This window comes from Lissotriton vulgaris, chromosome 8 (genome assembly GCF_964263255.1).
Source record: "Lissotriton vulgaris chromosome 8, aLisVul1.2, whole genome shotgun sequence".
Lineage (NCBI taxonomy): Eukaryota > Metazoa > Chordata > Amphibia > Caudata > Salamandridae > Lissotriton > Lissotriton vulgaris.
The window spans coordinates 1,092,387,733-1,092,459,821 of record NC_141696.1 but is presented as its reverse complement, the minus strand read 5'-3'; positions in this window follow the sequence as shown (position 1 = coordinate 1,092,459,821).

The following is a 72,089-nucleotide window of genomic DNA, read 5'->3' as shown; positions in this document are numbered from 1 at the left end:
TCTTGAATTTACACATCCTTGTGGGCATGGATGGCATTGGCTTGTGGTGATTTTTGTGTGTTTTTCGACTTTTTGAGGTGTATAACTGATGTTCCTCTGGCTGCACAAGAGACCCACCAGTGCCAGGAAGAAGTCCTGCAGTGGTGTGTGCAGCACAACGTCACGTCATGTCACGTGTGGCCACAGACAAGACAACTCTGCAACTCAAGCAACTGCGGCCTGTTGTTCTGAGATCTGAAGAAGATGGCCCCAAAGAAAGGTGGCCGTAGCGCCTCAGCAAAAAAAGTTGCCAGTGCCACTGCCAGTAAGAAGGAGCAGAAAAAGCAAGTGGCACCACCTACCAAGGAGACTGGTGTGCCTGCAGCACAAGCAGTATCCGCCGGGGACCAAGCTGGAAGCAGCACCTCCGCTTCATTGGGCTCAGTGCCACCACGCCAAGTTAGGTCCAAGACCATGAGTGCTGCTGCGGCAGCCACTTTGGTTGTTCAATCACCATAGACCAGTGATCTTGGCTCATCACAAGAAAGTACCATCCAATCAACGCCGGGTGTAACTCAGCTGGCTAGTGTTCAACAACCACAGCCGCAACGACAACCACAGGTACAACTAGTACAAGCGCAAGTAAATGGGCAAGGAGAGGTGCAAGGAGAGGCGCAAGTAGAGCCGCAACAAGAGGCGCAAATAGAGGCGCAAGGAGAGGCGCATGGACAGGTGCATGGAGAGGTGCAACTAGAGGTTCATGGAGCGGCACAACTGCCTACAACGCTTGTTCCTCCAGAAATAGGGCACATCAGGAAATTGATATTCAAGAGGAGGTATCATCCGAGAAAGCCACTCCTCCTGATGATGATCCATTGTCTTCCAGATCCCCAGCAAGAAAAAGGTCAAGGAGGGCTACTACTACTACTACAAGTTCTTCTTCAAGCCCCCTTCATTCTTATGACCTTGATCATGTTTGGAACCCAGCAATGCAGTTTGATAGTGAGTCCCGGCATGAGCCGACAAAGGTAGCTAAGCCTTAAAGGAAGGCTCCCGCAAGGCTTCGACTTATGGGTGATGACGACAAACAAGGAGTGGTGTCTTCTGCTGCTGATGAACAGTCTGACGATGACCCAGTCATCACAGTTGTCACTCCAGCCCCAGGGGGCATGCAGCAGACAGACATTTTGACCCTATCCCAAATGGCTGCTGAGCGGGATGTGGGCGGCGTGGCACTGGTACCACCACCAACGCAGTTAACTAAAACACCAATACGACCTACAGCTGCCATATTTTTTAGTCAGAGGGGCCGGCAGGGACCTCCATCCAGCTCAACCTCAAGTAGTGGTGCTGTAAGTGAACAACAGAAACAAATTCAGCCACGCCCATCCTCCACTTCATCTGGCATTGAAAGTCAAAGTAGCACCTCCACCACCAGCAGACATTTCCAGTCCCCAGTTTGGGACTTCTTTACTGTTAGCCAAAGTGCGGAAAACATGGTCGTTTTTTGATTTGTAAAACGTCAGTTAGTCGGGGTAAGCTTGGTACCAACTATGGTACTGGAGGCCAGAGAGGTCATCTCAAGAAACACCACACACACACATCACATAAGGAAGATCAAGGAAGGCAAAAGAAAAACAAATCCAAATGTATCCTTTGATATTGCATCTGATGATGACGAGAGGCTGATCGTGCAGGGGGGGAGTGAAGAAGTGACAGACATTTTTCTGGTACACCCAGTACCGCTGGCAGCAGCACTGCTGTGGTATCGCCCACACCCTCTACCCCTGCAACATGCATGAGGCACACTAAGAGTCTGGGAGAGACACCAATGCAAAAAACTACATCACTGGGCCTAACTGGTTTGAAGAAATCATCATCATCATCACATAAAATGATCCAGCCCACCATTCGCGGAATGTTGTGGTCGGAGGCGCCATTTGAACGCAACCATCCAACGGTACGTCTGTATAACGCAAAGCTGGCTAAAATGCTAGCACTGGACCTTCTCCCTTTTTCTTTCGTGGAAGGGGTGGGGTTTCTAGAATTAGTGGCAACAGTCTGCCCTAAATGGAAGGTTTCGAGCCGGTCCTATTTTGCCAGAGTTGCGGTTCTAGTACTACATCAAGATGTGCTGGAGGTGATTGGGGCAGCTTTGCAGAAGAGTCCTGTTCACACTATCCACTTGACAACAGACATGTGGACCAGTTGCCAAGACCTTGATTACATGTGCATCACTGCACACTGGGTGTCTTTTGCAGGGGTTAGAGACAAGACAAGTGCAGGGGTTGACCCGGACACACTTTTTACAAGCTACTCGTAAACATGCAACATTAGCCATGTTTGCCGTGGATAAATCTCATACTGCAGTAAACATTTTGGAGGAGTTTAACAGTAAAGTCTCTGAATGGCTGCATCCAAGAAATCACATAGTTGGTTATGTTTCCACGATTAATGGCAGTAAAATAGTTAAGGCCATGCAGCTAGGTGACTATTTTAGAGTGCTGTGTTTGGCGCACAGTATTAACATTGTGGTGCAAGATTTCTTGAAAAATGAAAACACAGTCAGCAAGTTACTGACCACCTGCCGAAGAATCTGCACACATTTAGCCATTCTTTTAAGGCCCGGAAGCAGCTGGGGGCATTCAACATGAACGTAGACTGCAAGTCAAAGGACTCGTCCAGGAGGTGGCAACACGCTGGAAGTGACCTTTTACATGCTTGAGCGTCTGACTGAGCAGAGCATGGTAATCCAAGAGTATGTGTTTCGACGGGGTTCTACTATAAAAGACATGAGGCTAGAGTTGGAGGAATGGAAGCTAGTTAAAAGCCTGACAGACATGCTTTGTTCTTTTGAGGTCTTCACGCGTGAAGTCAGCAGGGAGGACTGTTCTTTGGGCAAAGCTATCCCATTGTTGGTCATGCTAGAGCACGAACTGAAGGTGGTGTCTTCAACGTTCAGAGATGCTGCTGAAAAACAAGATGCATATCAGTTGGCGGAGAGGTTATTAAGCCACCTAGTTGAGAATGAAAGGCTCAAAAACATACATACAGAACAACAGTACATTTGTGCCACTATTCTGGATCCGCGGTACAAAAAGGCAGTGGCCAGCAAAGCATTCATTCCTTTTGATGAAGCAGATGTTTCAATGTACAAACATTGGCTAGCTGTGTCAGCCACTCGGTTCGAAAAAGATCGGCAGAAAATTCAAGGAGCCGGCAGAAGTCCAACTGAATCAGCAGGCCATCCGGCGTCAAGTTCCACTTCTGAATCTGTGGGCGAAGGGAGTCACTTTCCCTCACAGCCGTTAACGACACCAGCAGCAACCGTATCATCATCCTCACTTGCACCAGGCCCAGCCATAATTTTGTTGGAAGCGGATTGGCTAACTCATCAAGGGTTTGCTTGTTCCAGTGCTGCATAGGCCACAGATGGTTCGCAAAGTGGAGCAACCGTGGAGAACCTTGAGTCGATGGTGCAGGCCTATCTGGATGACCCAACAGAGGTCTTTGTTAATAAGAACCCATTGCTGTATTGGTACACGAAAATGCCTCTATGGCCACTGATCACCAACCTGGCTCTAAATTATTTGTCTTGCCCACTCGCAAGCATGTCTTCTGAACGTGTTTTCAGTGCTGCTGGTGCCATTGTACCTTCAAAAAAGACCTGCCTCTCGGCCAAAAATTTGGAGAGGTTAACACTGATCAAGATGAATCAGCACTTCATACCACCAGTTTACAAAGTACGTGAATGCACGCAGGAAGAGGAGGACACCGACTTAGGTGACAGAATTCCTTCTCTGTTAGCTGACCTACTGCCGTCTCAATTCATGGAGTTTGAGGACGAGCTCTAATTCCCTGACGCCGAGGCCTGAAAATGACTTCCTTTTTTTCGGCCTTATTCACTTTTATTCCTGTGTGTCTTTCTTTGTTTTGCAACTTTTACCACAACAAAACTCTTATCACCTAATCACAACAAGTCCTTCAGCAGCACTGTCTTCATCTTATATTCCTTATTGATTTGAAGGTGCCGCAGTCTGCATTCCTGAGGTTCACAAGTTCACAACTCAATCATGCTCCTCTATACACCTCCTCCAGACTCCCCCTATCCATTTCTCTAAAGGCAGATGGATGGATTACGACGAGTCCCCTCAAGTGGGACTGCAATTACTGACTGACTACATGCTTGTTGATTGCTGACAGAGTTACTTCTGATATTGACAGGAGGGGCTGCCCTGTGGGCCCTCACTTTCCGAAGAAGATGCGGACAAAAAGTAGAACAGGTAATACATTTTTGAGAAGATGGCATGCAGTGGACAGCAATGGCTGTCTGTCTCTGATGAAACCAATTGCTGTTTGTTTTTTGTGCATGAAATGATGAATCATATGGTATAGAGCGGAAATATCGACGGCAAAATATCGTGTTACATAAATATCTCCGCAGAAATATCGACAAGAAGAACTATCGACAACAAAAATATAGTTTGACCAGAATATCGACTAACAGGTAAGTAATATCGATAACAATAATATAGTTGTAATAAATATAGTTTACAAAAATATAGTTAACAAAAATATCGATTTTTTAATAATTATAAGTATTTTAGTGTTTTAATGAGTATTGTTTGTCAATTTATTATATGTTGCAGCATTTTATTAGTTATTAATGTATTTTATGTTGAATTTTGTGTTATTAGTTCCGTAGCGGGTTTTGGGTTTATAGGGGAATAGGGTGGGAAGTAATTTAAATATATTAAATTAATTGATTAATTAATGTGTTAATTTAATATAAATTGTTTAATAATTATGTGCTAATTAATTTCAATTAGTTAATTGATAATTAATTATGTTAATTAATTATGTTAATTGTTTAATTAATTTTAGGTGTGTGTATTGGACTTTATAACAGAAAATGTTGTGAAGTAATTATATTGTAATTGAATAATTATTAAATAAGTTATAAATTAATTATAATTAAATAATTATTAATTGTAAAAGAGTAAATACATGTAAGTCTGTGTTGTGGTGTTTATAAGTGTATATGGTGTGAAAGCTGTCAATTAATTAATTAATTAAATAATTTATAAATACATTAATCATTAATTTAATTAGTAAATATTAAATGTAATTGAGTAATTAATTTTAGGTGTGTAGGTGTTTGTTAATAATAATATATTTAAATGTATATATTAAATATGTTTATAATCTAAAATAAATTTTATACTAAATTTGATAGAGGGTTTTTATTTTGTTTTGAGTTCCAGCGCTTTCCCTACTGTTGTACCCTGTGGAGTGGGAATAGTAATTTTTATGGCTACGCTATCCAGCGCTTTCCCTACTGTTGCACCCTCTGGAGTGGGAATAGTAATTTTACCCCTACGCTATCCAGCGCTTTCCCTACTGTTGCACTCACTGGAGTGGGAATAGTAATTTTCACCCCTGCGCTATCCAACGCTTTCCCCACTGTTTCACCCTTTGGAGTGGGAATAGTAATTTTTACCCCTACGCTATCCAACGGTTTCCCTACTGTTGCACCCTTTGGAGTGGGAATAGTAATTTTTACCCCAACGCTATCCAACGCTTTCCCTACTGTTGCACCCTCTGGAGTGGGAATAGTAATTTTTACCCCTACGCTATCCAGCGCTTTCCCTACTGTTGCACTCACTGGAGTGGGAATAGTAATTTTTACCCCTACGCTATCCAACGCTTTCCCCACTGTTGCACCCTTTGTAGTGGGAATAGTAATTTTTACCCCTACGCTATCCAACGCTTTCCCTACTGTTGCACCCTTTGGAGTGGGAATAGTCATTTTTACCCCTACGCAATCCAGCGCTTTCCCTACTGTTGCACTCACTGGAGTGGGAATAGTCATTTTTACCCCTACGCTATCCAACGCTTTCCCCACTGTTGCACCCTTTGGAGTGGGAATAGTAATTTTTACCCCTACGCTATCCAATGCTTTCCCTACTGTTGCACCCTTTGGAGTGGGAATAGTAATTTTTACCCCTACGCTATCCAACGCTTTCCCTACTGTTGCACCCTTTGGAGTGGGAATAGTAATTTTTACCCCTACGCAATCCAGCGCTTTCCCTACTGTTGCACTCACTGGAGTGGGAATAGTAATTTTTTACCCCTACACTATCCAATGCTTTCCCTACTGTTGCACCCTTTGGAGTGGGAATAGTCATTTTTACCCCTACGCTATCCAATGTTTTCCCTACTGTTGCACTCATTGGAGTGGGAATAGTAATTTTTATCCCTACGCTATCCAATGTTTTTTCCCTAATGTTGCACCCTTTGGAGTGGGAATAGTAATTTTTACCCCTACGCTATCCAACGTTTTCCATACTGTTGCACCATCTGGAGTGGGAATAGTAATTTTTACCCCAACGCTATCCAGCGCTTTCCCTACTGTTGCACTCACTGGAGTGGGAATAGTAATTTTTACCCCTTCGCTATCAAATGTTTTAACTATTAATGTTTTAATATTTTTATTAAATGTATGTATTTTTATTGTTATATACTTTTATGTGTTAAATATATGTATATGTACACATTTATTAAGTTTATAATGATTACATTTAGTTAATTTGTTATGAATAGTTAAAATATAAAAGTAATGTAATGTATTTTGTTAATGATAGTTATATTTTTTAATTATTTAATTTAATTCATAATAATTATTAAAGTCGATATTTTTTACATCTATATTTATTACATCTATATTTTTGAGTCAATATTTATGTACTTACCTGTTTAGGGAGTCGAAATTTTTGTAAACGATATTTATACATCTATATTTTTGTAAACTATATTTTTGTTAACAATATTTTAACATGGAACCGAATCATATGTCTTGTCTTAGTTATTATTTAATCTTTTACACAGTAATTGTAACTCATGTCAACTACTCTGTTTTTTTTACCTTGTTTAATTCAAATTGTACTACAAATTCAGGGGCCACTATGTTGCATTTCACAATATGCAAAATGTCCTTGGAGCGGACTCACTTGCCAATATACGATGATGATTGATTAAATATTATATCTTTTTTCTTTACAGTCACTCACTGGGATTGATGGATCGATCATCAGCGTGGGTTTACGGAAAACAGGTAAAACAGTCTAACACAACTACTACAGCAGAACTACATGTCTGTCTATTCGTGGTATGTAGTGGTCGAGGACGAGACAGTGTACTGTTAATGTTATGCCAGGCAGAGTCCACTCCAGACAGCAGTTCATGTAAAATTGCGGCAATGTGGCTTGCTGCATACAATTAGATATGCTTTGTCTGTCTGACAAAGAGCCTAGGTATGCTACATCAGGTTGCTTCACTCAGTGGTGCCTGCCTTGACCATCTGCATGGCAATGCCTCAAGCTTGGGCCAAACATCCGTTATGTTTGCAAAATTTGCTGTTTTTCGGTTTTTCACAAATCTTGCGAATTTACCGAAAAATCGCAAATTCTTGAGCGGAACGGATTTTTGGCCAATGCTTGCGGCAGGGCCATGCAGACGGTCAAGGCAGGCACCACTAATGTAGCATACCTAGGCTCTTTGACACAGACAGACAAAGCATATCTAGGGTTTAGGGTTCAGTGCGATTTACTAGAGTTTTGGGTTTAAGTTGGTATGGTTCACGCTGACTCTAGGGCTCGGGCCCGATGCAGGCTCGTTCATAATGATGTTGGCAAGGTTTTAGGGGGGTTTGGTGTTCTTTGGTCCAGAATTGGCAGAATTTTGGCCTTTTTGGGTGTTTTGCGGGCGCGTGTGTTTGGGTGAAAACTAAGTGAAAACTAGTCATAGACCTTCTTCTTCTTCTTCTTCTTCTTCTTCTTCTTCTTCTTCTTCTTCTTCTTCTTCTTCTTCTTCTTCTTCTTCTTCTTCTTCAAAGAGCGCAGTGGTTCGATTTTGTTCTGCCTTGCTGAGATTCTTGGGAATCGCTGGAACAAGTGACTGTCCAGGTAAGTTTCAAGAGGATCGAAGCAGTGGAAGTGCTGAAAATAGCAATGTTTTGTGAACAGCGCAATTTGCCATGTTTTGAATATACCAGTATTGAATGTTTTTGGGGGGTGGTTTGGGGGTGTTCTAGATTTGTGGGGGTAGGTCGGGGGGGGCTGGGAGCACCGCTGGGATAGCATAACTTTGATTGCAAGTGATTTTAAGAAAATCCATGGTGGGAAAGGGGAGTTAAGGCCTAGCTGCAGAGCACGTTTGGACCGATGTTGACTGGTTGGCTGAAAATTTTCTAAGTATGAGTTTTTGCATTTTTGCTTTTTGCCTGTTTGGGGATGTTCTGCTTTTTTGCCGTTGGCAGCAGGGGTCTGGGGGCATAGCTGGGAAGGTCTAATATCGGAATCAAGTGGTTTAGACAAAATCCATGGTGAAAAGGTTTTTCAGTTTTTGCTCACTTCCTTGTTTTCGGGGGCTCTTTGGGGGGGTTCTAGGTTTTTGGGGGTGGGTTTTGTGGTCTGGGAGCACTTCTGGCACAGTCTCATTTTGATTACATTTGTTTTTAGGGAAATCCATGGTGGAAAAGGGGGGTTATGGCCTAGCTGCAGGGCGCATTTGGACTGAATCGAAGGTAGGCCCAATTTTGCTTTAGGCCTGTTTGGGGGTGTTCTGCTTTTTTGTGGGTGGTTGCAGGGGTCTAGGGGCATAGCTGGGAAGGTCTAATATCGGAATCAAGTGGTTTGGACAAAATCCACGGTGAAAAAGTTTTTCAGTTTTTGCCCACTTCCTTGCTTTTGGGGGCTGTTTGGGGGGTTCCTGGTGTTGGGGGGGGGGTCTTGGAGCAATGCTGGGCATGCTTAACTTCGGTTGCAGGTGGTTTGGAGAAAATCTATGGTGAAAAAGGGGAGTTAGGGCCTGGCTGCAGAGCACACACTGAGTGATCTGGGAATTAGGCCTAAATTTGTCTAAGTCCCCGTGTTTGCATTTTTGCTTTTTACCTGTTTGGGGGTGTTCTGCTTTTTTACCGGTGGCTGCAGGGGTCTGGGGGCATAGCTGGGAAGGTCTAATATCGGAATCAAGTGGTTTGGACAAAATCCATGGTGAAAAAGTTTTTCCGTTTTCAGACTTTTTGCTCACTTTCGTGTTTTCGGGGGTTGTTTTGGGGGTTCCTGGTGTGGGGGGGGCTGAGGGGTCTTGGATCAATCCTGGGCATGCCTAATTTTGGTTGCAAGTGGTTTGGACAAAATTCATGGTGAAAAAGTTTTTCCTTTTTCAGACTTTTCGCTCACTTTCGTGTTTTCGGAGGGCTGTTTGGGGGGGTTCCTGGTGTTTGGGGGGTTTTGGACTAGTGCTGGGCATGCCTAATTTTGGTTGCAAGTGGTTTGGAGAAAATCCATGGTGGAAAAGGGGAGTTAGGGCCTAGCTGCAGAGCGCGCACAGAGTGATTGGTGAACCAGGCCTAAATTTGTCTAAGTCCCCGTTTTTGCATTTTTGCTTTTTGCCTGTTTGGGGGTGTTCTGCTTTTTTGCCGGTGGCTGCAGGGGTCTGGGGCAATGCGGGAAAGGTCTAATATCGGAATCGAGTGGTTTGGACAAAATCCATGGTGACTTTTTTTTCCAATTTTCGCTCACTTTGGTGTTTTCGGGGGGCTGTTTGGGGGGTTCCTGGTGTTTGGGGGGTAGGGGGGGTCTTGGAGCACTGCTGGGCATGCCTAATTTTGGTTGCAAGTAGTTTGAAGAAAATCCATGGTGGGAAAGGGGAGTTAGGGCCTAGCTGCAGAGCACGCTTGGATTGATTTTGGAAGTAGGCCTGAAATGTTCTAAGTTTCACATTATCCATTTTTGCTTTTTGCCTGTTTGGGGTGTTCTACTTTTTTGCGGGTGGGTTTGACGGCTCTCTGGGCATTGCTGGGAAGGTCTAATATTGGGCGCAAGTGTTTTGGATAAAATCCATGGTGAAAAAGAGGGGTTGGGGTCAGGGTTAGGGTTCTAAAATCGCAGTTTACACTTTATCCTTGAAAAGGAGACTCAGAGTACGCACTTTCGAAATGATGCTTGTATGTTTTGTAATACTGTCGACTCTGAAACTGAAAGTGTTATTTTTGCACTACACAGCGTACCTTATATTTTTTTCTCCGTGGTGTTTTAATATCACTTCCTGTTTTTCCATCAACAATTACAGGCCGGCTTTTACCATGTGCAATGGCAAAAAGGATGACCTCAGGTTTGGCGACCCGCAATTCAGCATCCACCAGGCAGGCAGTGAACAAGGTGTCTTCTGGTCCCCAACATTGATCGGCAGAGCATCAGATGGAATGGAGGAGTATCGCGAAAAAGAGGAATGGCTGGATGCATGCAACTTCCCAAATTCAACAGGACAACTACAACAACATACAGTTACAGTATCCATCTTCATTCCTACTTATCTTTTAAGTAATGTTATTGCTGTGAACATCTGTCAGCGTGATCTGTGCATTTGTTTGCTCTCTACTTCAATCCATCCCTCCAGCCATTATATACTTTTTTCTTTGCTATTTTTTAAACTCATTTAATGTACTAAGTGTTTCTTCTCTCCGAGGGCAGATAGACAAGTGAAATTGCGTAATTACTGCAGCCCTGTACTGTCACATTGTTTTTTCAGAGTTAGTACATTGTAGAAAGTACTACTTACTTTACAGTAACCTATCCATTTAGTAAACAACTTCATGCATGCAGTAGTGCATGCACTTCCTTTATGTCCCTTAAAAAATGTATGGATAGCTTTGTGCCTAGTCCTAGGCCGATTCTCAAACACGAATCACAGGTAAGATAAGCATTTGGGGGGGAGGAAGAATAATGGAGTAGGAGGAGAGAGGAGAGACTGACTGTAGTACTACTAAAGTAGTAGGACAATTGAATTCACTAACTCCGTGAGTGGCACTTACTTTTGTAAACATTTGGGCAATTACTTAGACAATTTGAATCAAGCAGCCAGTTAAGTTTCAGGAAAACGAACAAACAGTTAACCCCGCCCCCGCAAAACTGTAAAAACGCGTATGCAATGTTTAAGTTGAAAGTAAATAATTATTTAAATCCATAACAAAAATAAACTATCCCGCAAGACCCAATTCACCCCGCTCCCTAACCCCAAAGAATGTCCGTGAAAAAGTCCCCAAAGTCCAAGAAAAAATCCCAACTCCCAATTCCCACCCCCCCAAAAGTCTTTAAAAAAGGGGCAAGGGACAGTCTCTCCTCCTCTACTGCCGCCGGCGGTGTCCTTTGGCCAGGTGGGCCCGTTGCTCCCCGCGGAGGATCTTCTTGAGCAGGCTCTTCCTTCTCTTCATCTCCTGCTCAAGGTTGGACACCCTGAGGGTTAGGCGGTGGATGCGGGCCTTGCACCTGCTGTGGGGGGCAGCTGATTTTTTGGCTGCTTGGCGGTGGCGGGTGGCTACGGTACCATGGCTCCATACCGCTGGAGGCTTGCCCTGACTGGCTGACCCAGGGAGCGTGGAGGAGGATGCAGCTGACGCTGTGGATGTTGTGGTGGACTTCGTGTCCTCCTCCTCCTGGGCCACCAGCCACCGATGTTCGTGACAATCGCCTACAGCTTCCTTTGCCGGGCCCGTCTAGCCAGCTCCTTCCGTGTCAGTTTGGAAGGAGCATCTATATGAAGAAAGAAATACATACTGTAACCAATGCTCTTCAAGATTAACACACAATAATTCAGCAGAAAGTTGTGTCACAGTAGAACTAGCAACTTGCAAGCATAGTACATACCATTTGTGGCCTGTATCTATCTACCCTCCCACTTCGTCAGCCTCTGCTCTAACATTAGTGGGAGTTTCAGGAATCAGTTCTACGAGCACTATATGGACTTACTACATTAGAGTCGACTATGACAGTACACCAGTCTTATTCTTCTTCTACTCTCTTGTTTAGCGAAATTGGTATGTAAACTTCTGGAAGCCGGCATAATGCCAGCGCAGTCAGCTTGCACCCGAGAAAAACAGACGCAAGCCATGATGACACAGACTTGCGTTACTGTACCAGCCAAGTACATGCAGGTGGTGAAGCTCTTACTTTTCTATTACGGGTGGCACTGAGAATAATCTGTTACAAGGGCTACTGCTTAATTAATTTAACTTTCTCCCTACAGTGCCAATGACTACCAGAAAAGGAAAATGAAGAAGATAAATAATATGATGATCTATCCCTTCACAGGATATTTGCTTACATATGGGATGACTTTAGGTGCTTTGTTTTTTATTGAGTGAACACTGATAGGCCACACATGAATGACAGAGTTGTACTAAAATTATTAACAGAGGTAGTGAGTAGCCCCCTTAAACGCCGGATATATGCTGTGCTTGCAATACAAACTACTGCTACTATTCATTATAGTATTCGGAAAAATTACAACTTCTTTTCCTTGCCTTTGCTCCACTGGAATGGACGTGCGGGTGCAGTGTTACATGCTCTTCAAAGTAACACTTACTTCATCCAGTGACCGTCTACTCTGTCTACATACACATATGCTATCTATGAGTCAGATAGTACCATGATCCAGGCATCCATCCATTCAAAGTAAATGTCAATCATTCTTCTTAATGTCTCAACTGGACAAACCTTAGTTTTTCTCACGGAAAAACAACATTTTCATTTTATTTTGGAAACCGCAAGCCATGCATCCGTGCTTGACTTGCATTTGAATTTGAACCAAAGGATATATTGCGCACACATACAGTTTCTGTTTCACCCACCCAGGCAGTCCTCTTCCTCCTTCCACTCATCCTTGCTTCATCCTTCCACAAGCCATGCATCATATTCCCAGCCACCTTGGGCAGCATTCAAAAACACGTATCATTATTTGCCAGTCATCATTACTTTTCGTCCTTCCACACTTACTTACACCCTTCTTTCCCTTTTCGTTCATCCCATCCTTCAAGTTCATTTCTGATCTGACTTGGCCTCTTGATAAAACTTTCACAGCTGAGTTGAAGTCAATTTAGAGGAGGCTACTACCTGGTTGATAAACTTAGTTCTAAATTTGTAAGTCTTCTTAACAGTAAAGTATACTTGTACTGTACAACATGTACACCCATGCAGAGAGCACACTCTGCAGTCTGCAATCTTAATAAGTAAGGAATATAATAGCTTACCACTGCCCGCCACCCCCACGGCATCCCCCACAGCTGTTCCCGCTGGCTGTTGCACCGCGCTCCGCCCCAGGAGTGCCCACCTCCGCGCTGGCCCCGGCAACGGTGTATGGCTGTGCCGATGTTCCGCCTAGAAAATACATTTCAGATTCTTAGATGCCATATACACCACTCCCTAGTATTTTGTCTAGGAATGAAAAAATGTTACTACGACTACACAAACAAATTTAATATTTTGTGACTCTGTAGTGTAAACTACTAATTGCCCTTTTTTCAGGGAAGGGTGTTTTTTAGTTATGCTTAGCCGTAACATGTCTTGCTACACTTTTTGCCACAACTGATGAATGCTTGCTTTTTAACACGCACCATTTTTCTCATAACAGACAGAAGCTTTCCTTCTAAGAACAAGAGCAAGATCAGATCATCAGCACTTGGACGGAGTCAGCAACGATTCAGCACCACAAAGAAGACTTGAAGTTCCAACCTGGTGAGGGGTCGCCCACAATTAATGTGTGAAATCACTAAGCACTTTTCAATTCTCAATCCACCGTTTATGTTGTATGCTGAACTTGATTTTAATAAATGTTTTTACTTTTAATAAAGCTTTAAAACTTACATAGACTCTGTGTTTTTTGGTCATGAGTGAGTGAGCGAAAGGGTTTGCAATTTGCAAGCATGAGTCTGTGGCTCTGAGAGGTCGGGACTCTGACTCTGTAGTCTTATGTCCTGGGTTGTATAATCATTGGGGATCAATCATCGATGAATTCTGGAGCTAAATGACACACTAGATAGTCAGTAAGGAGATTGGGGGATTAAATTCTGTTATGACGGAGGTATGTGGAAAGTCTAACTGCGCCTATTATAATTGATAAACAGTGCACTATTTTGTGTCCATATTTCTGTTTGTGCACAATAGTCCCTGCAACAGTAGTAGTATGGATTGTCCTCCTATCCAATCAAAAAGTAAACTACTATCTTATTCTTTCTTGGTGGCCATTGACATTTTATTGTTGGGAATTGTCAAAGCATAAACATTTAGAAGACTTCCAAAGACATTATGGACAACCCAGAGGACTGCACTCAGTGCATAGAGCTATTGCTGAATAGAATAGGAGTTTTGTTTAACACCTTTTGCCAACTGTGCAAGCATAGTTAGCTACACAGACAGACTAATAATAATCTAGTAGTACCACAGGGAGTCATAATAGAGGCAGGATAAGAATTTAGAAAAGATAGGGAAGTATAATTATTAATATTAACAGGAAAACCTACTGGGGCCAGCAGATGAGCCCTCGTCGGACCGATCCTGGCCTTCCTGATCTTGTCCCTTCTCCGCCAGCGCCGCTACTTCCTCCTGTGTCCCCTTGCCCCTGGGGGATGCTGATGTACAACATGAAAGAAAGACACAAACATGGATGATTGTTGTCAACCAAATCAAACATTTAAAAAAAACAACAACAAATTATTTTGGGGAAATAGACAACAATTGCACTAAATTTATTGGCCTATCTGATGTGGGCTACTAGGATATTAGTATTGCTGGATTCGCGGACAGTCTACTTGGAAAGTTATGTAACTCCCTAAACCAACTACAAAAAGGTTCGACTTGGACTGGCAGGCAGCACTCCGCAGCACGCGAAGTGACAGACACAGTCCATCGTGATTTCAGACCAGTGAGAAGTTGAACACTAAAATGTTTCCTACTAAATAACCATTCATAATATACTCAAACTATCATTCGACCACCACTATCTCTTTTTAGTGGCAGGAGTACAAAGGAAGGACTGGACTTGAGTCTCTAGGGGCAGATTTACAAGCCCCTTGCGGCTCTTTTGCTCCATCGCTGTGCAACTTTTGTGACGCAGCGGCAGCGCAAAAGAGGCACCATTGTGCGGGGTATATTAACAATGTGACGCATCTGGGAGATGCATCACGTTGTAAAGCCCTGCGTGATCAGGGGACGTTCCGGCGCAAGGGAGGGCGTTCCTGCGCAGGAACGCCTCATAAAAGTGGCTGAGTGAAATCTACAAGAAAAAAAAATCAGCAAATTCGCACCTATTCGCAAATTTCGCGGATCGCAAGTTCGCTTTCGCGCGAATTTGCGTACCGGGAATTCGCAAATTTCACCCATACTTAATTAAGAGCACAGAACCCGTGCATTAATGTATTCTCTGATACTCTCTCTGAGATAGACTGCTCCCATACCATGCAAGGCCTTATGCATTAGGATCATAGCATTATGACTTGACAAGAATGCCCTCTCTCACCGTTGACTTTCGCTCTGGTCATTGAGTCCTTAGCTCAGCTTATACACCTCATACATGAAGATGCCAGGATTATGGTGGAAGGCAAACGAGAGATCATCTTGCTATACGCTGTTAACATTTTGTTGGCACTGAGGAACCCAATAGATACATGGGGTGCAGTACACAACACTCTGGCTGAGGAGGGGGTGCACTTGACTCCGAGTTAATGCTGATAAATCTGTACTCTACCCAATATGGGCGACTGGGACAGCAGATGCAGACTTACCTAATATTAGAGTGCTAACAACACCTATCAAACACTTCAGGGTACATCTCAGAACCAGCATGCCTGAGGCGTATGCCTCAAATGTGGGTGCACTGCTGGATGGCCTGGGTTGAAGTGTTTGTAGATGGCTGTAGTTCCTGATCTCTTTTATGGGTCGTATAGCTATAAGCAAAATGATTGTACTGCATAGAACACTGTATGTGCTGCAGCGCATGCTGATTCAAATCCCAGAGTCTAGCTTCAACGAACTCAATGAGCTCTTAAGGCAGCTGTATTGGGGACATGGTAGGGCACGGATTAGCTTGGTGGTCTACAAACTTCTATAGGATAGTGGAGGGTTCCTGGCTGCCAACTTTAGGGCCTACTACTGGGTGGCACATCTCCAGCACACAATTCCATGGATCCAGGAGGGGAATAATTTGGGCCAGGGTGTTTCCTACAGAACAAATGTGAATACTGCTACATATATAGGAATGCAGGACAAGGTGGGTACACTACGAATATATATATATATATATATATATATATATATATATATATATATATATATATATATATATATATATATATATATATATATATATATATATATATATATATATATATATATATATATATATCCAGCAGCTGGTCCACTGGTGTACTAGGATTAGCCCTGGGCTATTAGCATACCTTCGAAGTCGGGGGTAGAAGGTGGTCCGTGTACACAAGAAGATTTAAATGATGATACTAGGATGGTGGGTTACGTGGACCACTGTGTTAAATGGAACGTTGATAGCAATTGCTTTCTAGAATATGCAGATCTCACTGCTGTGGCCATCCGGAAGGCATGTTAGGAGTTCCCACAGCAACCGGAGATGTATGCATTGAACGAGACACTACTGGACATGGGTGAGAGCAAAAAATGATCACACGTCTATATGCCCTACTCTCACATTAGGACACTGAAAACACAATGAAGGAGAGATGTGGGTGAGGAGAATGGGCCTCAGTGCTAGGTATTTGTAGAAAGATGACACTTAATGCACAATTGAAATTAATACATTACAAGTGTGTGCTTAAAGAATTTCTCACTCCCAAGTCACTTAAAAGACTGGACCCAGCTAAACAGGAGCACTGCCCCAGATGCCTTTCACATGTGTCAATCATGCCCAGGGTTGGGAGCCTTTTGGGGCGAGGTGATCAAGGTTTTATGAGTACTGACCAACATGCAGCTCATACCAATGACTCAGTTATGTTTGTTAGGAATAGCGCCCACAACCAAACACTCTAAATGTGCAGAAAAGGTTGTGGTGGCAAAGAAATTAATGGCATTACGATGGATAACTAATCGGTCATCCACCCATGAGCAGTGGCTCTGGGAATTGCCTAATTGGGTAGGGCACAATGTGAGGTGAGACATAAACTGGTGTATACTGGAACTGACCAAGGGGGAAGTGTGGTGTGGGGCATAGCAGAGGTCTACCTACTGCAGGAACTGAAGGAAATGGCTGCAGAGAAGGCAGCAGCTACTGAAGATGAATGTATGAATATTTTCTGAGATGTGTGATGACTTACCGTTAGCACTCGTATAAGCACTGTATATGGCTTATTACTTTTGCCAAATACCTCAACGATGAATAAATAAACCACAAAACAATACGTAATGGCCATTTCCAGACATCGTAAGTTTCTGTGGTGTTCAAATGGATACCTAGAGAATAGAAACAGCCAGTGCAAAAGTCAAAAGACCTTAAGACTCTCCAAAATTATACCTAAAACTCCTTCCTCTGTGGGAGTGTGCAGACATTCATTTTATGTGGGCAAAGCACTTTGAAACATGACAAACAGAATCCACTGCCATCCTTAGATATTACTCAGTTATCACAAATAGAAACCTGCCATAATTTTTCATCATGTACCTAGGCAGGGAAAAGAACAAGTTTATGGATCCTGAGCAGGAGGTCCTTTCTATAGAGGTGGTAATAACCATGACAGTCTAATGTACCATCTCATGCTGAAGATGCCACTAAAACAAAGAAAATATGCTTGTTGAAGAACATAATGGCCAGCATCTATACTGAATCAACATATCCATTTTATGTTGATAACAATAAAACAGGTACTGAACCTTTACATTTTAGGTGCTTAAGAAAGTTGCCAAGCACAAGCACTAAAGCATAGCATCTAATGGTAATTCTCCATCTCAGCTCCAACTCAAACTGTGGGAAGAACCAGTTATGACCATCCTCAACATGTCAGGAGAGGAAGACATGAAAGAAGGTATCTAGGTCAGAGGAATCTAACGGCCACATGCATCAATGTTCCCGTTTGCGAATTCTTAATTGCGAAAATTAGGAAATCGCAATTAAGAATTCGCAAACGGCTATGCATTAAGATATCGCAATTTATTTTGCGATTTCTTAATTTTCCTTAATTGCGATTCACAATTTGCGAATCGCAATTAAGGAATCCCTTTTCATTGATTCCTATGGGCCAAGAGGCCCATAGGAATGAATTTGAAGGCATTCTCATTTTGCGATTCGCAATTAAGGAATCGCTAAATGAGAATGCACCCCTGAAATGTACCTTTAAGTACTTTTTACACACACACATGTCCCAAGGGCATGTGTGTGTAAAATGAAACTTTAAAAAATGCACGTTTGTGCATTTTTGAAAGTTATCGCAAATTACCATGAAGTTTAACTTCATGTTAATTTACCACTTCCTATTTGCGATTTAGCAATTAAAAAAAAATCATGCATTGCATTTAAGAAATCGCAAAATTGCGATTTCTTAAATTCAATCGCAATTTAAGAAATCGCAAATAAATTGCGATTTCTTAAATTGCGAAAAAAGCAAAAAGGCTTAATGCATCCCAAATCAATGAATTGCATTCGCAAACGGCCGATTTTTGGAATTCGCACCATTTGCGAATGCAATTCAGTTTGATGCATGTGGGCATAAGCTAACAATCATGAGAGTTGCAATGGCATTACATGTGGTTATTAAAAGGTTGACTTGGTTGAAACCATCATCCTTGTGAAGAGTGACCAATGAAATGTGTACATATTCACATTGATCCACGTATATGTCATAGGGACTAACATCTTTTTAATGGTACTGCTGACAAGAACAGGGATTGGGCTACAAGATTCATAACGCACTGTAATCTTGATTGATTTGTCTGCCCAGTACCTTAAGGGTTAATTGCTACCACAGAATGGATAATGTTCTTCTCATCTGTGCGTAGCATTGTGGTTTCGTACATAGCACCTAACACACCAGTTCAGAACACACAGATCCATTTCACACAGATTTGCATATAATTAGTGTGTTTCATTTTATGTTCCAAGCATATGTGTTCCTGTCTACCTGAGCCACCATGTGTTCGTGAGTGCAGCCAATTAAACCTAGGATATCAGGAAATCCTGCTGTAGCGCATGTGTTTCCATTGCTGGTAATAGCTGTGTAGGTTTTCAAGGGGATCTATATATGCTGCTCACTCTCTCTCTGCAAAGCATCCATCATTATATGAGTCTGTGTATCCTCCCGGAACTCAAGCTGGCTCATCTTTGGGACTAATTACAGGTGGGTCGGTTAATTCTAGCCTGTGCATAAACACATGATTACGCACGGATCAGAATTACAGGTGTGAAGGTATTTAACATATCCATTAATTATTAAATGCATTAAATAACTCAACCGTCAATTCATTTCAGCAGGTCAAACCCGCTGAAATTTAACAGGGGAAGAGCATACAGTATTTACTGTATCATGTGGGGTTTTGTGCATAAACACTAAAATCCTCACGTGTTTCCCAAAGTAAGTGGTGTTATTTATCAAACACGATAAATAACGCACCCAGTGATATCTGTATTTATCAGGTTTGATAAATAGTACCTTAACTCGTAATCAGAGACTTCATGATTTTCCAGTATTAATCTGTCAATCCAGGCACTTGTCCTGTGTTGCTACATCATTTGAGGTCATTGATTGGCAGCCTGGCTTCGAGCCTCATGCTGCATGGGTTGCACAGTACATGGATCTGCCATAGCATAAAATGGTGACCTAACAATGCTGCATCCATTTCGGTGGAATGTAGAATGGAAGTATGAACTGCTGCAAACAACCTCTGAAACGGTTAACTGTCCCAAGCTGTTAATGAAGGTCTGGCCCGGTGTGCAGGTGTATGTGACATTTTATTATTTCCAGCTCAAGCTGTGCACGTACTGTGGATTTTTTCATTATTGTGGTGATCTTTAAATTTTTCTATTGTAATACAGCTTTTCTTTACTTCCATGCTCTGACGCCAGTTGCCATTTGGCTTACCTCACACCCTATCCCCAAGGTAACACCTTCCTAATTTCCTTTCATTTCCTGCAAGGAGTGCGAGAGCTTGAACAGCAGTCCTAAAATCACTTCTGGGAGAAAAAGTTTCCCTTGTTTAGAGGAGAGAGCTGATACCATGCCACATTTATTTTTGGGAATAAATTACTTAAGGGAGATTGGTGTCCACGCTATATCCTTGTGACGTGGCATTTATTGTATTTTGGGGGTCAGAATGCACCAAGATTATCTCATTAGGCCAGGATTTCACTATTTCTTGTTTGGTAATCTTAACCAATACAGGAAGTTTGTATTGGTGAGGCTGAGGATCATGTAGGAACAGGTCATTCAGGTCTTGATGAAGTGCAGATAGTGCTTCAGGCATTGGTTACCTGAAGCCCAGAAGACTTTCAAGTGGAGTTGTGATAGTTAACATACTGGTGAATGTTGATGCTATCTGTGAGAAGATCATTAAAGGATTGCATTTAGACCTTGAAGATGAGAGGGGAAAGTAGAGAACCATTGGGGATTTTGCAGCTGATATGGCTAGTGTTGGTTGCAAAGATAGTAGAAGAACAGGTGAAGGACATTACCAGTGAATCCCATTTAAGACTTCAGTGTGTGAATGACTGCCTGATCGTCCACTGTATCAAAGGCAGCTAATAGGTCCAGGAACATCAGAAGTCAAGCGCCATCTTCATATTTGGGTCTGGAGGGAGTTGTTTGTGATGTGTAAGGCAGAAATCTCCATGCTGCAGCATGGTCTAAAGTCAGACTGGTTGTTGTGCAAGAGGTGGTTGAAACTGATGTGCTCTTGGAGTTGAGTGCAGCTTGCTCTTCCGATGATTTTGTCAATGAATGGTAGGTGTGTGAAATGTATTATCATCCAGATTTGGGGAATACTGTATTGTCAATCTGATGAAAAAAACAGATAAACATGTTTCCATAAAGGTGTTTCAGCCCCTGGGTGGTCTTATAAGGCTATTATTATAGCTTATGAAGGGGAATCGGGGTAGTACAAACTATAAATACAGTGTTAGATGAAAGATTTAGGAACCATTTTGGTTCCATTTAAATTTGTTTCAGGGGCTCTTCCATTACCACAAATGCTTATGTTGTGTGGTCTAAACATATGTACTCATTGAAGTGGGATATATTAGTACCTATACATCAATCATTCCATTTCCCCATATAGGGCTAGTATGCATTATATAAATGCTGCAACACAATACTATGGAACATTTTGAAAATAGATCTACTAACTGTAGTATGCTTCTCATGCTATGCCTGGGTGACAATGTATTTGCTAAGGTTTTGAGAACTCATCTAATTGGGTGGGTAGTTGATCAGCATATTTTTCCTGATATCAAGACAGAATTTGAAGTGGAGAAGCTCACTATTATCTTTTGCAGTGGTGATAGCACATTTGGCAAAATGCATCCTATGAGCTATGTTTTATTATTCAATATTGTGTGTACATGTGGACTTCTCAGCTCCATTCAATAACATAGGGCATGTTTCACAAAGGTAACTTACACATTTGTGTAAGTGTACTATTTTTTCTATGCGCAGACGCAGCAGTAGGGATGGAGAACTCCACACGTAAAATATATGGTAGGTCTATCTTTTTATGTGCCAAGTTCTTTGCCATGACTTCAGAGTTTCCGCAGTTGTAAATATTCTATTAACTCATAGGTTGTGAATAGCAAAAAAATAGTAAACATACACAAAAGTGTACATTTACCTTTGTGAATCAGGCCAATAGACTATGGCTCAGGCAGATTTTTACTAATCCCCAAATAAACTGTACCTGTTGAGGAGAGTAGGAAAACAGACAGGTGATTTTCCTCCGTTCATCAGAGTTATGGATATAAACACTTGAAGAGATGTTCGTAACCCAGCAAACCCAAACAGAAAATCTCTTGCTGTTACAGGTGAACAACAACAGGGCTCTGAATTCTCAAAATTATTGCAGTAAAGAAATTGTAGTTTTAAAATGATTAGTATTTATTTTGAGCTATTATGAGTAATACTTATCATCATCATACTGAACTTGCCCACCAGGAACCTCCAGTATGCGCTCGGGAAGGTACAGAGTACAGAACAGAGTACAGTACAGAGTACTGACCTTCATACCACGCGATTTAAAAAATAAAATAATATTTGGGCTTGGGGTCCTTGTGGGACCACCTGAGTAGGCCTAGGGGATCAGAGTGTTTCTACCCTACCCCTTTTCGTGTTTTGAACATTTGTTTCACTGCTTTCTTGTGCCTCGGTTCTACTGAGGCACAAGATGGCTGCCAACACTTCCTGGTTTGGAGTCTTGACAGACAGTTGACAGCCAATCAGCATGCAGCTCATGCTCGGGAAGGTACAGAGTACAGTACTTCATCTCTAGATATCACTATGTTTTTACTTTTGATTTTCTCAGGAACTACTGAATGGATTTACACCATTTAACAAAAAAGCACAATCTGCGAACCAAACTCTACCTCTCTGCCAAATTTGGTATAATTCCGTTCAGCCGTTTGGGCTGTAGCCCTCGCTAAAGGTCCCTATGGAAAATTGCATGGGGAAACATGTTTTGGGACCCCCATTTTTTCTCAGCCCCCACTTGATGAATCACCCCCATACTTTCAGGGAAGGAGCAGAGCGGAGCAGTCCATTTTCTTGGAGAAAGTTGCGAAGATGTGTCCACCAGCGCCAAAGTTATTCCAAATAGAATGTTGCGGATTTCCAATGGAAACTAGGTTTTAACTATAACTACCTACTGGTGACCGCCAGTAGGTAATATATATATATATATATATAAATATATATATATATAATTATATATATATATATATATATATATATATATATATATATATATATATACTACTCTGGCGGTCGCCCACAGCAGCTTTCTTCAAAGACATACTCGCACTCGGAATATGCCACAAGTTTATTTTACAAAGGCCACACGTTTTGACAGCAAAAGCTGTCTTGATCACACCATTTACCTAGTGTTACAGGAAGTCTATACATAGGTATAAACACCAATAAAGGACTATTGTTAGATAAGTGGGGTTTTGCTAACATGGCGGCCATCTTAGAACAGTGTACAGATATGCATTGTGGAGTGCGCCTGTTAGTTCATAATACATTAGATGCTCAAATGAAACTATATACACAACCATAGTGGTACAATCATAATATAAATACAATCTTCCATATTCCTCTATGCTTACTAGTGTTATAAGTTTAGAATACTTTGTGTATAATACAAAACAAAATCTATATTCACACATATAGTTTCAGAAATTCCTTCGACATACTGTCAATTTTGTAGAGAAAAAAGGCGGTTGATATCATGTATAATAATATATACATTAATATACGGCATAGTGCCTGAACACGGCATCACAAGGGCATTTACACTAATATATTAATTATCTGAAATTGGACCCATGGAAGAAAGGGATAGGTTATCTGGAACGGGTGAGACAGTCCGCAACTCAAGTAAACCTTCCTTTCCTCCTACACAAAGAAAAAAGACATTAGAAATTACGTACTGTGTATGTATAAAATAGATATATGATGCACTATTACTACATAGTAAGCACGTCATATTATAAAAGCCTATCGGACACCAAAATGTACATGGTAGCAGTTAATCCTGATATGCAATACATCATACCAGAAATTGTAATCACTATTCACGCAGATGCGCAGCTAATTCCTCTTCGAGGTTATGGCCTTTAGGATATTTTGTTTCGAGTTCAATTATCCACGTTGACTCTCGTTTACAGAGAGCCAGAGTTCAATTCCCACCCCTGGGACCAATGTGGACTTGTTCCAATGCAAAAAAGCTTAACAGTGTGCTATTGGATAGATGGAAAAGCTCGAAATGTCTAGCTATGGGGTAATGTGGGTCCTTGTTATTAATTGCCCGCATATGCTCAAGCACTCTTTTTTTAGTTGTTAATAAAGTACTCCCCACAAACCTCATTTTGCACTGGCACATAAGTACGTATACACAATGAGTGGAAATCGATTGATGATTTTGGGTGAACCATGGCCAGGAACAGAAACAGATTTGACCATACTGCTGTTCACTGTCTGATCTTCTTGGCATGATATCATTATGTACAATGATATATCTGATACTTCTCCCTTTTCTGTAAGTTATTTTCGGTCTTCCTGACATCGCAGAACCGATAATGTGATCGCTAGTTAGCACATCCCACTTGTCTGCCAGTATTTTGTAATAGTGGTATGTAAAAGAAATAACCAATACCAATGTGCACTCTTGTAAATCGTGTACCAATGCACCTAGACCCCCGAAGAAAAATAAACCAATGTGTTAAGTTCAACCAAAATTTCAAAATTATATGGTGAGGGTTGCTAGCTCTCAATGTATAAAAAAAATGTGTCACATGTCAGACAACCATATGATGTGGAGGATTAACTCCCACCTTTCAAGTACATTACCATCTTGGCAAACGTTGTTGGGTTGAGTGACGGGAAGTTCAGAAGAGAGTAGTATCACGGTGTGTGGTATAAGGCAAACCCGTCGGGAATAGCGGGATGTCCATCATGAAGAATGTAGATTGGAGCGCGGAAGTGATATCTGTATGGTTGTCTGACATGCGACAATTTTTTTTTATACATTGATTTTCCCAGGGGGCTTGAGATACACTGAGCCACTGGCGGATACGTTATCACGTGACACGGGGTCCCCTGTATGATTGCCGGTACACTCTGAATTGGCAAGCATAAGGTAACTCTCTGTTCCACATGTCCATGTATGTTCTGTGTGAGTGACCGCAAATGCAGACCCTCGGCTAAGGGCTTTTATGATTTCACCTCTGTGTTCTGTTTTAATCCTTGACGCAGGTTCGACATAAATATAAGTGTTAAGACTAAGAACTGAGAACCCCAGATTGCCCTGATGAAATTGCTGAAAGTGGAGCAATGAAACATGTCAGCACTATCTGAATATGGATGGTATATTAATACCCATGTTTAATTTGGGAGGCTTGCAGCTCCAGAATAAAGACAGAGAGCTAGCAACCCTCACCATATCATTTTTACATTTTGGTTGAACTTAACACATTGGTTTATTTTTCTTCGGGGTTCTAGGTGCATTGGTACACGATTTACAAGAGTGCACATTGTTATTGGTTATTTCTTTTACATACCACTATAATTATTTATACACTTGGTTATACTTGGTCATTTCTTACACACTATATACAGAGAGGGTGACCGATGATGAGAAGTGGGTATACTGGCAATTGTTAACCAGGAGCCCCCTCGGGAGTTATGACCGTAAGGCACTCTCTCTGTTTTCACAGATTTTTTGTGGTTTTGGGGACCTGTGTCTGTTTTTCTTTCTTAAACCTACATCCTTGACCCATGAGATTAGTGTTACCTAACACACTTGAAGGATCTAGATGGTATATAAGATCCCCTATGATGGTCATAAAGCTTTGATGTATTGTTAAGTAGGTAAGGCATGTTTTGTTTACAGTTGTTTGAGTGGGGGGCGGCCTTACCTCTTTCCCCCTACACTCCTATTGATTGATCCTCAGAACTGAGCACCAGGAGATTATGACAACTAAGGTGAAATTACAGCTGAGCTTTATTGATGATTTGTTCATAATATGGGATGGCAATGTCAGTGAGGCCCAAGGATTTGTACAAGCCATAAATGTAAATGATTGAAATCTACACTTTACTGCAGACATTAGCACTACAACAGTTAGTTTCTTAGATACTCATGTCTTTATAGAGGATAACAAGATTGAAATGAAATTATTTCGCAAGGAAACTGCTGGAAACTCAATACTCCATGCTAGCAGTTCACATGTCAAACACTTAGGGACCAGTATCCCCAATGGAGAAATGCTTCAGCTGAGGCGAATCCATAGCAAAGTGAGAGACCTATTGAAAGTTCCAGCAGATAACAAACAGCGGTTTCTAGAAAGGGGATACGCCAATCAGGTCATTGACAGTGCTATTTGCAAATTTATGCAGAGAAGTAGACATTAGTTACTAACTGAAAAACTCTTGCAGACTGACACAAGCGCACCCAGATCAGAAACTCAGACTGAGGAAACTAAAAAAAGTTTAGGATCAAAAAATCTATTTTATTAGTGTATTTTGAGTATGGATTTTATATTTGTATTTATTGGATATTTATTTACTTTTTAGTGTTTTATTATACATATTTATTGACGCATACATGAATATTTAAGCATATTTTATCTATTTTAGATTGTATTACATTGCTTATATGATATTTATTACAATGTGTATTTATTTATGTGTATTTATTCTAGAAAATGTCAATGAGTACAATGGCAATGTGACAAATTTCCATAATGCATTCTAAACTATCAACATCATACTGATCGACAATACTGAGCAAACAGGGTGTTAGACCTAGGGAATCCTAGACTACATAGGGTAGCCTGGCACAGAGGGGAAACAGCTAACCTCCAAGGCTTTTGTGTAGTACTTACAGAACCCACTCACAGTAACTGAATGTCTTACCACCAAAAATAAAGGACGCCACACCAATTTAAGAAAATATCAGTACCATTTATAAAAATATTCTCTAGGTATCTTCTTCTCTCTCCTTGAATCAAGTTAGTGTATACATTCAGTTCAATAGGAGTTTACACAATCAATTAGCAATATTCATTAGCTTCCTTATTTCAATGAAGATTAATGGTTGTTACATTTCATTTGGAATCAATCACCAACAATGTCACCGGTGTCACTTGACCGCATAAATAGGGCAGTTTGAATAGGTCACAGTACCAGATTTATGCACTTCACTTTGTAACCTGACATGTACATTACCCTTAGGACTCAGAGATAGCTCGAGGATACAGTCGAACAGCAGTTTGCCCCCACAGTGATCTTGACCAGAGTCGCAGTCAGCACTATGTTTAAGAGAAGACAAGCATATTATTGGTACATTCTGGTTTCTTTACACTTGTTCTGCCCTGAACAGTATTGTACTTGCTCCCCAGATTCCACCTTTACACAGTGAGGGATTATTTCCGCTACTGCTCAATGGCCTCTAGATTTGCCCCTCTCTAGCTGTGACTCAATACACGGTCTATATATCAGAGAGTGATGTTAGCACCTTCTCCCTCCTCACTCTCCTCAGAGATACATTAGCACTGAAGGATCGTTGTTCCGCTAATAGACTGTTCGAATGCTGTCCCACAGTCCTGCGATCTCACTCTTGCTCTCTTAATGTTCCACCTCCCACACTCAGGTAACCCCCCAGCTTACTTCAGCTGTTGCGGTCTCTCACTGCCGGAGCCCCTGACGAGCGTCGCTCCCTTACTCCTCCACCAGAGTTGAGACGCTCCACTGCACTTGGCTTGGGCCGTTTCTCCTGTCACTCGCGGTGCTCCACAGGCGCAGCGGCGGCAGCGGATGAACCCCTCACCACGATCGCTTCCAGGCTGGCTCCGCCTCCGCCCAGCCTCCGTCGCTCTGGCTCACCCACTTCCGACGTCGCTGCAGGCTCCTTGCTTCAGTGCATCGTCTCTGCACGGCCTCGTCCTCCGTCACCCCGCCTTCCGCGACGTCACTTCAGACCTCCCTCTTCAGCTCCAGGAATCTCCGCTGGGCCGCGCCTCCGATGTGACAGCTGTCGGACTCCGATCCAATGCGGCTGGGAACCACACTCTTGCTGGAATGCCGCGATGCCTTGAATTCCCCTGGCGGTGAGTGCTGCCCAGACGCACCTGTCCTGTTTACAATAAGTTCTGTGCCGCTTCCACACACAGCGCGGTGTGGGTAATTCGGAAGTTCTGGGTTACTGGCAGACCTTTGGTCACTTTCTCAGTCACCAGTCCTGAGGTAGTAGGTGAGGAGTTGGGCTCCGATATTAGAAGCGGAGCTACCTGGTCAGGGTTCGGTCAGTCCAAGAGGGGCAGCGTCGGTACAAGGGTTTAGCCGGCCCACAGAACGATCTATCCCTGCAGAGCGCTGTCCTCCTCATATGAATTGCCTCCCTCCTAGTCAATTACTACCACACTACCCTGGTCAGTGTGTACTACTAAAATGGCCGCCCTGGACTTGGCTATTTATAGGCTGGACCTGGACCTTAGGAAGGTGCTGGCAGGTTTCAGAACGTTCTCCATAGAACCCAATGGATCTGTTCTCCTAAGGTGGCAGTTATGGCAGTTGCTGGACACCATTTTAGGTTTCCAGGCGTCCCTAAATTTTCAGGATATGGACTAGGCCTCAGAGGAAAAGAAGGCAGACCTAGTCAAGGAACACCTAGCCCACTGCCACACTAAAAAGAATCCTGGTGGACATAAAAAAAAAACTAGTAACTCTAGGAGGCCAAAGGGGACAAAATAAATCATAATTGTGAGGGGACTCAAAGGAGCAGACAGGTCTAACACAGGGTATTTAAACCGATTGTATAAACACAATGATTGCAATATTTCAAACAGGACAAATCACGTTTTGATGACCACTACTTCAGTAATTAGCTCAGAGTCAGCATACTGGGGCTCCAGTATCATGTATTTGTAGTTATTATATGTGGTCATACACCGTACTCACGTAAGCATTTAATATACTTTGCACCGTCACTTTTTGCACTAACCTTTTACAATTTTGCGTAATGTATTTTAGCACTATATTATTTTAACCTTTTAATCGTATTTAATTTTATGAGAAAATGTATCAAATACTGGTTTTAATTGTCATATATATCATTAGAATGTCAATGCCGAGTAGGAAAGACATACGATAAACCGTGAAGTAGTCTTTCTTTCATGCAGATTGCTTCTGAATACTATGTAGCAGTCTTTACACTTTGCCCCAGTCACTTTATAAGCCAATGAAAAGTACTCTACTATGTCATGTGATCAAGGACCGTGGAGAGGATGAAACACATCATGGCGACTTACATAATGAAATAAATATTTTTGCACCTACTTTGTTGTCCGTATCCGTTTCTGCAAAAAGATGTAGGAGGATAAACGGAATCTGTGGATATATATATATGTATATCCCATCCAAAGTTTTGTCTGCTGTGGAAGTGGGTATTGTTGGATTGTTACTGCGCAGATAAAGATTCTCTTCACTTCCCAACATTAGCTTTTTGTACAGTTGTTGACCAAGTCATCATACCTGTGTATGCCATCTTTATACTTTCTCTCATCTGTTTTTGCATAGTATTGGGTGTCGGAGAGTTGTCTCAACGCTTCTTTGTGGTAATATTCCCTGGTAAGTAGCACCACGTTTCCTCCCTTATCTGAGGGCTTGATTATGATGCTTTAATTTGCCAATACATGGCTTCATGGACTGTCGGAAATTTGGAATGGGAGTTGCGAGGCTTTGCGCTCCTCTAATCTCCCTGTAAGGTTACAATACGGGGAGCCATGCCGATAAACGGCGATATTTATTTCATTATATTTCCGTTTATGCTATACTGAGTAAACGCAGGATAAAGAGGGAAAATGTACCCGAAATGCGGATTCAACTATGTTTTTGCATGTTTCAAGATGGCGCGACACTCAGTTGCAATGTATTTAGTCCATCTACTATGTTTAGTCAATGTATGACTGCTCTAATACCCAGACGAACCTGCGAAGCGTGACTAACACTGACAAAGGCTTGATGCTGAAACGCGTCTGTTAGCTCTGTAAATAAACTTTGATGGTGTGAGCACTAAATTTGGTTCTACGAGTGCGGTTCTTCTGAAGGGAATTCTTTTGAGCTGAGCGCTGTGTTTCTGCGGGAACCCCGACCGCATACCACACCCACCCGTGAGTGCCTCGACTTCCAGTGGGACGAGGAGCATTCATATATATATATATATATATATATCCAAACCAGGTTCCCTCCAAACGACGAAGAACAAGCCACACACAGGTAACAGGTCCAGCACGCTTTAATGGGCTTTCAGGGCATGACGCGTTTCGTATTTAAACTTTTTCAAATGCCTTTCCATCACGAATGCTCTCAAATGTCCACTTTTTCAACAGGCTCCTCTTCTGCGATTGGCTGAGGTCCTTTGCAGGTGCCAGGGAGTGTCCCAAAACTCGTGGTTCCGAGTCCCCAGTTAGGCAGTCGATCAGCGTTTGTACTGCCCCAGTGGGCGGTGACTGCCTCTTCTCCTCTGGCGCCCGGATCTTACAGGTGGGCAAGCGGCTGTCCTGGACCTTCACCCCCCCAACATAACACAGCCGCAACCACGGAGTGTCTTAGCAGTGTAAGGCGCTCCCCCATGTAGTCACGGTCTCTCACAAGGTGGGCTGCAGCTGTGAGACGTGGTGGTTCAGCGTCTCCCCAGTCCGTGAGGCACACCAAACAAATGCCACATGGCGCTGAACAGCTTGTGGGGTGGGGGCTCAAGTGCGCCGTGGCCGCGCACTAAACATCCAAACCAGGTTCCCTCCAAACGACGAAGAACAAGCCACACACAGGTAACAGGTCCAGCACGCTTTAATGGGCTTTCAGGGCATGACGCGTTTCGTATTTAAACTTTTTCAAATGCCTTTCCATCACGAATGCTCTCAAATGTCCACTTTTTCAACAGGCTCCTCTTCTGCGATTGGCTGAGGTCCTTTGCAGGTGCCAGGGAGTGTCCCAAAACTCGTGGTTCCGAGTCCCCAGTTAGGCAGTCGATCAGCGTTTGTACTGCCCCAGTGGGCGGTGACTGCCTCTTCTCCTCTGGCGCCCGGATCTTACAGGTGGGCAAGCGGCTGTCCTGGACCTTCACCCCCCCAACATAACACAGCCGCAACCACGGAGTGTCTTAGCAGTGTAAGGCGCTCCCCCATGTAGTCACGGTCTCTCACAAGGTGGGCTGCAGCTGTGAGACGTGGTGGTTCAGCGTCTCCCCAGTCCGTGAGGCACACCAAACAAATGCCACATGGCGCTGAACAGCTTGTGGGGTGGGGGCTCAAGTGCGCCGTGGCCGCGCACTAAACATCCAAACCAGGTTCCCTCCAAACGACGAAGAACAAGCCACACACAGGTAACAGGTCCAGCACGCTTTAATGGGCTTTCAGGGCATGACGCGTTTCGTATTTAAACTTTTTCAAATGCCTTTCCATCACGAATGCTCTCAAATGTCCACTTTTTCAACAGGCTCCTCTTCTGCGATTGGCTGAGGTCCTTTGCAGGTGCCAGGGAGTGTCCCAAAACTCGTGGTTCCGAGTCCCCAGTTAGGCAGTCGATCAGCGTTTGTACTGCCCCAGTGGGCGGTGACTGCCTCTTCTCCTCTGGCGCCCGGATCTTACAGGTGGGCAAGCGGCTGTCCTGGACCTTCACCCCCCCAACATAACACAGCCGCAACCACGGAGTGTCTTAGCAGTGTAAGGCGCTCCCCCATGTAGTCACGGTCTCTCACAAGGTGGGCTGCAGCTGTGAGACGTGGTGGTTCAGCGTCTCCCCAGTCCGTGAGGCACACCAAACAAATGCCACATGGCGCTGAACAGCTTGTGGGGTGGGGGCTCAAGTGCGCCGTGGCCGCGCACTAAACATCCAAACCAGGTTCCCTCCAAACGACGAAGAACAAGCCACACACAGGTAACAGGTCCAGCACGCTTTAATGGGCTTTCAGGGCATGACGCGTTTCGTATTTAAACTTTTTCAAATGCCTTTCCATCACGAATGCTCTCAAATGTCCACTTTTTCAACAGGCTCCTCTTCTGCGATTGGCTGAGGTCCTTTGCAGGTGCCAGGGAGTGTCCCAAAACTCGTGGTTCCGAGTCCCCAGTTAGGCAGTCGATCAGCGTTTGTACTGCCCCAGTGGGCGGTGACTGCCTCTTCTCCTCTGGCGCCCGGATCTTACAGGTGGGCAAGCGGCTGTCCTGGACCTTCACCCCCCCAACATAACACAGCCGCAACCACGGAGTGTCTTAGCAGTGTAAGGCGCTCCCCCATGTAGTCACGGTCTCTCACAAGGTGGGCTGCAGCTGTGAGACGTGGTGGTTCAGCGTCTCCCCAGTCCGTGAGGCACACCAAACAAATATATATATATATGTATATATATATATATATATATATATATATATATATATATATATATATATATATATACACCAGTTTCATGTACCTTTCTAGGTATCCTCACAGTGTACCAAATATATACTCTACCTCATTTTGCATATTTAATTTGCTCTATGCTAAATTGTATTCATATAATAGAGTATAATGCATTTTTCTAATTGTTTTTCTTAACCCCTAATAAAAACTTTATAAAACGTAATAATGTTAGTTATGTCTTGACAGCATAAGTGTCCGAAATGTGTACTTTAATCCGGCTGCGGCCCGTGCAGGTAAGAGCGGTGGGGCGGGATCGGGGGGAGTTGATATATGATGACGAGGGAGAATAAAAGAAAAAAGAAAAACACTTACCTTGCAGTCGTAGCATTGCTGACTCTGCAATGCGGTGAGCGCAAGGTAAGTGACTTTCTTATTTTTTTTCGACTCCCCGTATCCCCGCCCCACCACTCTTACCTAGACGGGCCACGGCTGCTATTATCAATTATTTCAAATATATATAAAGTAGGTGTTGGTTCAGCGCAGAGGAGGATACTCTCTCCGTTCATGCTATTATCTATTTGGTGTATCATTTTGCATCCCATGGAATTCTTGTATTGGAATACATGCGTGACTATTTTACATCTGAAGACTACACACAGTAATTACCTATTACATTATATGGTTTATATATGCATTGATTACAGAAAGCAATTGTTTTTGATTTTCAAAAACCTACTGATGCTTTGGTGTTGCTTTGACAGACTAAGAATGCATTTTTCACAGTCTGGTTGTAATGCGGTGCTGCCTGATATTTCATAATTTCCACTATCACCATACCACACCACAATCACTGTAGCCATCATCACTATCAATGCCACAATTATGTCCTCTACTATCTCTAGTTCCACAACTTCTACTACCACTGTTACTACTCCACCTTTCTATTACCACCTGCACCTTCACTATCACCAGCAGCATTTGCACTACTATTACCAAAGTAAATAGGTCTCACTTCAATGAGCTATGATAAGCAAATACAGGCATGACCAAATGCTGCTTGCATGTTTTAGCTCAAGGAAATCAGAACATTCGGCTTACTGAAAGTTGACCATAATCTACACAAACATTATTTGGTTATTTTGCATTGTGCAGGTATGAAATGCAGTAGTAGGTGGCTTTGTGTTTCTTTTATTGCAAAGTGTGCCAACGGTTGGTTGTATTGCTCCTACCTCCACTTACTCCTTTATTTTCTCAGTAATTTTACGTTTTTTATTATACATGTATGCATTGCACATGATGTGCCAACATGGAAACAGAAAATAATCTTTTAAAGAAGGAAGATTTCTCTATCTTGAAAAATATCAAATTTCAAACACTGACCATGCACAGGATAGTTGTGATTCTGAAGTGACACTCCATAACATGCTTTTTTGTGTGTTTTTGTATGTATGTGTGTATGTATGTGTTCTACTAGTTGCAGTATTCTTTGATTTTACCGACAGAGTAACAAATGTGTGCAAGGCAAAATATATACTTCAAAGTAGTCGAGTTTACTTGTAATTCAATTCAGCCATGTACTGTGTGTGAGTAATGAGTTGAAAATTGATCATGTTTATTGTGTACTGTGAAAAGGGGGGCCACATTTCCAACCCACAGAGGGATTTTTTTTCTTGCTATGATAATGGTCAATTTTCTATTAAAAGTGCTCAGGACAGGGGATCAATTGTCAATTAAAATGAAAGTCCCAATGCTGCCTGAAATTCTCCCGAGGCCCTGAATTTTAAAATAGGCACATCAATAACCTTCTCTGAACATTATACAAGAGCTCCCTCTCCGGCAGATAAGTAGGTTTCAGTTACAAGTGCAATTCAACTGCAGAATGAACTTTTCGAGCGGTCCGGGCTGGCTATGAACATATTGCTCTGTTCAAATTAACAGCATTTATTTTCAGCTTGCGCTGTTCTTCGATTTCACTTTTCATGGATTCAGGGGCTTCTCTTTACTTTGCCATGTGTTCACTCGTTTATATGCACCCTGGTCGAAGGGCGACTAGTAGTTGACCTTCATTTAGCCAGATGTTCGTCTGTCAGTCAAGATTGGTTAATTGAATCCCTGCATTCCAGACCAGAGTGAATAAACAAAGTATTCCGACCAAACCCCTTTCAACTCACTTATGCATTAAAGAGGTAACTTGCCTTACCGCCTCCTATTCGTGTTAAAAAAACAGTCTGGACAGATTATTCCATGGATTTGTCATATTCACGGCATGGATATCGTGTGCTTGTAGATCCGAACAGGGATTATTAGAGGGCACTGTATAAAGTATTGTGCGGTTACAAGGTAATATAAACATATCTGTCGCTGTCTGGCATGTAAGAATTAGCCGGCTTTCTCCATTACTGCATTATTTTAATTGTTTTTATAATTTAATGTAATGGTACTGACAAAGTGTGTTAGATATTTCTCTCAAAAACGTACTCATACCTTTGTTTTTAGAAATATATTAATACGAGTTTACTTCCTAAGGATTTGGAAGAGCTTAAAGTGAAATGTAATTTTTACCATCAGCGGGCACGTTACATGGTGTGCAAAAGATTTGCGCACAGGGATAACTGAAGTAGTAACACCTTTTTTGAACCACATTTATTTATTTATTTATTTATTTGTCTTATAAAGTGCACTATCACCTTGCAGGCCTCCTGGCGCTGGGCTCAAAAAGAAAGGAGAAGGATTCCAAGTCAGGACATGCACTGGAATTATTTGGGAAACAGCCAAGTTTTAACACTTTTCCTAAAAGGAAGAAGCTCCTTGATGTGCCTAATCTCCCAAGGGAGCGTGTTCCACAGTTTGGCAGCTGCTACCTCAAATGATCGACCCCTGGGTCTCACCTTCCTAAACCTAGGCACTCTCACCAACCTGGCCGAAGAGGAGCATAGTACTATCCTAGAAGGGGTGTACCAATCAAATTTAGATTGCAGAGGTAAAGGTCCTATCCCATGAAGAGACTTAAAAACGAGACAGAGGGACTTGAATTGTACCCTCTGTCTCAGGGGGAGCCAGTGAAGTTGCGCCAAACCAGCAGACGCTGGCGCTTTTCTGGGGAGCCCCAAGACCAACCTCGCTGCTGCAGATTGAATACTTTGGAGCATATCCAGCAAGAAGCCCGGCTACTCAAGTAGCAGGGCATTACAATAATCCAACCTACTGAGTATTGTACATCTTGCCACTTGGGCGGGCGCCTGAGATGGTAATAGCGGCAGGATCTTATGCAGAGCTCGCAGAATTGCAAAGCAGCAAGATGTCATTTTTGCGACCTGATTCTCCATGCTAAGATTGTTGTCAAGCATGACCCCCAGATTACGCACAGATTCCACTGGTCTCACTTTGGTCACTGTTTCAGGAGGCCAGAAATTCCCTGGGAAAGGTCGAGGGATCTTATTCCCAGCACAAAAGAGCACCTCAGTCTTATCAGCATTAAACAGGAGCGAGTTATTCTGCAGCCAACGTGACATATCCCGCAAACACTTATGGAACACATCCATCGGTGTCGAATTCTCTCCCTCAAAAGAGAAGATTAGTTGCGTGTCGTCCGCATAATTTATTGTATTGATCCTATGTGATTTTATAAGCGTGATCAAAGGTCTAAGATATAAGTTAAAAAGGATGGAACTAATTGCCGAGCCCTGTGGCACCCCGTGAAGAACAGGGGAGAACGCGGACTGAAAAGGGGGCAGGGACACCGCCTGCTGTCTATCCTGCAAGAACGACCGAAGCCACATCAACGCTATGCCCCTCACCCCAGCATCACTTAGTCGGCTCAGCAGAATCTCGTGGTTAACCGTATCAAAGGTGGCAGACATTTCCAGCAGAATCAATACAGCTGTCTGTCCCTTGTCTGCACGCCTTTGAAGCTCATCTATAGCGGTTACCAAGGCCGTTTCAGTCCCATGATCCGGGCCAATTCAGTCCCTAGAAGGGCACCGCACACCTCCAGCTTCCTTTTCTGACTGTGTCTCCTTCTGGTCACGCATTACTTTCACCCCAGTCTGGGAGATTACTGTTTTTGGATGTTTCTGGCCAGCTGCACCAACTTGGTTTCTTGCACTTCAACCTTTCCTTTTCCTCGCTTTAGCGAGTGTACTGAAGGTGTGGAGCCGGTGGTCGTCTTTCAATTTCGTCGCAATGCTGCAGTGGCACAGGGTATGTCCTACTCGTAAACTTAAGGACTCTGGCGAGGGTACTTCTTGCAGAAGTTGGGAGATTTTAGGACAGGTCTCCCTGGCTCAGGGGCTTATGTGTAATCATACGGGGTCTACGCTGCCAGCGCATATTTTAGTGGTTGTATATTATCACTTCTTGACTCTTGTCCACTAGGCTGAGCTGCTGGAATCTGGAAAAAGCATGTGGACACCCATTCATTACGGCTGGATGTAGAAGCATTTGTGTTGATTCCAAGGCTTCTGGCCTGCTTTCTGGTTTTTTCTTGGGCCCTCAGATCTCCATCTAGTTGACCTATTGCCTTTAGTGTGCTTCTCTTGTCTGCTCCCCCACTAGCGCCTAGATATTTGCCTACTATCAGTGTTGCTTTCGTTTGGGGTACAGAGGTAAGCTGTTTGAGCCTCAGGAGCATGTTGGGCTGGGGTAGTTTGCCTTGTTTTTAGGATCACTCGATGTGGAATGATATATGGCACCTACTTCGTGTTAGTTTATGTTTGGGCCGATTGTTGGCTTCGTTCTAGGTCTGCTAAAGACTATGGCTGATGCACCATCTGTCTCACACTGAAGGATGTTTCTGTAGCTTGACTAAATGCATTTATTTTTATTTATGGAATTTGACCATGTTGCTGTGGGCAGATCTCTGAAGGATGTCGCTGCAAATTTGAGATTATTTTTGTCATCTCCTATATCGCTTGTCCACAACATGTCCCTTCTAGTGATTGAGGGTGGTTTTCATGTGGGTCGAGTGATTATTTGAGAAGTTCCTCAATAACATTTCTGTCTGTTTGATGTGGGATTGAGCTGGTTCTCTTGGCTACAAAACCCATCGCTGCTACTTTTCACCCTTATATGGCGGGTTGTTTTTTCCCACTTCAACTCATTCACCTTTTTCAATTGAATATGTGACCTTTCTCCAAGATCATTTAGCTCAGAGTATGCTTTGGAATGTGGTGTCTGCTAATTGTTATGAGACAATACTTTGATTTTACTGATGACCTGTTGCAGATATGTAGGCATGTCTTCTTTTCTGGATAAAGGGGTTCTATTTGTGACACCTGCAGGTCCTGTTCCTAGTTGGTGATGCTGTATTTCCAGCTCCTTGTCTCATTGTAGCCTTCTCAGGGTGGATGTGCTACTTTTACAGTGCTTCTATATTTTTGCATTAAGATGCTGTGGTGGTGAATTTATTCTGTAGTTATTGTGAGTTTCTGTACCCTGAACGTACCCTCATTTGTTTATGTTTAGTAGGTGTCCTGAGCTGCTCTGCTCTGTTCCCCTACAGCACTAAGTTTAGGATGCTTTCTGTCAGGAAATACAATGGTCCTTACAACATTCCTCTTCTAGTACCTGCATTCTGTACCAACCCCTAATGTTTTTCTTGTTCTCTTATTCGTGGACTCCATCAATGTGCAAAACAAGCAGTACCAAGGATTTATATGTAATCATTTTTAATAATTTGAACACTACATTTTATACATATATTACCAAAATGCGTTTTCTCCATGTTAATTTTCATAGGAAAAATCGGAACGGGCTACATCCCGAACTGCTGAACAGAATTACAACCAAATTTGCCAAAAAGGTAAGTCTTGGGCAGGAAAGTGACCTTTTTTTAAATGGTGTAAATCCGTTCGGTAGTTCCTGATAAATAAAAAAAATAAAACTTTCGATATCTCAGCACCAAGGAGGAGTCGCGAACCCTCCCCGGCATAAGCTTCACTCTGATTGGCTGACAACACTCCAAACCAGGTAGTGTTGCAGCCATCTTGTTACTCCCAAGCCCCAGGGACCACCACCTCCCCTGGGCTTTATTTGATTATGTGTGGGGGTCGCATAGCCCCCCCACTGTCCCGGGGACCGCCACCTCCCTGGGGCTAAAATACATCTAAATAGGTGTTGGGTGAGCTCCTACTCCCCTCACACTGCCCCGAGCACCAGCACTAATTATTCAAATGTGGGTAACGGACCCCCGGCCCCAGGGACCTCCACCTCCCCGAGGCTATGTAAATGAAGGAAGGGGGCCACGCAGTTCCCCTCCTGGAGCGCTTCATGGCCCTGGGGACCGCCACCCCCAAGACCGGCTCCTGCAATGTCCCGGTGCCCACCCACGGACATTGCTGTTTGCTATGGCAGGGCGGGAGCACGGCTCCCACCCTGCCAGAGCAAGCACGGCTTTGCTTAATTGAAGCGAGAGCAGGAAACCTGCTCTCGCTTCAATGAAGCAAAGCTGGATTGCTTTTGAGCAAGGGGAGCTAAAGCAATGCCAGCTCCTGCAGCAGTCAGGGAGCCGGGCGGGACTGTGGGGGCATTGGATGCTCCCCCCACAGTCTCCAACGCAAATGGCGGCCCGAGGATAGGGTCGCTGGGTCCAGAAGTGGCCAGGGAGGGGGGCCAGTGGACCCGCCTCCCTTAAAATGTGTTTTGAAAAAGGCTGGCCAGGCCCTGTGGGTGGAGTCCCCGGGGCCATAATTAGCCTAGGGGTAGGGGGCCTCATGGGACTCACCTGGTAACATTAATGAAAAAAAACTAAAAACGAAGACAGGCCCCAGGGGATGGGGTCTCTGGGGCCATAATTGGCCTGAGGAGGGGGCCACGTGGTTCCCCTCCCCAATTTTTTTTTAAAAAAGCATGGCTGCCAGGCCCCTAGGAATAGGGTCCCCGGGGCCAAAAGTGGCACAGGGAAGGGGGGCCAGGCAGCCCCCTCCCAGAAAATACCAGAAATAAAAAAAGAAACCGACAACTTGCCGGAGGCCCTGCCCACTTCCTGCAACACTCTGCAAACGCACACCATGGTGCCTTCTAATTTGGGGGATTGAATACTGAGGGTCCCTGGGGGCCAACTAGCCCACCAGGTACGTCTAGTATGTGACACACAGCTGAATTGCAGAGAGGTGATTGGAGGCCACACCCCTTTTTACACCACTCTACAAATGCACCTACTGGCCCACTGCTGGCGGGGTGATGAGGTCCTCTTGTGTCATAAGAACCTCAGGACACAAGTAGACTTCATCCCCCGAGCACCAGTGCGTCAGGAGCAGCATTTGCAGAGTAGTGTAAAAATGGGCGTGGCCTTGGACCACCTCTCTGCAATCCAGCTGTGTGGCTCTTGGGACTGCTGGGCCTTGAGGCTCCCCCCACAATCCCCAATGACCTGCCAATGACCAGGGGATCAGGTCCCCAGGGCAATATTGGCCCGGGTTGGATTTAAAAAATGAAATAGGATAAGGCCTGACCTCGGGAGAGCCCCCTCCCATTTATCAATAATAATATAAACATAGGCCTAGCCGGAGGGAATGGGGTCCATGGGGCTGGTATCGGCTTCGGGAGGGGTGCCGCAGAGGTATTTGGAGGTCATGCCCTCTTTTTCCACAACTCATACATGCATAGACGCTGACACACTGAGTGAGTCACCCATAAACCTACTCACCTAGATACTCACCCAAACAGTCAATCATACAGCCACTTACTCACCTAAACAGTTACACACCTACCTACTTAATTACTCATACAAATATTAACATATACTCACTCAGCTATGCATTCACTGACAGAAGTATGCACTCTTATATTCACTCACTCACACATATGGTCACTTATATACCCCATTGCTAATGTATACTGCCTTTCACATACTCCGTTATTCACCCATACTGACACATGCAATCAATCACAGACACAGCCATACAGATACTCGCTCCCTCATACAACTTCTCAAACACAAAACAGTATCCCGTACAGCCACTGACTCACCCACTCCCTGATCCATATGGCAGTTATACACCTCCTCACCGACAAACACAGACACCCAGACAACTACAGACGCAGTCAAACAACCAATCAATCACCTGGATCACTGAAATATTATCGACGGTCACATTATCGACTTACTAAAATATCGTTGACAAATTATCGACGACAAAAATATCGACTTTCTATACTTATTACACAAATTACAAAAATATTGAGTAAAAAATATCGAGTATTACTATATCGAGTACATAAATATCGCTTCTATAAATATCGACTACAAATATATCGTTGGACATGAAATTAGCCCTAACACTACAAAAATATCGACTACAAAAATATAGACTACCAAAATATCGTCAAAAAAAAAATATCGAGTTCATGTTTGTACACTTTCATTTCTAAAATACCATCTTAATCATCAATAAAAGTCATTGCTCTATACAAAATACATTTCACATATAATACCTGTTACTTACATAAAATTACTATTAATCAACATTTGCTATACATTCTATTACATGCATTTTATCATTTTCTAAATATTCTTTGCATTTAACAAACTTTTTCATTACTTATTTTCACATAAAAATCTATTTCATTTAAAAACGAACCTGCTTCAATGCGGGAATCACCACATACCACCATTCTCACATCAACAAACACTCCAATTAACTAAAAAAAATTCAAACTAGCCTATACAATGCTTCCTTACATCCTACAACCAATCAAATCAAAGCACACATAATACATATACTATAAAAGGGATACATGCATTCTACCATTTGTTGCTGCTACCTCTCTGGAAAGTAGATGCCAACACTCTGAAGATTTTGTTGCAGAATAAACATCTTTAAAGATCCAGCTCACTATCTAATTAATCAAGTAAGTAACACTGCATTTTTGAGAAATCTAAATTAGAAGTGCACTATTTTCCTTACATCTCCTAACTCTTACACTTATTTTATTTTCATCTCTTCCTACATTTCTGATAGAAACTACTCCAAAAAAATTCCTATTACATGGTCATATTTCTTCACGTGGAAAATCAGATAGTAAGTATATAATAATGCTCTGTTATACACCAACTGCTGTTTTTAAACACTAATTTACAAGAGTATTTATTTTTTTTAAACATTATATTTACAGATATACTGAGATTTTCCTATTTCTACACCAAAAAGGATAAAACTACACTAATTACACATGTAAGTATAGATGTTTTTGTTATGAAACAGCCAATTTTATAATTGCACATTTCTAAGCAACATATCTTGCTTTTTACATCTTCCCTATAGATCATTTGAAAGATCCAACATCAACTATACCAAAAGACAAGAGTACCCTTCTGAAAAATGTAAGTATAATTGTAATTTGTCTAAAACTGCCCAAAAGAAACGCAAACTATATTCTTAACACCATGTTATATATTTTGAATTGCCTCTACAGATATTCTGAAAACATCATACATCTATTCTACATATCCTATGAAAACATCCAACACAAACTATACCAATATCCAAGAATACCCTTGTAAAAAATGTAAGTATACTTGTCATTTCTCTAAAACTGCCGAAAATACAACACACTATGTTCTTAACAACATGTTATCTATTTTATATTTCCTCTACAGATATTCTGAATACATCATACAGCTATTCTGCCTACAACAAAGAAAACGACTTATTTAGAAGTTAGTATACTTTTAAATATTTCCCATTTCCCAATGGTTCAATATAAAAATTATAATAATTTTCATTTATTTCTTCTATCTACTCTAGAGATCAGACCTGTACTAACTTGATGTACTCCACCAATTACTACAACCTTACTATTTAAACAAGTAAGTATATGTAATGTTTACATCAAATGTACAAGTAAGCAAAAATGACAACTGCTTTTTAGTAGGAAAAACGTTTGTTATGTGTAAACATTAACATGGCATTTCTATATTTTCATACCAACAGTAAATAAAGACATACATACAAGAAAATCCTTCAAAAGACATTTCTGCTTTTGTGACTACTACTTTGATTAACTGTAAGTATAAATACATCATTATTGATGTTAGCACCACAAAAGGAAAAATATGTGTTTTGATTTTGTTTCTTTCTACTCTTTCCTAGAACAAGTACATCAAAATGACTGAAGGTGCAGAATTTGTCATGTCACAGAAAAATAAATTACTATTATGCTACATGGGTTATGTGTATAATCAGGAAAGACAAAGTGGTAGAAATTTTTTTTGGAAGTGTACCAAATATTACTCCAACAAATGTTATGGGAGGGCTACTACTGAGGAAACTAATGTGCTATTTACTAGGGAACACAATCATCCCCCAAATGTCACAGAAATTGAAATTAGAGATGCTTTAGAAAGTATTAAAAGTGCTAGCACACAAAGTGATAAACCAACAACACAAATCCTTAAAGAAGAACTGGTAAAAGTCCCAGCCCATGCTTCAGGTCAACTACCCTCTATTGACTCCCTGAAACGCACAATAGCACGCACTAAACGACTCACTAGCACAACCCAACCCAACCCAACAACTTTTGAAGAAATTATTATTTCACCAGAAATGGCCATCACACACAATAAAGACAAATTTATCCTTTTTGATAATGAAAGCAGTACAAACAGAATAATTATGTTTGCAACTGCAAGTAATTTAAGAAAAATCCAACAGTGTCCCCAATGGATGATGGATGGAACATTTAAACCATGCCCAAAACCTTTTTATCAACTGTATTCCATCCACGGTTTATTCCATAATTCTAACATACCTTTCATTTACTGTTTGCTACCCAACAAACAGCAAAACACTTACACAGAAATATTAAATGTTCTCAAAACGGAAATCAATAATTATTTTCCTGAAAAAATAATTATTGATGTCGAATTAGCTATGATTAATAGCATTTTGAGAACATTTCCCCACACAGCAATCCAGGGTTGCTATTATCATTTTAATCAGAGCATATGGAGGCATCTCCAAAAATCTACTTTAAGTATACTATACTCTACAGATAGCACCTTTGCCTATCAAGTTAAAAAATTAATAGCCCTGGCCTACGTCCCTGTTACAGATGTAGCGGAACATTACAATTTATTAATTGACAGCACATATTACAAGAGGAATGAGGATAAACTAACCCCATTACTGGACTATTTCGAAGACACTTGGGTGGGAAGGTTGCACAGATCTGGACATCGACGCCAGCCCAAATTCCAAATCCCTTGGTGGAATGTCTATCTTAGTACTTTAAACCAAGAGGCTAAAACAAACAACAGTGTAGAAGGGTGGCATAATGCTTTCCAGGCAACTACAAACAGAGGCAAACCCACATTCCATAACCTTCTAGAAGCTTTGAAAAAAGAACAAAGCTATCAGGAACTAAGAATGGAACAATCAGTGTCACAAATAGGTCCAAAACTCACTAAACAAACTAAACAAATGTTCCGACTACTTCAAAGTCAAGTCACACTATACCCTACAACTAGAGGATTAGAATACCTGTCAATAATAGCTAAAAGTCTACTATAAAAATGTCAACTAAATATACTAATGTCTTCTTACAATAATAGTAAAATTACATATCATAAACATATATAATCAATTATAAATAATACATATTTGTTTGAAAAACTTATCAAAATTAGGAAAAATATTTTGTAACAAATATGCAATGTTTATAATTTCATCACACATACACATGACATTTAAATTCGACATTTCCCACCCAATTAAAATTGTAAATTAAATACTTACAATTTTTGGAGATGAGAAAGACGCAATCAAGCAAAATGCAATCCATACAATCCAATCCAATATCTTACAATTCCAATATAGGAAACCCTAAAAAACCCGAAAATAAAGTTTAAAACTTAAAAAAACGCTCCAGGAAATCCCGAAAACAGTAGTGTGGACACTTTAGTATTTAAAGTGATATACACACAACTTTTAAAAAACGGTCACGCATATCAATGTATCAATCCGAATCGAAACCCTCCAAAAACCCCGAAAAAGGTTGAAAAAGTGTTAAAACCGCTCCTGGCAAACACGAAAAATAGGAGATAAATGTCAAAATATAAGCATAATAAGTCAAACATTTGTTTCTCCGTAAAAAAACACGCTTCCTTCCATGTAGTTTTCATGCGAGGAACCGGAACCTGTAAAATAACATACATAACAAAATCCACCCACAAATAGCCCATAACATTTGTAAATACACTAACAATTAACATTAACCATGTAAGAAGACATTTCCGAACACTTAAAATAACACTTGAAGCAAAAAAATCACGACACATCTATAACGGAGACATTTCACCAAAACGCTACTTAAACAATTAATACATACACCAAAAAACACTACAAAGTTCGATTATACCCTCAAACATGACCACTTACTTATAATTTGTAGGTAAAAATAACCTTACCTCTCTCCACGCGAAGCAACTCTCAACCGCGAGCTTCTCCAGTCCAGAATGGAGCGCAATAACCTTACGCGGTAAAAAAGTAGTCTCCTTAACCCATTTGTGTAAAAGTATCATAGACAATACAATGTTATAGTTAAAAAATATAATACATACACATGTATAATTTTACAAATTAATACACTATACTCATTACAATTTACCTTATTTAAGAAAAATAAATATATTTAATATAAATTAATATATAATAATTATTATATATTAATAATATTAAATACATATGTAAGACTTTGAATAAAAGATGTAAATAATTTGTTATTGTGTACATTTATATCAATAAGTTTTTGTTTATTTTTAAGTAAACATTATAAATGTTTATGGTAATAATTAATAATAATAAATAATATAACTTATTTATTGTTATTAATATAACAATTTGAACCATTTAATATATAAACAATGGCCAGAAAAAAAGTATTTATTTTATCTGTGAATGTATGTTTTTCTGAAATTAATAATAGAATGATTATGTTTATTAATTAATAATGATAATAATAAATAAAATTGTTATTATTTTTATTAATTATTAAAAAAAATTATAATAATTTCTAACTATAACAAAAGTATATAATAGCTTAAATCATATTTTGGCAATACCGGATATTATAATTAAACATATTGTTTCCCTATACAATTATAAAGTTTACAACCGAATAGATTTCTATGTTTAATTTAAAAACAACATTTTCTGAAATATATACCAACAAATATTTTATTTTGTATTTCAATTTCTGCTAACAAATGTAATAATAGTCATGTTACTTGTTAAAATAAAAAATGTTTTATATATATTTAATAATATTAATATTTATTATTAACATTATTAAATATTAATGTAAGAAATGTATTAAAAAACATTTTTTTATGTATTTCAATATAAATACTTGTAACTCTAAGTGAATGATGGGAATATGTTAAATTTACTGAAATAATGTTGTAAACAATTATATTTTTATTATTGACAACATGTATATAAATGTAAATGTGTTATTCTGTGAATACTAAAAGTCAAAATAATGTTATGTTATTTTTGTTTGTGATTGTATTGTAGTACACAATAAAAATTTCAGAAATGGTTAATAAAGTTTTTTGAAAACATCCATGTAGCATTATTTTTTAATATTATAAGACAGTAATGAACAAATGTATGCAAATGTGCTGCACACTGACCAATTTAATATGTCCTATTGCTACTCCAGTCAAGCTAATATCATAGAAGCTGCAGGACACTAGCTAAAAATTATTTACTATTCCTACTCCAGTCAAGCTAATATCATAAAATGTGGTGGACACTGACCAATGTTTATTTACTAATCCAACTCCAGTGTAGGTAATATCAGTGATGGTGCTGGACACTAACCAATTAATAATTACAATTCCAACTCCACTCTAGCTACTGTCTGGGAAGATGCAAATACATATATTTTTTAGATAAAAGTAAAACTTAATAATGTAAAGTTATATTTTTTTGTATTTTTCTGTAATAGCTTTAATGTATAAATGTTTTATTTTACACTATACACCTGCACTCCAAAATACCCAAAACTGTCCCTGAACACTAAAAATACCCCTTCACCCCAAAGCCCAAAACTGACCCAGAACCCTACAAATACCCCTTTATCCACAAACTTAAAACTGACCCTGAACCCTACAAATACCCCTTTACCCAGAAACTGAAAACTGACCCTCAACCCCAAAAATACCCCTTTACCCAAGAACTGAAAACTGACCCAGAGCCCCAAAAATACCCCTTTACCCACAAACTGAAAACTGACCCTGATCCCAAAAAATACACCTTTACCCAAGAACTGAAAACTGACCCTGAACCTTTAAAAAACTCCTTTACCCACAAACTGAAAACTGACCCTGAACCCTACAAATACCCCTTTACCCACAAACTGAAAACTGACCCTCAACCCAAAAAATACCCCTTTACCCAAGAACTGAAAACTGACCCAGAACCCCAAAAATACCCCTTTACCCACAAACTGAAAACGGACCCTGATCCCAAAAAATACACCTTTACCCAAGAACTGAAAACTGACCCTGAACCTTTAAAAAACCCCTTTACCCACAAACTGAAAACTGACCCTGAACCCTACAAATACCCCTTTACCCACAAACTGAAAACTGACCCTCAACACAGAAAATACCCCTTTACCCAACACCTGAAAACTGACCCTGAACCCTATAAATACCCCTTTACCCACAAACTAAAAACTGACCCTGACCCCAAAAAATACACCTTTACCCCTGAACTGAAAACTGACCCTGATTCTTAAAAAACACCCCTTAACCCACAAACTGAAAAGTGTCCCTCAACCCAAACAATACCCCTTCACCCAAGAACAGAAAACTGACCCTGAATCTTTAAAAAACCCCTTGACCCACAAACTGAAAACTGACCCTGAACCTTTAAAAACCCCTTAACCCACAAACTGAAAACTGACCCTCAACCCAAAAAATACCCCTTCACCCAAGAACAGATATCTGACCCAGAACACTCTAAATACCCCTTTACCCACAACCTGAAAACTGACCCTTAACCCTTTAAAAACCCCTTTACCCACAACCTGAAAAATGTCCCAAATCCCACAAAAGACACCTTTACTCACAAACTGAAAAATGACCCAGAACCCAAGAAAATAACCCTATACCAAAATTTATTTAACTGACCCTGAACACTATAAATAATAATGTACACAACATGAAACATTAATATTTAATTAACAAAGAATTAATAATTAACAAAAACTAAAAGTAAATATATTAGCACATTAGCTATAATTAATAGAATTTATTAATTAATATTGTTTATTTCCAATTAATTAATTAACATGAACATACATTTATACATTAAATTTAAATTCATCCAATTAATGTAATTAAGTCATTATTATTAATTAATTACCAATTAATTAATTAAAATAATATGCAAAATAATAATAAGATAATTAACTATTTATTAATAATTTTTTAACAATTTATAAATTTAAATAATATGCAAATTAATAATAAAATAAATCACTAATTATTATTAATTAATTACCAATTTATCAATAAAAATAATATGCAAAAAAATAATAAAAAAATTCACTAATTATTATTATTTAATTACCAATTAATCAATTAAATAATATGCTAAACACTTAATAAACAATTAACTAATTAATATTAATTAATTTCCAATTAAAATCTAATTAAAACAATTAACAAACATATATTAATTAATTAATTATTATTAAATTACTTCCCACCCTATTCCCCTATAAACCCACAACCCGCTCCTAAACATTAACTACTATTCATATTTTTTTTATAAAAAAAAAAAAATTTTAAACATTTTTTTCTACATATTCTCGATATTTTTTACTTTCACTATTTTTCGATGTTTTGTCTGGTCGATATTTTTGAGTCGATATATTTGTATTCGATATTTTTTTGTCATTTTTGCTGTCGATATTTTGTCCAACGATATTCCTATAGTCGATATTTAGTTGATGTCGATATTTTTCCGTCGATATTTTGTCCATTCGATAATATGTAGTCGATATTATGTCCAGTTACCCAATCACCCATATAGTCATTCATGTATCCACTAACACCCACTTAGACAATAAATGACAGACAGACATACACATTCACACAACCAGTCACTCACTCATTCATTCACTGAGACACCTAATCACTCACTCATACAGTCAGTCACGCACCACGGAGTCATCCATACAGTCAACTTTACAACCACTGATTCACTAATACACCTTGGTATATATATTTAACAAAGCGATACAAAAGGGGATGATGGACGGAGCGTTTGAGCAAATCAAACACTCACCCCAGTCAGCTGATCTGGATTTAATCCATCACCATTCTTTAGCTCACTCAGCCACCCCAGTTCAGACATGGCCATATGCAAATCAGTCTGACCCTGTGCCTCATGGGAACAATCCAGCCCGAACTGCCAAGCCATGTCTTCCCTGGACCGGAAACAAGCATCCCGGGACCGGTTTCAGATTCATAATCCTCATCAGCCAGATCACCTTTGGTTTTTCTATATATATTTTACACTCAGAAACTTTTGAAAATCACTGGATGATGTCATCACTGATGACACTGACCATGTCATGAGTGATGTAATATGTGAGCTCATAACCAGTGCATTGTCGGGGTGCGTATTATAGTTATCTATATTGGCTGAATTTCTCTGGTTTTCAACGGGTGAAATGTCAGCCTAACTATAACGCCCTTGGAACCTTTGTTCTTTGCAGTCCTAAGGTGACACCTCACCAGCCCGCCTTGCTCTCATTTCCCCCTCTCACTTTGGAAGGGTTTGACAAACTTGCTATGCAAGTTAAATCTGGGTCTCCATCTGATCCAGTGAGGCCTGCCCTCTTTCGAGACCAGACCTTCTTGGGACGCGTGGCTATACGCTCCCTTGTCAATCTCTCCCTAGAGACGGGGGTTGTCCCCATTAGCTGGAAGCAGGCGGTGGTGTCTCCGATCATTAAAAAACCCTCTCTTGACCCGTCTAAGCCCGAAAGCTATCGTCCCATCTCGTTGCTACCCTGGCCAGCTAAGTTGACAGAGGCCCATGTCAATCTGGCCCTGTCTGAACACTTAGCCCGGTCCATTGCCCTCGATCCCACACAGAATGGCTTCCGCGCTGGGTCCCACGTTGTTCAACCTCTACGTGAGACCGCTGGCTGATGTCGCAAGGCAGTGGGGCCTAACCATGGTCTCATATGCCGACGACACACAGCTGGCGGTTACTCTCAGCGGGGATGCAGAGCAGGATGCCCCCAGGTTTCAGTCTGGACTGAAGGCGGTGGCCAGCTGGTTGACAGGTAACTGTCTCCAGCTTAATGCCACAAAAACAGAGGTTATGGTTGTCGGGAAGGGAGTGGAGTTTTGGGGCGATCAGTGGTGGCCTTCGGAGTTGGGCCCCACTCCGACCCCGGTGCCGGAGGTGAAGAATCTAGGGGTCTGGTTAGACGCTGGTCTCACTTTTATAGGGCACACCCAAAACATCGCAGCCTGTTGCTTTGGGCTTTTAAGAGGATTAAGGCCGGTGCTTAAGTTCTTCGATGCCCCTACCAGACAGCTTGTGGTCCAGGCAACCATCATCTCTCGTCTGGACTACGCCAGCTCTTTGCTGGCTGGGGCTAACCAGGCCGAGTTAACCCGTCTGCAGCGGGTGCAGAACGCCGCGGCGAGAGCCATTGTTGGACTACCTAAGTTCTGCCCGGTGTCTCATGTCCTCCGCTCCCTGCACTGGCTCCCGGTCAGGAAGCGTATTCTTTTCAAGGTCTTGTGTCTGACCTTCAAAATCTTAAGAGGCATAGGCCCTGAGATTCTGGCCAACTCCATCTCTTTCTATGTCCCTACCCGCAATCTTCGATCTCAAGGCCAGGCCCTTGCTGTTGTCCCCAGATTCAGGCTCAGCAGGATGGGGGGCCGCTCCTTTAGGGTGAGAGCCGCGTTAATCTGGAACACCCTCCCAGTTGAAATTCGGCTGCTTGAGGACTTGCTGTCTTTCCGTAGAGCCATAAAGACCTTCCTGTTTTAGCCTCCTGTTTTAGTTTGCTCCTGCACTTTTCTGTTGGCATTATCTCCTTGTTGTGTTATGTTTGCTCCGTGTCTCTGCGCCAGGATGCTCCTTCGCTGGAGTCGCTGTGCGCATAATAAATTGTTATAACATAACATAACATAACATAACAGTGAATATCTAAGGTTTTTTAAATGCTAATTTATAACTCTAATGTTCCTGAAACCTGTGGATTTTTTTCTGTGCATTTCTAGTTTTTTTTAAATGCAAATTCCTAACGATAACGTCCTTGAAACCTGTGTTTGAAAATAAAGTTTTGTATTATAATTTAAAAAAATAAATTTTTTTATTAAGGTGCATTGTTATATTTTTACTTTACAATAATTAATTTAATTATTTTGTGGTTGTTGGAATATTAGAATAGTTGGTTGGGATGCGAAGTATTTGAACTCTATTTTTTTTAATTGATAGAATGTTTTTAATATTATTTAATACATGTTGAAGGGTGGTTTATTAGTAGGTGCTGGTAGGTACCTACAGCAGTAATAACATCACAATCACAAAATAGATCCAGTCAAATCTAAAAAATTCAATCCAAGCTCGTCCCTTGCTAGCTTGGCTGATGAGCAGTCAAGCTTAATTCAGGAGACAGGTGTTTAAAGCATTTATTATCACCAGAACAGTAAATAAGTAAGGCACAACACACAGTAAAAATCCAACACCAATTTATAACAGGCATTTGTAATGCAATAGGTCTCGCATTTGTGAGAGTTTAAGCTATTTACATTGCAAATTACAATGCCTTTTATTTATCTGTTTTGATAATAAATACATAAATAAAAGGCATTGTAATTTACAAGGTCAATAGCTGAAACTCTTGCAAATCCAAAACCTATTACTTGGAAAGCGAATGCCTGCATGGTGCGCTGAATGTTCCAGAAAATAATGTACTGCCTGCAGTAGGAGAAACTCATTAAAGAAAATAGTGCTTGCAGACTAAATAACACAGCCAGTGTAACAACAGAAGTAAAAGGGCAAGTCCTCAAAGGAGGTTACAAATGAAGACAAGGTGGTACTAAGGAGGGAGTAATAAGCTGACTAAGGAATCAGAATCCAGCATTTACTAAGGACAAAGACACAAGCCAATGAAAAATATAGGCGAGAGTGGGCAAAGCTTTAAGTGCATACTCTACTATAGCATGCCTTGCAGAGCGGCTTCTGGCTGCTCATGCTCGGCCTCAAAATGGAGAATTTGTATTTAAAACGACCCAAAAGAACAAAAATCAAATGTAGGGAACAGGAGTTATACAATTTACTTTCTAGCACCTAAAATTGAAAAGCTCCAACAGCAGATATCAGTCGCACTGGACTAGGAAAAAGTAATAGTTTCAGGATTGAGTTCAGGTTGGATATGGTGAGTGGTTGGGGCTAGTCAAAATGTTACCTTAATACCGATAGCCTGATTATGAGTTTGGCGGTGTAGCGACAAGTGTGCCCAGCTGCCAAACCTGTGGTCGGCTGTAGCCAGATTACAAGTGCCTTTAAAAATGGGCTCTGCAGTGGGAACAATAAAAACAGTTCTTGCCTGCCATGGACTGTAAAGTCCATGCTGTGGACATTCTAGGGTACTTTCACACAGGGGGCACATGTTGTGTCCCCCTGCCTGCACCCTGAGGCACAAGAGGGCCCTAGTTTCCTCCCTGCCACAGTCTTCATGTAGGAAGAATTGCCATGAAAACCATGGCAGGGAGGAAACTTGTAATGTGCTTGGCAGGACCTCAGCAGTCCCACCAAGCATATTGCTGTCTCTAGATTGCTGCCCCACGAACAGGGAATGGCAGTTCTCTGACGACTGTGACTGGGCAAAGGTGATCTGACAGCGCTAATTGTAATAGGGCAGTTGGAAGACCACACCTGCTGCGCCCTCCTTAGTCACTTCTTGGGAGCTTTTTTCTCTCAACGTCAAGCGGTTATCTTTGGCAATCCAGCTTTAAATTCAATGATGGCTGCCTGCTTCAGTGCAATACCTCGATAAGTGCCTTGTCTTTGTCTTTGACGTTGAAGAGCTCCAGAACTTTCAGTGTGGGGAACCTGCAAGTCAGAACGAGTTGTGGTTCGTCCTCACCAGCTTGATGCTGCTTGTCGAGGTTGGTGAGCTCATGGAGCTTTTTCCCAAAACTTGTCCAAAAGTTTCCAAACTTCTACTGGAAGGTCTCTTGAGTGTCTATGAGGGTCCACAACACAAGCTTATGGTCCTGAAGATCTGATTGCATCTTGGGGATTTAGGACTAGAATTCCCAAAATGCACCTGGTGAAATCCAGTAAAGTTCAGGTGAATCTGGTCAGCAGGGCTTGGGCTTGTTGGAGATGATGTAGGAGACTTCTTCCAGAACTTTTCTTCCTGTTGCTGATTAAGGAGTCCTCTACCTTATCTTGGAAGTCAGGCAAAGTCCTTTTTTGTGAAGTCGTGAATGTGCAGCAGGTGCAATCCTCATGAGTGCAGTCCTCTCTTCGTGCAGACCAAGGGTTCAGAAGGCAGTCCTTCTTCTTCTGATCTCTTCAAGACGGGATCTGAGGTACTGTGCGGCTCTTCCATACTGATTCCTGATTCTTGGCTGGCTAGAGGCAGGCACTCCCAACCAATTGTGTTCAAGTTGACACCCTCTGTGAGGACCACTTCCTTAGAAGTGTGGCCTATTTTTGTCCCAGAATACACATCTCAGTCCAAATCAAAATGGAAAAAACCTTTCCTGGGAGTTCAGATCTTGCTAACCCAACCCACAGATTTGGCTAACATTTCCCTATGTTCCCCTTCCATACCCTCTCCTAATTTAATTAGATGGGCTCGCATCTGGCTAGGGCTGCAGGATGTTGGGTTGGGTCTGTTTCCATACTGTCTGAGCTTCTACCTCTGAGAGCAATTTGGCTACCCAGCCACCATGCTGTCCTCTGCAGGCAGCAGATCTATTCCCACTAGGTGTTCTCTGTGTTTCAGCCAGTTCACACCTATTCGGGAGCAGCTTGGCTCAATCTACCAAAGGCTGGCCAATCAGAAGAGGCTGGAACAAGGCTGCTTTAGGAAACTTAGGAAAAGCAAGTTCTAAAACGACTTCCCTGCAATTGTAATAATAATTCCAACCTTGGCAAATTGTTGGATTTATTGTAACTTTTATTTGGACACTTTGAATATGTGTTCCTGCTCACTCCTATCAAAAGTTATACTTTATTAAAGTTTAATAATGCTTTCCTAGGTTAGCCTATAGAGCTAGCAATTTGCAGTTTTTGTCTCACCAGGATATATAATACAGATTTTATAATGCCCTTGCTTTTAATTACAAGGCACTCTTTCCTTGGGACGCCTAAGGCAGACCTTAGGGGTGACTTATATGCAATAAAAAAGAAGTTTTAGACTTTGGAAACAATTTTCATTTGAAAGTTGAATTTTAACATAGTTTTATTTTAAAAGCAACCTGCAATGCAGGGCTGGCTTTAATATGTCAACAGACACCACAACAGTGCTCACTAAAATACATTAAATCCACTGGGGTCTCTAAACCTACGTGCCCTTCCATATACTAGGCACCTACAAGTAGGTTGTCGGAACCAATTGAAATTACACCTATTTAACACACACCTTTTAAATGAATATATGTTCCTTTCCCGCATTCATTTTCCCAGCAGGGAATCACAGCGGGGTCGTCAGAATGACCCCTTTGTGATTCTGCATACCTTTACTCCGCAAGTCGGAACAACGACTTGCGGAGGGGGGTGCCGGAAGTTGGAATAGTATAATTTACTATTCTAACTCCAGTCAGTGCGGACACTAGGGAAGGTGTTAGATTTTAAATCCAACACCTCCCCTCCCCCCTCCGCAAGTTGATGTTCCGACTTGCGGAGTAATGGTATGCCGAATCACACGTGGTCGTTGTACCGACTGTGTCGTGATTCCCTGCGGGGAAAATGATTTGTGTTAAACGCTGTTTACCGTTAAAATAGAGCACTGGCCCTGGGCCAGGTAAGCAGAGACCAATACACAATCAGAGTCAGCAACCACCAGTATCAGTCAAAAAATGGGGGTGATCAGGGCAAAAAGGATGACTTTCTCACAATTTACAATTGTATGTGTTCATGGGAAAACTAAATCTGAGTGTTCAAAAGTTTGATACTTCCTGTATTATTCCTTAAAATGGAGGCAGAATAAAAGATATGACCCCTACAAAAGCTAACAATGTCCTTTCTATGGCTTATGTTGGAGCTGGAATAGTAAATCTAATACCTCCTCAATCCAACACTTTCCCTACTTTTACTCAGTTTGCAGTGGGAATAGTAAATCTGACCCCTCCAAAGTACAACACTTTACCTACTTCTACTTACATTTGAGTGACAATAATACATCTGACCTCTCCAATGACCAACACTTACACTACTGTTACTCGAGGGTTGATTTGGAAAAGAAATATTAACCCTTCAAAGTCTAACAGTTTTCCTCCTGTTGTTCAGGTTGGAGTGGCAGTAGTAAATTTGACTCCTACAAGTCTAATTCTATTATCTGATTTGTTTGAAATTGTTATAATATATTTATGTTTTTGTTCTAATTTTCAAAGTTAATTTAATATACATTATTTTGTTCTAAATTGCTTATACTAATATTTGCATGTTCATGTTCCTATTGTGTGAATTGTTTAGTTTTTATCTAATTTTTGCAATTATAAAGAATTATTTTTAGCATTTTTATTATTTATGTTTAGATAATGCTATTGTATTAAATATTATGTTTCTTTTTTGCAAATATATTAAATTATGTATTATTATTTTGTGTGTATGGTATATTTTTGATATATTTTTACATTATCATTATTATTTTTAAACGTAATGCTATTTTAAAATGTAAGATCTGTTTTATTTCTTTTATTATTTGATAGTTAATATTCGATATACTTACATAGTTTCGATGATATTTGGATCTTATATAATTTTGTTGTCAATATTTGTGACTTTACATACAAAAGATATAAAGTCGATATTTGCATCCTTAAAATGTTTTTGGAAATAATTTTGTTAGTTGAATTAATGATTGCATCAAACAATCGTCGTCCCATCTAAATAGCCAAGCAATGCCCACACAAAGGTATTTTGTACACCATACCTGGGAGTGTCAGAAAGCTTCCAAGGAAGAATGGATGAGGCTGTTTGAAATTCTCAGATTGCCTTATATAGGGTATTTGGAAACAAATTAGATGCTATGTTACTAGAATTCACACACATTTGGCTGTAGATTTACTTATTTTTAACTCAATACACACAGCCACCAAATGTGCTTCCTTCCTTGTGCAATTGGTAGCACCTTATTGGACCATATCTTCAATTCGCCTGCTTCTGCTGCAATCCTATGCTAGTGCTCTACTTAGCGGTACAAAACGGGGTGGTGATGGACGGAGCATTCGAACCAATCAAACACTCACACCCAGTCAACAGATCTGGGTTTAATCCATCACTGTTCTTTAGCCCACTCTGCCACCCCAGTTCAGACAAGGGTCAGACTGATTCGCATATGGCCATGTCTAAACTGGGGTGGCAGAGTGGGCTAAAGAAGGGTGATGGATTAAACACAGATCTGTTGACTGGGTGTGAGTGTTTTATTATTTCAGATGCTCCGTCCATCACCCCCCCTTTTGTACCGCTTTGTTCGCCATAAGTTGGCAGGGTATGCTTAAACATGAGTCCCTTGCTCACTTTGCCACTGGAATCAAGCAATCCTGGCTGAAGACGGCTGTAATGCCAGAAAACGGTCCTAGGAAGCTTGTTTCCGGTCCAGGGAAGGTATGGCTTGGCAGTTCGGACTGGACTGTTCCCATGAGGCACAGGGTCAGACTGATTTGCATATGGCCATGTCGGAACTGGGGTGGCAGAGTGGGCTAAAGTACGGTGATGGATTAAACCCAGATCTGTTGACTGGGTGTAAGTGTTTTATTGGTTCAGATGCTCAGTCCATCGCCATCCCCTTTTGTTCCGCTTTGTTCGCCATAAGTTGGCAGGGTATGCTCAGACGTGAGTCTCTTGCTCAGTTTGCCACTGGATTTAAGCAAGCCTGGCTGAAGGCAGCTGTAATTTCAGAAACCGGTCCTAGGAAGCTTGTTTCAGGTCCAGGGAAAGCATTGCTTGGCAGTTCGGGCTGGACTGTTACCATGAGGCACAGGGTCAGACTGATTTGCATATGGCCATGTCTGAACTCGGGTGGCAGAGTGGGCTAAAACGGTGATGGATTAAACCCAGATCTGTTGACTGGGTCCATCACCACCCCCTTTTGTACCGCAGTACTCTACTTAGGCTGCCTTCACAACACACAGCCTTGTGCAGAGCCATGTGCGCGCTTTCTAGCACAGGATGTATACTGCCACTAAAAATGCACATGCTTAGAAACCTTTTCAGAGGTATAACGTGCACTGGATGTGTGCTCTTCAGCACATATGCAACGTGGGAGCTTGTTTCAGACAAGAATATATTTCCCCTTCTTAATTCCTGCTTCAATGAGGTATTTGTTTTTAATGCAAAGCATTCTTGCTAATTTAGCAAATTGACAGTTCCGGCACAGTGAGCAAAACAACAATGGATTTCGACCCAGATCTCTGTACTGGGGTGAATGTATGACATTGTTCTGCATTCTGTTCATCAACTGTTGTTTTTGCATGTGTCACCCCGAGTGGGACGGGTATGCTCAGATGTGAGTCCAAAGCTGTCCTTGCCACTGGAATCAAGCTATCCTGGCTGATGAGGGCTGAAAGCCTGAAACCGGTCCTAGGATGCTTGTTTCCAGTCCAGGGAGGACCTGGCTTGGCGGCTCGGGCTGGACTGTTCCCATGGGGCACAGGGGCAAGACTGACTTGCATATGACTGGGTTCAAACTGGACTGGCATGGTGAGCAAAAAAACGATGGATTTAGGCCCAGATCACTGTACTGGGGTGAATGTATGACATTGTTCTGCATTCTGTCCATCAATTGTTTTTTTTTTGCATTTGTCACCCCGAGTGGGACGGGTTTGCTCAGACGGGAGTTGGGTGCTCCTCATGCCACTGGAATTAATCTATCCTTGCTCACGAGGGCTGAAAGACCAAAACCAGTCCTAGGATGCTTGTTTGTAGTCCAGGGAGGAACTTGCGTAGCAGTTCAGGCTAGACTGTTCCCAATGGGCGCAGGGTCAAGACTGATTTGCAAATTGCTGTGTCCAAACTGGAATTGCATGGTGAGCAAAAAAGCAATGCATTTAGGCCCAGATCTCTGTACTGGGGTGAATGTATGACATTGTTCTGCATTCTGTCAATCAAATTTTCTTTTTTAAGGTAACAAATTGGACTTTGTGAAAGCAATAGTTTGTGCTGATGCACCCATGTAACATCCTGTAACGCCCCCTTGATGCAAAGTGACTCAGGGCAACTTCTCACCGCAAAATTAATTTTGCACTGGAAAATGAATGCACCAACTTCACGTAGTGCCACTTTGCATCTTTCGTGACAGCTCAAAGCCTTAGTAAATCTTTTTTGAAGCCTTTTGAATGAAACCAGAATTACAGGACACCGAACAGCAGTTTTCCGGAATTATTCGAAACTGCATTATTGGTTGTGTGACAGAATGCACATCTGATTTGTCTAAATAACAAACACAAACCGCCTCACGAAAATTTTAAGTGGATAACACTAGATATCTCATTGATATGTCTTAATTGTGTGAAAACGTTGGAGGACACTCGTTTCCTCAACTCACATCAAGCAGGCTTTGGTACAGCTTGCTCCACTGAATCTGTTATTCTTTCAGTTGTGGATGACATGAAGGAAGATGCAGACAAGGCCAATACTCAGACGCTGGTCCTCCTTGACCTCTGATCAGTTTTCAACACGGTCGTCCATGAACTTCTGATCAGCCATGCCGCAACATCAGGCCTACAGCGCTCAGCATTAGACTAGATCACCTCTTTCTTGAAAGATCATTGTCAGTTGGTTCACCTACGTCCCTTCAAATCCCCCAAGGTCCAACTCTATGTGAAGTACCCTAGGGGTCCTCTGTCCCCATCTTCTTCAATCTTTACACATGCCCCCTGGTGTATGCTCTGGTAAAGATAAAGGGGAAAGTCTACAACTATGCAGACGATATGCAATTGCTCTTTGCTAATGAAAACTTGCCAAAATCGAAAACCGCCTTTCAAAATAGACAACTATTCATCTGAGATTGAATGAATAGTAATCAGGTTAAACTAAATTTTGATAAGGCGGAAATTTTAATTACCAGCACCAAGGTCAACTTGGGGAAAACTATTATCTGGCCAGTAGCTAAGAGCACCCCACCACATCCCAAATGCTCAGTGAAGAGCCTCAGGGTCCTCATTGACTAAAAAGCGTCCATGAAACCCCAAGTAGCGGCCATAATATCATCTTGCTTCCTGCATTTGTGTCAAATAAGAAAAATAGGTACATTTCTCACTTCACTTTAGAAGCCCTCGTTCAGGTTATCATTGCATTAGTGATCTCCAATCTAGGTTATTCAAACTCGCTGTATCTGGGCCTCCCTGAGGTTCTCCACCGTAGGATAAAACTGGCAGAAAACTAGGCAGCCAGGTTGATAGTTCATAAATCTAGGAAATGGCACATTACCCCCTTGATGAGGGACTTCCACTGGCTCCCGGGGAAACAACGCACAGTATTCAAGACTCCTGCACTCAGCCCAGCACTCATCTTGGCTCATTTCTCAAAATACACACCTTGCAAAAATGTAAGATTCTCTCATCTGAATCTTCTTATCATCCCTTCATTCAAAAAGAAGAGACTCGGTTGTTCTAGGTTTTCTACACTTGCACCCTGAATATGGAACTCCCTGCAGAGGCGTCTCCTCCACTAATGTGGAGGAGCATCGCCCCAGGAGCAGTGGGAATCAGAAACATAAAATGATAACTTTGCGTTATTATAATTTTAGTTTTGCTTCCTGCTGCTTTGCGGGAGGGAGAGTGGGCAGGTCTGCTCTGCTGTTTGAACAGGGCAGGGGCAGAGTGGTTTGCCCACTCAAGTGCTCAGTGACTGTTTGGTCGGCCCTCTCGGACCACTCAAACCACTCATCCACACTTTCCCCTTTTCCGTGCAGAACAAGCCCAGACCCCCATTCTGTGATTGAGCATCAAACCAGGATGCTCAAAACCAATCACAACACTGCTGCAGCATTGTGATTCGTCAAGAGAGCATGGGTGCTCACCAATCACAAAGCTGCACTGCAGGATTGTGATTGGTTAGTGGGACCTTCTTCCTGTTCCTTGATGTGCTCGAGGAGAGCAGGAGCAGGCCGGCATTAATGTAAGTTGATTTCCATTTTTTAACTTTAATTTAATGTATCCCTTGTGGCCCCCTGCAGGCCCCCGTGAACCCAGTGTTATTTCCCCACGACCCCCGCTGTGATCCCCCCTGCACCCGACCCGCCGCCCGCAAGCCATGCCGACTGCCCCAGACTCTGCCATTAGAAGTCAAGATGACAACTTGCTTCATCAGATTTTGACAGCTCTTAAAAACATGGCTATTTCACCAAGCATGCGATTGAAACTGTGGGCGTTGTGTGGTGGTTTTGTTATTCCAGCGCCTTAAACCATTTGGTGTACATGCGCTTTACAAATGTCAAAACCATAACATAACTTGCAACAGGTCTTTGAGAGGGCTAGTTGCTACTGAAAAGGGTGTGCCATTTTCGCACTATTTAACTGTACAATCTTAAAATCCTCTAGTCTTTAAACTTGGTTGAATGTTGGTGTTGTGCTTTCTCAACAGCTTAACAAAGGTACTAAAATCTTGATTTTCAAGTGAAAATCTACAAGCAGAAAACTTTGCAACTTACAAGAAGTCATCAGCGAGATCCCGAGCATTAATGGCTGCTAACAAGAGAACATTTTCACAAATTCGCACAAGGGTACCGCGGATGTTAAGAGTATAAGAAACTCGTTTATGTGATATTTACGCCACTGTTAAAACATCACACGTCCTCACAGTAGGGGAAATGACATGGAGGAAAAGAGACATTCAAATGTTCAGGAGCCAAACTCTATTTTCAGATTATAAATGCAGGTGGAATATATTTGAGTTGTCACAGCTTCCTGTAGGGTGATTGCAGCTTTCTACTTAAAGATGAGCCTTCCAAGTGAGCGCGCCGCCTCCAACCATCATTTTTCAAGCATCGCTTGATGATCTGTCTACCTGACATGGCGTCTTTATTGAGCTTGCCATCACTTTCTTACTAGAGGGGTTGTCTCTGCCATTGCACTCGTCAGGGCACAGGCGGGAAACTGGAGCCCCGCGCCAAAGAGCAGCATCACCTGGAATTGGTATTACTCACAAAGGACATCAATTTCAGGTGTCTCGCGCTAAGCAAATTGGCTTAAGCTGTCACCTTACTTTTGGACAACGAATGGAAGATAGAAGGAGAAAATCTGATACTTTTCTCAATTGCCCTAATGAAAATGCAATCTATAGATGATATAGTGCTTCATATTCTCTTGAGAGTCGGGCATCAATACTTAATGGCTTGAAGAAATTCTAGACACATCTAAGCATGTTGATTTAATTATCAGACAGCTATGAGGCCCCCCTAGCAGATGTGGATTCATTTCTCATCATTAAGGGGTAGTCTGTGCGCGCAGCGAGCAGGGCACCTTTAGAAATTGCAGTTTCGAATATCACGCCTGTGATAGAATGTATTAAAATACACTTTGCAAATGAAGCCATAATAAACCGAATGCGACCTCATCTAAACGCTGTAAAGCAGTGACATGGGTATCATTTAAATAGATGACAATAAGCAGCAGCGTGTCAATAGAGCGGATGTTAGCTAAGTAACAGGGACATTCTGTGTTTCTGAAGAACTGTGCACTTCTTTTCATAAAGGAATGACTACTATGCCCGAGCGACATTTAATTTATGCTGGCGTACATTTTACAATCGCTTTTTACGTGGAATTCCCGAAAATATTCCACTATGCCACATCAGGTAATTACACTGCAGTTGCTGCAAAAATATAGCACGCGAGCGCAGTAAGAATGAAAGCAACTAAAACAGGAGGAGCTGTTCTTCACATCTGTTGAGTTTTTTCGCTGTTTTACAGTGAAATGCGCAAGTGCACCTCAAATTTGAAAAAATAATGTATTTCGAGTAATATAGAGCTAAATGAAAAAAATGCATTTGATGTAATTCTGTGTAATTTTGCGAAATTGTCCTAGGCATTTTGTGTAATTACATGAAAGCAAATCACGGATATTTCACAGACTCCTTGTGATTATTATGATAATTAACTGCTTAGTTAAATCGACATTTACAAAAGTTTTGTAAGCTTATGGAAGCTTTTGGAAGCTTTTGCAGCACAAATGATTGCGGGCTCAAGTGATAAAAAAAATCTAAAAGTACTGGAGAAGATGAACATGTCCGCCAGAACATATTTCCACATTTCTTCTTCAAATCATAAACATTCTGAAAATTATGCCTGATAGTCTGCACCAGAGGCAGGTATTCCAATGTGTTTCTGGGAATGTCATGTGTCATCTACAGGGTTCTATCCTCCTGTGCATCAATATTGCTGATATTGTAGAATGGAGACTGCTGCGGGAACTGTGCCTATGCACATTTTTTTCTTCATGGTGAAAATACTTTTCCTCTTGGATTTCCCAGTGGTAAAATCAGCATTTATGATTGACCACAAATGTACACGTTTGTGGGCATTTGCAAACGTACTTGACAAACCATTCGTTATAGTGCCCACTTTCCACCACTTGCATAGCATTTACTACTGAAAAGTTCACTGCAATTGTAGCAGGGAATTCAGAAACAGTAAATCCATTTATGCCAGCGAAAAGTCATTTTGCAAATTTCTGGCTTTCTTAAATGAGGTATTTTGGGTGTTATTATATCTTTATGGTCAAAAATAGTTTTGTGAATAGGGCATACCGTATGTTTATTTGCCATGGTAAAGGACTCTGGGGCAGATTTACAAGCCCCTTGCACCTCTTTTACGCCGCCGTTGCGTCACTTTTGTGATGCAGCGGCGACGCAAAAGATGCGCAATGGTGCGGGGTATTTACAACGTGACGCATCTGGGAGATGCGCCATGTTGTAAAGCCTGCGCCATAAGGAGGCGTTCCAGCGCAGGAGGGGACCTACCTGCACAGGAACGCTTCCTAAAAGTGGCTGAGTGAAATCTACAAGTTTTCACTCAGTCACTTTGGGGCTCATGCTGCGTCAAAACCCTGCTCCTGCATGAAGCAGGTGTAAGGCTTGACGCAGCATTAGCAGAATAGGCCCCCAGAGCATTGCTTGAGCTGCGTCGTGCTTGCGACGCAACTCCTGCAATGCGCCACCTTTACAGCACAGATGCATCACGCATCTGTGCCGTTTTTGCCCCATGGTGCGCGGCATTGTAAATGCGACGCACCATGTGTTGCCGAGCTGCGGCGCACAATTACTGCCGCATCCCTGCTAATTTGCAGGGTTGCGCCAGTAATTGTAAATCTGCCCCTCTGTGCTTAGTGCTAAACTGCATTGCATCACCCGGCCACCTGCATAAACTTTAGTGAATGAGGGCCATGGTTTGTAGTTGGTCCGGACTGGCCTTTTCTGGCACTAGGCATTTCCCAATGAGGCTGGTTTTAATGCAGAGTTGGGCTGGTTTCGATGCTGGGGACCACGGCGTCCACAGCCTTTGCCAGCAGGCCACCACTCGCTCCAGACTCCAGCCCCAAGGGTGTGTGCTGGCTGTTAGGTAGTGTCAGCCAAGAGCAGGCTGAAGGTCTGTTGCCCTGTGGCTTGTGCTGTCCTTGCAAGGGCTGGGGTGGGGTGGGTAAAATCATGTTTGTAAATTGGACAACCCTTTCTCCCCCAGTAAGAATAGAGTGAAGACCGGTACAGCAGACAGTGACTGGCGATTTGCTGCTCATGTTTCTAATCCAATTGAGAGAGCAAATGTGCTCAATGCACAGCAGGAAAATTGATAACGGCAACCTGATTCCTATCTCTCACAGTAAGAACAAGTATTGGTATATGCATGATGGAATTAATAATAAGCTGTTTTTGTTGTAAGTTCGTAACAATATAAGTTACAGAAAGTCTGTTAAAGTGTTATGACTTGCTTATGTACAAAAAGGCAATATATTGTGCTGTCACTAGTGGTTTAGTATGGGTAAGTAAAAACAACATTTAGAAAAATGAAATGAAAGAGGGAAATAATAGAATTAATTGATGTAATAGCAATATTATGTGTTTAGAGGAGTTCTGGGCCTGGTGCCACTGCACCTGCTTCACCATTCAAATCATGCCCCTAGTGCATTTAAGATAAGTGCATTTGTGACTGCCTGTTTAGTTGTAAAATCTAGCAATATTTGGTGTTTTGAGGAGCTATGACAACTTTTGGCCCACGTGCCACCGATCATTATTTTAGTGCTTGGAAGTTAACTGCACTTGTGACTGGCTGTTTACTAGTAAAATATTCCAATATTTGGTGTTTAGAGGGCGTCCTAGAGCTTTGGGCCCCGGTGTAACGGCACCTGCTGCACCATTGACATCATGGCCCTAGTATCTGCTAGATAACTGCACTCGTGACTGCCAGTTTAGTAGTAACACGTAGCAATATTCTACATATACTGGGGTCCCTAGAGCTATTCAGTTACCACTGTCCCTACTGCACCATTCAAATCAAGCCCCTTTTAACTGCAAGATAACTGCAATTGCGTCTACCTGTATAGTAGTAAAATATAGCAATATTAGGTGCTTAGAAGAGATCTACCAACTTTTGGGCCCAGTGCCACTGCACCTGGTGCACCATTCAAATCATGACTCAGTCATTTGCAAGGTAACTACACTCATGACTGCCTGTTTAGTAGTAAATTATAGCATATTAATTGTTTAATGGGGAGCCTGGGGCTTTCGGTCCTGGTGCTACTGCACCTGCTGCACCATTCAAATTATGACCCTACTGCCTGAAAGATAACTTTACTTGTGACTGTTAAGTAGTAAAATATAGCACTAATTGGTGTTTAGTTGGTTTTCTGAAGCTTTTGGTCCTGTTGCCACTGCAACTGCTGCACTATTGGAACAAGAACTCTAGCGCTTGCTAGATTACTGCACGTGTGACTGCCTGTTTAGTTGTAAAATATAGCAATATTAGGTGTTTAGAGGAGTAATGACATCTTTCGGCCCGGTGCCACTTCACCTGCTGCACCAATTAAATCAAGTTCCTTTAAACTGCAAGGTATCTGAAATTTTGACTGCTTATATAGTAGTAAAATATAGTAATATTAGATGTTTAGAGGAGTTCTGAAATCTTTTGGGTGCTGGACCCAGTGCCACTGCGCCAACTGCACCATTCAAATCATAACCCTGTTGTCTGAAAGGTTACAGCACTTGTGACTCCTTGTTTAGTAGTGAAATAAAGCAAATGTAGGTTTTTAGTGGGGGGCCTAGAGCTTATGGTACTGGTGTCAGTGTACCTGCTACACCATTGAAATCATGAGCCTGTTGTCTAGAAGGTAACAGCATTTGTGACTGCCTGTTTAGTTCTACATTTTAGCAAAAATCTGGGTTTACTGGGGTCCCTAAAATTTTCGGCCCTGGTGCCACTGCACCTGCTGCACTTTTCAAACCAAAGCCTTTTTAGCTGCAAGGTGACTGCAATTGTGACTGGCTGTTCAGTTGACGAATATAGAAATATCATGTGTCTAAAGGAGTTCTGACAACTGTTGGGCCTGGTGCTACTGCACCCTCTGCACCATTCAAATCATGATCTTGTTGTCTGCAAGGTAACCACATTTGTGGCTGCCTGTTTCGTAGTAAAATATAGCATAGCTCTTGTATATTTTATTTTTAATGTGCAAAGTTTATTACAACATTTAGAATTTGATCATAATGACCAAATAGATTAAGGTGGAATAAACCAATCTGATCATGCCTGCAAAGAGCTACGAAAGGTACAAGTCATGAATAGGAAATGCCACAAATGTTCTAGGCTAAAGAATCTGCTTTACACAACTAAGTATTAAAAAGCAAGCAAGCAAGTTAGAAGCTGCCTGCATTTTACTTGGGAAAAGCTTTAGAGGAAGTATTGTATCGTAAATGCTTGCAGCCAGGGGAAGTAAAAAACAAAGTTCCACACAAAAGTTAATGAACATAGTAATTCGGCTATGGGAACTGGTAAGAGCCCCCTTTTCAGATATATTAAATACAGGAAATTTCAGAAACACAGGACAAGCGCTGTGCAGGTGAAACCTAAAAACTGTCCGCTTTACTTTGAACGCTGGCCTGCAGCATGTTCTCTCCATAGTGGGCAAATGCCTTACGGGGAAAACGTGAGCTAGCGACATGGAGGTCGAATTTCCTTAGCCCAGGGCCGCTGTCACCAGACTCTTTAACTCCCCAGGACTCACTGCATTGGGCAAGTGACACTTGCTGTTTCATGAGCGTTATTGACTGTCTAACAAAGATATAGCAGTCAGCCTATATACCACACATCCCAGCACTAACAGTCTGCTACGTGCCCCTATTGATAAGGGCCATCATTCGTTGTCATGGTAGTCGGGATTGTATCTACACTATGCTGCTGTTCAGCACTACTTAAAGAAGAACTAAGGGGCATATTATCAAGGGATTTATTTCCGCTTTTTTGGCTTTAAAAGCCAAGAAAGCGGAGATAAAATGATCTCCCTATTAGCAACAGGGTGCTAACACGCAAATTCGCATGTTAGCACACTTTTTCTCTAAGTTTCCCCTTGCATCTCTAATGAGATGCAAAGAGGGCGTTCCAGAGAAAAATAATAGGAGAAATGTTGTTAAGCGACATTTCTCCTATTATCAAGGATTTCGCTAACCCTATTAGTGATAAAAAAAAGCAGCGCTAACCGCGGTTAGCACTGCTTTTTTTACACCTGGTATTTTCCTGACTTAGCCATGATATCCTATGGAAGGGGGATATCATGGCTAAGTTTGTGAGCCCCTATTATCAAGCTAACGCTAAACTTCGAGCGATAATTGTTTGGTTTTCCAGAGATAATCTCTCAATTGGCAGTTAGCGCGAGGATTTTTATCACTACTGAGATAAACCTTTCTAATAGCAAGTCTAATATCTAATATCTCTGCGATAATTTCCGGCGATGCTTAGCGTTAAAAAATTCGTTGCTAAGCATCGTTAGCGGTAAATATCGCTAAACGTTGGTAATATGCCCCTTAGTTGTTGGGAAGTGTACAATATTGGTCCCACCTTTCCCACAATCCCTGTTAAGCTTTAGCCTCAGGCTTGCCATCAGGACATCCTGCAAACTACATTGGAGGGCTGAACCTATTGGAATCTGAAGTCTGGTGCCCTCCAGCCATTCCCTCGTCTCACCCCAAATTCAAGAGGCTCATTGGTCAAACTTTTAAATTGCATTACTGTTTTCAGACAACTGGAGGCTGTGTGTGGGCGTGTCCTTTGTGTAGCTAAGTGATTTGCACAAGCCCCTGTGGAGCTAGAGGTACAAGAAGGTAGCCCACTTCTTGTCCCTCTCTATTCCCAAACCCAAGTCGAAGTTCATTAATACAAGAAAGTGAAACACGGTAGCTCTCTTGTCCAGGTGTCTCATTAATTGCGTTTATCAGGAGTCAGAATGTGGATAAAGAAAAGGCTTCATTGCATTTGGTTTACACGTAAAGTGATTTCTAACTGACCCATGCATATGGCCAGTACACCAGTCACTCTTTGGAGCTTAGGAATCTCCACTCGCGTGGTGATTGGGCGTTAAAATAGCAAGAGACAATCGGTTGTATGACTAGATAGGCCTCTTTTGCTTGGAGTCCTATGTCATAAGGCAAATGTATCCCTTATACTACTTAAGTGATAGATTCCCATTTTATTTGAAAGTTTCATCCCACAGTTTACTTACAGTAGAAAAATATTGGTTATGTCTGTCTTCTGATCAAAAAGGGTTGCAAAATGGTGAGTGAAAAGCTTGTCTGCTGTAAAATGTGAGCATGGAAAAAGCACACTGCAAATAAACCATCTCACATCTCTAGTTGCTTCTGTTATCTCCAGCCATTCGTACACACAATGGGCCCGATTCACAGAACTAACTTAAGACAAAATCCTAAACTTACTACCATTTTGGTATTCACAGAAGGCACTTACTCATTTTGGTATTCACAGAAGGCACTTAATGATTTCTATGGACTTTCATATGCAGAGAACCATATATTAAAAACAGGAATTCATCTACAAAATCGGTCTGCAAGACAACTGATAGAGAAAGTTGAACAAAGGGATGAAAATTTGGAATGTTACTTGCTCAATTTAATTGTGTGTCAGTGTGATACCAGCAAATGTTGGTATCATTGCTATGGTGAGCTTAAATGCCTGTTGAGAAACCTAGGAACACCTACTTGGTTTGTAACACTTAGTTGTGTGGAATATGCATGGGATGATTTTCAAATATAACAAACATTAAACAGAACACAGCGAGAGAACTCTGTTTCTTGGATCCCGCAAATGTCTGCAGATATTTTAAACATAGTTTCAAGCTATGGTGTCATTTATCTGCAATAAAAGCATTCCACCTCTTGGAGATGTAACTATTTTCTTTTGGTGAAAAGAGTACCAAGCCAGAGGTTCTCCTAATACACACATGCTATTAAGGATAAAGGATGCACAACAATTTGCAACAGATAGTGATGAGGCTGTTTTGTCTTTCATCGAACAGTATGTTACATGTGCCATCCCAAGAGAAGGCGGAGAAAACAGTTTGCGGCTACAAGTTTTACGTTTCAAAGTCTTAAATGTGGAAAATACTGCAGACAGAAATACAAATGTAAAGGAACACTTTGTACAAAATGTTGTTTTGGATTCCAACGACCTATAATTTCTAAAAGAAGAGTAAATAACTTTTTGTGAGCATAAAGAGACAAACAATAACTCAGAAATCTCCCAAGAAGATATACAAATAATAACAACAGAAGCTTCAAAATATATTAATGAGTATAATCCAGTCATTTTGCAAATGTGGAATGCCAACATAGATATTCAGTTTGTTGTGGAGAACTAAATTGCTGTTGCTCTGTGTTGGAACTGGCCCTTTTTGCAGGGTCATCCCCAAACTTTTTGCTTCTTCCTCCCTTATTTTTCCTGACCCGTGGCTGTTGGCTATATGACTCTGCACACTTTACCACTGCTGATCAGTGCTAAAGTGCATATGCTCTCTATGTAAATTGTTATTCTGATTGGATATACATGTTTGGCATATTTCTATCACCGTGAAGTCCCTAGTTAAGTGCACTGGGTGTGCCAGGGCTGGTGATGACAAATGCTACTAGTGGGCCTGCGGCACTGATTGTGCCACCCACAGGAGTAGTTCTAAAAATGGTGTCTCAGGCCTGCCACTGCAGCGCCTATGGGCAGTTTAGAACTGCCATGTCCTCCTGGTCAGTGTCCCCACTGACCAGGCCTAACCCTTCCCTTTTCGTGCACATCAGTCACCCCTATGGAAGGCCCAGTGTACCCCCCTGGGCAGGGTGCAGTGTATGTGAAAGGTAGAGCATGTGCTAGTGCAGGTGACATGCTCTGGTAGTGAATTACAGCCCTTTTCGTTTTTCACTATTGTAAGGCTATCTTGCTCCATAGGTTAACATGGGGGATGCTGGCTACAGTGGTTAACAGCATTTCTTCCCATAGGAACAAGATAAGACATAAGTATCTAGTATCCCTGAACTCAGAATTTAATAATACATCTTTTAGGAAAGGTGGTTTTTAAATCCTGTGTTTGAGAACAGCACTTTTAGAAAGTTGCTGTTCTCTTGTCTGACCCTTCTGTGTGCCTGGGCCTGTTTGTGTATTGACTGTCTGGTTTGTGAGTGACAGGGGCTGGGGAATTCCCCCAGAGGCTGGATGAGTCAGCACTAGGCTGAATGAAGCAATTGCAACCTGAGTGGTGGGAGGAGTTAGCACCTGGGCTGAATAGGGCGGTGCCTGCCTGCCACAATGCTGGCTCCACCTCCTGCTGGGCGGCTGAGGACCCTGCCCCTCACTCTGAAAGGAAAGATGCAGCCAGCAAAACAAAGTGCTCAGGATCCACCCAGAACTGGTTCAGACCGGGCTCAGGGCCCACATGCACAGAGAGAACAAAGACTTTAGGGGTATAAGTACAGGACCACTGACAACAGAAAATTAGATCATCCTGGAATCAAGAAGGAACCTCTGCCAAGGAGAAAGCTGAAACTGAAGAAGGAAGACTGTCCTGCTGTTGCTCTGCTGGACTGACCTGCTGTTGCTTTGCTGCCAAGGAGAGGGGAAGGACTTTGCTGTGAGCTGTGTCCCCTGTCTTGAAGGAATCTCCAAGGGCCTGAGAAGAGCTGGCTCCCTGTTTTTGAAGTCCCAGGAACAAAAGGACTTCACCCCCAGTCTCCCTGAACTCTGCTGAGAGAGTTCTGTCCTTCCTAGAGTGCTTGATCCAGTTGTGGGGCCTCTGGAAGTTGACCCTGAGCTGGGAAGCTTGAAACTAAGCTTGAGAGACTTTTGAATCTGAAAAGTGTCGCATCGCTCGCTTGCGGAGCGCATCCCCGACAGTGCGAGAAGTTTCCCGCCGCTACGAAGGTCGAGATCGGCGCAGCGCCTGACGCCGCTGCCGGAGCCGTCGCATCCTTCGTTTGCGGGACGCACCAGAACGGTGCGGGAGAATCGAATATCGCTGCGAGTGTCGTCGCAGAGCCTGTCATCGCTGGGTGAGATCGCCGCACCGCTTGCTTGCGGACCGCATCACGTCGCTGCGAACATCGTCGCAGAACCATCGCATCGAGGAGCTGCGACAGAGAGGATCACCGCTGGACCGCGCATCGTCGCCCCGGAGATCGTCGCAGCCCCTACGAGATCATCGCATCGTGCCTTTGCGAGAACAGACTTCCTACGGAACCTACGCACCGGAATCCACGCAAGCGGCCTTCCTCCCCATACAGACCGGATTCGTCGCAACACGCCCGCTGCTGCAGCGGGGCTGTCGCATCGCCTCCCCAGGGTCTCAGGAGTAACGCATCGCTTGTTTCCACCGCACCAGCTTCCTGCTTGTGGAACTTTGTTGCATCCAAAAGGTACTGTGAGTAAACGTGACGCAACTGTGAACTTTTCACGCATCTGTGGTTTATTTTACCGCAACCTGAAGAACTTTAACGCAACCTGAAGAACTCTTTTGAAACCATACTCTTGAACTGTGTATGTTGGATTTTTGCCGTTTTGGTCTTGTGTAGTTTAGAATAAATATCTTTATTTTCCTAAACTGTTGTGGAATCAGTTTGTGGTGTTTTCACTGTGTTACTGTGAGTGTTGGTACAAATACTTTACGCATTGCCTCTGGTTAGCCTAGACTGCTCAGGCCAAGCTACCTAGAGGGCGAGCAGGGGTTATCTAAGAGGGTTATCTCCTTGCCCTGACTAGAAGCAAGGGTCCCTATTTGGACAGTGGTACCTACCTCTGCCAACTATAGACCCCCAGTTCTAACATTGGTGGTCAGGCGGTGGGATTTGAACTTGTATTTGTACTTGACCCACAGTAATTGGTGTACATCACTAGTGAGTGCAGACCACTACGCCACTGCATACTATTGGTTTTTGATTTTTGCTATTTTTGATCATAACCCTGAAAGAATCCAAGCATCATGTCTCTGAATGGTAAACCAGCAAGTGATGTCGCAGAACTGGAGTTTGATATTGAAATGTTAAGTGATTACAAAGTAGGTCAACTCAGGCAGTTCTGCAGGAGCTTTGGATGTCCCATGAAGCGCAGCTCCAAGAAGGAGGAGCTACAGAAGGCCATAAGGGCCTGGTGGGAGACCAAAGAGGCTGGGGAGACAGATGATGCAGAAGTGGATGAGAATGCACAAAGGGATGGTTTCAGGCCAAAGGATCTGCCTGTGTCCGGAGCAGCCTCAAGGGCTGGCAGCAACCATTCAGCTGAGAGTTTTTCCCCAGAGGAGTTGGAGGAAAACCAAAGGGCTAGAGATCATAAATTAGAAATGTTGAGGCTTGAAATGAAGATGAAGCAAATGGAAAAAGAAAGGGCGGCGGAGGAGAGCAAACATGCCCTAGAGGAATTGAAATTGACCTTGGCCCATGAAATAACAATGAGGAAGCTTGAGTTGGAGCTCAAGAGGCGTGAGGCCATGAGGGTCTCAGCTGAAGAAGAAACATGGGTAGCTCAAGAGGTGAGCTTTGCTGAGTTGGAGGTGGAGTCCAGCTCAGATGGTGGCAGCAAGATTATAGTTTCCAGTGCTGAGAGAAAGGTACAAACACCCAGAGATGTGGCGCCTGACTTAAGAGAGGGGGTCGACATACGCCAGGGGGTTCAGGTTTATGATGTAGTCCCAGTGGAGTGCAGTGTCCCTGAAGTAGATTGGGGGACTGGCACAGGGGACCATATTCCTAGTGGTGGGAGGGACACTCTACTGACTCTAGATGAGAGGTACAGGGAGAGGGGTTCCCCCATGGTAGAAACCTTGGTATGTGTGAGTGAAGACCAGCCAGAAGAGTGTGGGTTGTGTGACAGAGGCAGTCAGATACTGTCTTGCCAGTCTCAGGAGAGTGGTGTGGGGTACTTGTGTGAGGCACTGGAGGGTGAGGCAAAGGGTAGCTTGGTTAACAACTGTGGGGGGCTGTGTGATTCATTTGATGGAGAGCATATTTTAAGTCCCTGTTTTCCAGAGCTATGCCAACACCCGGTGGAGTGTGAGTTCTCTGACCCCAGAGAGCTTGCATTGGAGGCAGACCTCTTGGTGAATTCCAGAGAGTCTGAAGAGGCATTGGGGAGTGATCCCAAAAGGAGTGGCTTAGATATCTTCCAGACCTGTGAGGTGGAAGAGGTTCAGTGTAGCCCGGTTAGGTCCCAGTGTAGTGGGAGGGGTGTAGGGGCTCATGTCCGGTCTCAGTGGAGAAGGAATGAGTGTGGGACTGTGTGTCTCACGGTGCCCGAAACCCAGTCTCAGGGCCTGGAGGGTTCCTTAAGGGAACACCAAGTTGGGGACCTAGACTGTCCTTGTAGGCCATTTGAGGAGGATCTACCAGTGTCTGTTGAACGGGGAGTGCCTGTAACCAGGCCTCCATCAGTTCTGGTGTTTGGCAGTGCTGCTCCATTTGGGAGGGTA